The following is a 53,445-nucleotide window of genomic DNA, read 5'->3' as shown; positions in this document are numbered from 1 at the left end:
GCCAGTATATGTATGAATAAAAACCCAGATCAAAATAGCATGGACAATATGTTAGATATAGGTCCTTGTAAGGAAAGTTATCAATGATTCTGCAGATAATGCAATTTTAATATCAAGTGTTTTGTACATTTGCTGTTAAAATTTTCACACAATCACTGAATCAGTGAAACATTCAAAAAGGCTTTTAACTAAATTTTGATTACTGAAAGTTTCAAACAATGGCAAGTGTTTTGTAACTACAAATAACTCATGTGTTTCTGTGAGAGAAAAAAAATAAAGTGCAATTTTTGGAATTAACTTGGAAAAAATCTTTTTGACGCGCACTGGCGCATACCAATTGTGAATATACTTACCAGATATATTTTTTTTATTATGATACTATCAATTACACATCGTAGGAAAAAATGCACAAATTACAGATGAAATAATTAAACCACCCTTTTTTGTGTGCATCTCCTGCAAAATCAGTATTAGTTGAATCTATATATATATTTCTCTAATTCTATCGAAATTTATCCCTTTCCGAACCCATTGTATAAAAAAATTTAATCAACGTGTGGTTGCTGGTGATCTCAAAAGATCATTGGATGATCTAAAGGGTCATGAACTTTTTAGCTAACTGGATGAATCAAAATTTGATAACAGGTGTTAATGAAATTGACAACTTCGTGCAATTTGAAAGGCACTCGAAGGGGATTTTCGGTTAACAAAAAAAGAAAATGTTTTTTTAATCATTTAGAGAAACAGATTCTTACATAATTACTCGTGGATTATCGGATTTATCCAATCTCGATAGTTAAATTATAAATTTTAAAGTCCTAGCCACGCGGCTCGGACTTTAAAATTGATAATTTAACTATCTCGATTGGATAAATCCAATAATCCACTGGTATCAATGTAAGAATCTATATATATACAAGATGAGTAATAATCAATGTAAATTATATAAAATATGGTAATTTTTTTAAGAAAAACCAAAAGTTTTGGTAAAAACCACCCCAAAAATGTTGTACCATAACCCCAAAATCATTTCTAAATTCTAATCTTCCTTTTGAGTATTGAACCTTCTAGCACAATTTCATAGAGATCCATTCACTTATACTAAAGTTATTGTCTGGAAACCAAATGTGTCTTCTTGAAAACAACTATGACATTATCAAGCATTACTCGAAAGCTATTGTATATTTCCCATTTCCATTCTCAATTTTATTTTGCTGTCATATAATAAAAACTTGAAAAGTAAGCTAGCAAAAAAAAATATATGCAAGAAATGACATAAAACTGACTCTGAATTAGTACATGAAATTGATGTAGAACCCATAAACTGAAAATGATCAGGAATACAAATGTTTTTTTTGTTTGAGTCGGATTTTTTTTTATCAAAGCCATTCTGACAGCGCTATCAATATAAATCATTTGGTCAAAATCTAACACTAGTATTAAGGTTCATTGTAACAAATTGACAGATACATGTACGACCGTATTTTCACCTAAAAAACTAATGTGTACAGACTTACCTGTGCGGTATGGGATGTTTTAAATGTTTTAGATATATAAAAGATAAATTTATTTTGCATGTCTGAAAGATAAAATCGTTTTTGGTGAAGATCTGGAAAAAAAAATGTTTGTCCTCTTCCTGAACAGATATTTTTTTCATCAATTTGGAAATTGAATATTTTCTAATAAGAAAAAAAAGTACCATACCTACTCCTGCCTTTTGAAACATTGAAACATTTATCATTTCCTTAACATTTTCAATTTGCACTTTTTATTTTATTTAAGACAAAAACTATATGTTAATGTAGCCTAGAACATTCGTCCTGAACATGCATGAAATATTTGCCATTGGACGTTAAGCAGCCAACAACCAATCAATATATATAGGACATTGTCTTGGTATAAAGCTGGCATTTAAGGTAGCGCCTTCCTCATATTAACAAAAGAAAAATAATAATTTCCGCTGGGTATTTAAACCAGCATTTAAAAAAGACTAGTTTTTCAATTTCGTACAAGCAATTTTGGGGTTTTTGGACCCTTTGAAACCCACTGGAAGCAATTTCTGTAGCTAAATTTCATATTGAATTTGCTGGAACTTGTTACACACACCAAAAACTAAATACTGTATCTAAAAATTGGATAAAAATATTTACACTTTTTTAGAAATATTGATTGTACAAGAAAATCCACATTTTTTGAAAAAGGCCCACGTAAAGTAATTGTAATTTAATTAATTACATTTCAAAAACTATGTAATGTGTAATTAGTGTAATTGATCATTTTTGCAATGTAATGTGTAATTTAATTTATTACATTCCAATGTAACTGACCCCAAGTCTGACTGTCATATTCTTGACTTGCTACAGTCATTTTCTTGTGTACTTTCGTGTAAATTTGACCCGTCGATACAATTTGTAATGCAATTTTTTTGTGTGTACTATCTGTACTCACTATTTCTAATATATCCGATCTTTGACTATGATCTATGATAAGTATTTAATATGACGAGCAATTTTTACTTCTGTTTTCGTACTAAGAACAAAAACATATTTATTCATTTGAAAAAAAATATATTTCCGTATTTTATTTACTCCTTACAACAAAATTATTTTTATTTCATTGAGTACGATATTTTTCATAATCTCATTTTGTCAAATGTTATATTTTTTTTAAATTTTGTTTTACATTCCCCACATTTTATTAATTTTATATCACCATTCCGTTATAGATCAAACTTATTCGTTCATTGATGTTTACTTGTTGTTGATATGTCTTTTGGTATAATAGTTAAGAAATTTTAATTGATATTGTAGTGTGTGTCCTTCTATGTTGTGATGTTACACTATAGTTTCAGGTTATGATGATGGTTAGTGCCAGTTGAAACGTTTAAACCAACTGCATTTAGTTGCATCTATCCTAAGTCCGGAATCTGTTGTTCAGTGGTTGTCTTTTGTTTTATATAGATTAGACCGTTTGTTTACTGTGAAAGTTTTGCAATAGGTATGAGCCAAGGCTATGTGTTAAAGGCCGTATTTTAACCTTTAATGGTTAACTTTTAGAAATTGTGTCGTAGATGGAGGGTTGTCTCGTTGGCACTCATACCGTATCTTCTTATATCTATGATTGCACTCGTACTCGGATACCAAAATGAACAATAAATAACATAAACGGTACAAATGTTTCTACAGCAGATGTGCACTTTGACATTCAATGTCTCTTCAGGTTGCAATTCTGTTAAAATAGACAGTGCAATTTCCCATAAGAACTCCCTTTGCGGCTAAAACTGTGCCATTTTAATTATGAATTTTCGTGATTTTTTTTAAATTCCAGAACGGAAAGTTGATATGCACAACTTTTTTATTCAAAGGACGAAATAAAGGGCTGTACCGCATATTTTCAACATTTATATGCCCTGAACTTCTGAGAGTTATGAATTTATACCTAAACTTTATACTACCTCTACTTTTGGACCTCCTAAGAACTAATTGTTAGGTGATATCATGTTTTCCTATACTGGTAACATTCCCAAATTATGTCTCTATGAGATTAAACACAGAGATCATATCTGGGAACCAGTACGTCAATAAATTAACATATCTGTCGCCAGAAAAGAGGCATGTCTTGTGAAATAGATGTATTTACCAAGTGTAGCCTATAGTGATGCTCGAGGGAAAAATATTTGAAAATCTAAAGCTTATTTGAGCATGAAGATTTATAAACCAAAAAGGATACAAAAAAGTATATCGCTCATTTGTACCCATACCACATCTTCTTTTATCTGTGTTGCTCATTTGAATACAAATCCGATGATAAGTCTTATTCGGTAGTTCACAATCAAGAAAGAGACGATGGGATTCAGGTTTGAACGACAATTGAACCAAATCCGTAGTCATCTGTTGTCAAACAGATATTTCACAACGTTACGGTAAATCAAGTCAAGCCGGCGTCTGAAAAAAATTAGTCGACTCAAATCTTTCTGAAGTTTTTACCATCATTCTTTAATTTTCACAGTAAAAGATGGTCTTCAGAACTGTTGAGATGAGGTATATTTATATATGCCAGTGAACTTGAAATAAGAAATTCTGATTCATTCGTTATCTTTTTTCGATAATGACTCAGATGAACGACTTAAACATTGAATTTATGGCTAACGTGATGATTTTAATTTTTCAATTGTCTATTTTCCATTTCTCAGCAGAAAAATACGCTGTGTTCCAACGCATGGTGTTACATATCACCACAAACCAGTAAAAGTCTAAAATGGCCTATCATTGTCTTCAATACAATTTATCTAACATTACGATGTCAGAAGCAAAGGCTGTTCAATACCTGTACAGACGACAACATGTAAGATAAAGTGTAATACAGTATATCAGCACCTTTCCGATGTTAAGGTCCACGGTATAAATCAACATGCAAAATTATTTTGTACCCTTTTTAAATTTAAGACAGACAAACGAACAGATACAATAAGCATACTATAATATATAACAGACAAAAGTCCGAGATTGTCTTGTAATTTGATATAAAGCAAGTTTGACTGAAAGGATCATTTATTCAAAATTATTTTCAAAAAACATTATTAAATAATTTAATTTGGATGTAACGCGTCTTCTGATTGGCTGACTTTATTATATTATCAGGGTTGAGTTCAATATCGTAGCAGCTACGTAGCGGCTACGTAGCTGCTATCAATATCTATATAGCAACTAGTTTATAGCTACACGTACAAGTCAAAATCTACGTAGAACTACGTAGCAGCTACGATATTGAACGCGGCCCAGCCCATAGACATAATTTAGTCATGTGACCGTGACGTCATCGACGTTTTTTCATGGTTTTCTACGGTTTAAAATGGAATTTAGAATTAAATTATAAGAAATGACTGTAATATTTTTTCTGTCTATTCGAAATAACATAAAAAAAATGTAGTGCACACTGTTAAATAACCCGCTACGCGCGTTATTCAGTGTGCACCACATTTTTTATGTTATTTCTTCATAGACAGAAAAAAATATTAGTCATTCCTTAAATAAATTAATTGACATGAAAATACTTTTACCAAATTACATTAAAAAAAAATAACATTAACTGATTAAATGACAGGAGAAGCTACGGTTGCGCAACACATTGTGCCCATTAAACAAACATACTAACATATATCTCTTTCTAGAGCTTTTATCGACCTGTAGCGACTTTTCAAGATTCTGGCAAATATGTTAGGGAACCGTCGCCGAAAAGCTGGGTACGCCGTTATTTCATTGTTCATTAAGATTTATGACTGAAGCAAAAAGCGTTTAGCTTTGGTTTAAATATTCTAATGAAATACTGTAAACACGGCATTTTACATACTAGGTAAGACTGGATAATTTTTGAAAGGGTCCGAATAGACAACTTTCGAGTTTGATGCATTTCCGTCAAAAACTCTGGTTTTAGTGAACGTCATTTGTGCGTTTAGGGGCGGCGTCACTTCCATTCCAATGTTGAGCGAGTGGTTGGAAAACTATAATTCTATATTGTACGAATTATACGACAAATTGAATTATCAAATTGAAAATCAGCATTGATGTCATTAGGGAATTGTCATTAAGTACCTACAGAACAACCATTATTTCTAGTTTATCCTGCACAATGACGATCACCAAGACGCTTGATCAACGTAAATAGTGCAGGGATACAGGCGACCCCCTCTATCTGGTAAATGACGTCATAAAGGCGCGTATAATTGACGAGTTTTTTCCGGTGACGGATGAACTCGAAAGTGGTCTATTCACAAGTAACAAATAAAATATTCACAATCATGGCAAACTCTACTGAGTGGACACATTGGTACATGTACCAATTGAAATTTTAAGATATTTCGATTTTATGATCACTTACATTTAATATATCCAAGTGAACTTGAAATTAAAGATACTACTGACACATATAAATCTGCTTCATATTTAGACCTTTTTTCTCGAAATGACTACTAATGGTAAGTTGAATACCAAAATTTATGACAAACGCGATGATTTTAATTTTCCTATAGTCAACTTTCCGTTTCGTGTAGCAACATCCCAGTGGCACCAGGATATGGAGTATATGTGTCTCAATTGATACGTTACTCTATAGCTAGCTCAAAGTACGTTTATTTTGCTGAACGAGGAATACTGCTTTCTCAAAAGTTGCTAAGACATGGCTATGAATCAATCAAGTTAAGATCATCATTCAAGAATTTTACGGTCGCCATCACGAGCTAACGTTTTTTCATGGTTTTCTACGGTTTAAAATGGAATTTAGAATTAAATTATAAGAAATGACTGTAATATTTTTTCTGTCTATTAGAAATAACATAAAAAATGTGGTGCACACTGTTAAATAACCCGCTACGCGCGTTATTCAGTGTGCACCACATTTTTTATGTTATTTCTTCATAGACAGAAAAAAATATTACAGTCATTCCTGAAATAAATTAATTGACATGAAAATACTTTTACCAAATTACATTAAAAAAAAATAACATTAACTGATTGAATGACAGGAGAAGCTACGGTTGTGCAACACATTATGACCATTAAACAAACATACTAACATATATCTCTTTCTAGAGCTTTTATCGACCTGTAGCGACTTTTCAAGATTCTGGCAACGATGTTAGGGAACCGTCGCCGAAAGGATGGGTACGGCGTTATTTCATTGTTCATTAAGATTTATGACTGTAGCAAAAAGCGTTTAGCTTTGGTTTAAATATTCTAATGAAATACTGTAAACACGGCATTTTACATAGGTAAGACTGGATAACTTTTAAAAGGGTCCGAATTCAAAGATAACAAATAAAATATTCACAATCATGGCAAACTCTACTGAGTGGACACATTGGTACATGTACCAATTGAAATTTTAAGATATTTCGATTTTTATGATCACTTACATTTAATATACCAAGTGAACTTGAAATTAAAGATACTACTGACACATATAAATCTGCTTCATATTTAGACCTTTTTTCTCGAAATGACTACTAATGGTAAGTTGAATACCAAAATTTATGACAAACGCGATGATTTTAATTTTCCTATAGTCCACTTTCCGTTTCTGTGTAGCAACATCCCAGTGGCACCAGTATATGGAGTATATGTGTCTCAATTGATACGTTACTCTATAGCTAGCTCAAAGTACGTTTATTTTGCTGAACGAGGAATACTGCTTTCTCAAAAGTTGCTAAGACATGGCTATGAATCAATCAAATTAAGATCATCACTCAAGAATTTTACGGTCGCCATCATGAGCTGATTGGCCATTATGACAAAAGTGTGTCAGAAATCATATCTGATATTCTTCTTCAGTCATAATAACCCTCCATCATTACCGAACTGAACAAAGAAAGGACACGACGGGTGCCGTATACGATGCAGGAAATGCTTACCCTTCCAGAGCACCTGATTTCACTCCCGGTTTTTAGTGGAGTTCGTACTGTCTCTTATTTCTTATTTATAACTGTTGATGTAAATGTCCTTTGGTTTTTTGAGTCGTTGTTTACTCATTGGTTTTGATTGTTATTGTCTTTTAACTCCAAAGAGAAAAATAACAAAAATACCGACCCCTTAACAAAATTTAATATCAGAAGGTCTCCTTTTTAAATGGCAAAATCTAAAGTCAAACCCATCAAACGATTGGACAACTGTCATATCAGACTTTTTTTATGAAGAGAATGCTGAATCGAACCTGGTTTCATAGCTAGCTTCACTTCTCACTTGTGTGACTGTCGAATAAAATTCCATTATATTGACAACAATACTATACATGTATATTTGAACAAAACAGACAATAATAATTTATCTAATAGTTAAAAATTAAAAAAAAGGTACATCAGTCAATATTGTTTTATTCTATGCATCACTATAAAAACAGACATATATGTAAACAAAGAAAAACAAATGTATATCACAAGGGTACAAATGAAAATACAACAATAGGACGACAGCACAACAACACATTGGCAGGATGAATAAGTACCGAGTCTCGTCGAAAAATGGCAAATCAGACAAACTGATACGTAATAAAAAAAAATGTGTTGTATGCGGGTTGTTAAGTATAGTTCACACAAAATGTTTATAAGAAGTTAAAAAAAGTCGTTTGCTGCTGATAAAAAAAATTAAATCATCTAATTTTATTGTAATGATCAGGTACTTCCGGAACGCAATTCTATTACAGTCTGCTGTACTGCATTACACATGTTTTTTTCTGAACTCAATCGTATTGTGCTCTGTAATTGTCAGGAGTCCGACATGGATATTATTGCCGGATTTTGTCTTAATTACATAACTGCTGCGAAACGGTTTGGCAAGGTCTGGGTGCAATCTGGACTCAATCGAAAAAAAACAACAATGACAAATTTTCCAGTTCATGTCAGTTTTCAGGACACCGACCAGACAACACAGAAACTGTTACGATTTTGACACTTAACTTTCAGGGTGCTTGGCTAACTTTTCCGAACCCTTTCCGATCAGTTAAATTTTGTTACGAACGTATTCGATTGCGTGCAGACAATGTCAGAACATTCCCGATCATTCCCGATAGTAATCCGATTTTTTCACTATTCATGTTCTAGCACTATCTAAGCTCAAACCGGAAGCCATAATTTGAACTGTGTAAACACCGCGTTAAAAAAAACAAATTTAATTACAATAATATACAACAACGGCCACCAGATGGTCTACTTCAGGTAGATCCGTTTGATTAAGCTTATATATTAAGTCAGCTTTTCCAGTAAAGATGATTTTTTCACATGGAAATACAAACAGATACGCAAAATGACTTGAAGGCAAAATACACAAAATATGGTGCGCCTTAACCTCAAATTAACATTATCTCAATCTTTCTCGTCCCTTTAGACACACAAGTCTAATTTCAAAACAATAATTAAAATTTCACACACATCAGAAATAAGAAATTCAAAAACTGGTGATACCAAAGCTTACCATATAAAATACGCATGAAGTCGTGACTAGTAATATGACCTACTTGGTAACGGTCATCATTCATTATTTTTAAAGTTTTTCTTACACAATACTTGGTCTAAGAAAACTGATAAGGACTAATGGTCTTTAGCAAAAAACTATTCAGAATATTTCTTTCTCTCATACTGTCTCAATTATTTTATCCAACTTTTCAAATTAAAGACAAAACTGACCATCTTAAAACTTATAAAACGTATCTTTTTGGTAATAGTTTCATGCTAATTTAAACTGATGTTTTGAGAAGAAGCCGTTAATTTCTTTAAGACTAAAAGTGAAAATTATTTTATAATGACTAATCAATATTTTTCAACTGACAGGTACTTTACAAACAGTTTGACGTGAATGAATCAAACATTAAAAATTTAAAGCAATAAAAATGAAAAAATGTGTTATTTTAAAGGTATATAAAGAAAAGAGTATAAAATACCCAACAACTGACAAAAACAAACTTTATCAACCTACGGAACAAGTAAGAACTTACTGTCATATTTCTGGCTTGGTACAGCATTTTCCGAAGAATATTTCTTTAAAATTGAGACATGTTTTCTGGCATAACATAAACGGTATAATTTGTTCTGCACCAGATGCACATTTCGATAATTAATGTCTCTTCAGTGTTGATCAAGGACAAAATAGTAATTGGTGATAATTAAAACTTTTGCTTTTTGAAATTAAAATTAAAGCTAATGTTTTATAATTTCTATCGAATATCCCCCTACAACTTTCATTTTATAGAAATATTTTAATATAATAACTTCAAAGAACGATTTCAAATTTCTAATTAATTGAATAATTGAAAAAAAATGTAAAAGATGGGGACAATTTTGTTTAATTAGAGGGATTGAAGATAAATCACGAAAAAGCAAGTAAAAGAATATGATTGTCTCCAAAACATGAACGGTAGCCTGAACATATGCCAGTTCTGAATTTTGATAATTTATCCGGCTTGCAAATTTTCGTTTCCTTCTAATATGATTTTCAGACTTTTTAGCACAATTTGTTCCCTTAATTTCTCTTTCCTATGGGCGATTTCAGGTTCTTGGATTAACATGAGTTCTTCATCAATTTCTTTGCGTTTCATGTGCAAGTTGTCAAGATGTTGACGGCTTTCTTTTTCTTTCAATGCATTTTGAATTTCTACTTCCGTTTGATCAAATATTTTGTGAGTGTAATAGGTCATGTCATTGTTTTTGGTCACATCTTCAATTTTCTCTAACAAAGAGTTCATTTGTTTAGGTATGGTATTATCCATATCTCGTGTGTTCAAAAAGATGTAGTTTGTTTTGCGCCGTTTCGCATCTGTTGCAAATACATGTCTTATCTCGTCTTCTTCAGATGCCGATCCATTAAGAGAATTCAAGAATACAAGCAAGACGTATTTCTCAATATCATTTCCATGGACAGCTATTATGTCATTTAGAACCTCTGATGGATTATGTCCCGCGGTCATTAAGATCATGATAATGTGTGGTCCTGGTGAAACCAATACTGCATAATTTGTCAAGTCTTTCACTAAATCTTTACAATTTTCGGATTTTACTGCATTCAAAAGATACCTTTGTCCTTTGAATTTTTCTTCACGTCTTAGAACCTTTTCACTGCGTTCTGCTTTAATTATTCCTGATTCGTTTTGAAATAAATTCCAAACACAACGACATGCAACGGGATTTCCAAGCATCATAACGCGTATGCAGGCTTCTGTAAAAAAACAATTTTAAAACTGACACGTCAGCGAGGATGCAATTTAAACAATTTTTGATAAGCAAAGATATTGATGCATCCAAGCCAATATTCATTACTTAATTTCAAAAAATTTGACATCTGCAATTGATTCCAAATGGGTTTTTTCTATTTAATAAAGATTAGTTAAAATCCGAGCACTATGTATATTTTGACTGGCATTTTGTAAATAGTTGGCAACCATTGACTTTGACACAGAGTATCATATCGTATTTCATTTAATAGAAGCAAAAAAAAATATACGTTTGTTCACAGTTTCGATCATAGGAAAAAACTGGAATGCTTATTATGCTTTTATTGTAAATAAATTATCCGATGACAAACTAACACCAACTTTGCAATGATAGTTTGTGCAAATATTTACTGTATATCAAAAATAAAATTGAGAAATAGAGAACAACCAGAACAAAGAGCAGATAACAGCTGAAGGCCACCAATAAGTCTTCCAAAAAAATAGCGCACCCGGAGGCGTGCTTTAGTTGGGCCCTACACAAACATGTATACAAGTTCAGTGATAATAGTAAATGGACGTCATAATAAAATCCGATATATATAAAAGAAACTAAAATTAAAAATCATACAAGACTAACAAAGGCATGACACTCCTGGCTTGGGACAGGCGCACAAATGCAGCGGGGTTAAACATATTATTTGAGATCTCAACCCTCCACCTTTACATCTAGCCAATGTACAAAAACAAGCACACAACAATACGGACAGTCAAGCTCAGTTTAAAAGAAGTTCGAGTCCGATGTCAGAATAGGTACATATAACAAAAGAAACTAAACAAAACTACAATAATACATAAATTAACAAAGGACTACTAGCAGTTACTGACACGCTTGCTCCAAACCTCATTTAAACTGATTGAAAGATGAGGTCTTCATCATAACAATATCTAGCACAATCCCTGCCAACAACTAGTTTTAGAATAAATGTGTTCATTTCCGATACAAATACCCTATAAGTGAAACAATATTATAGCCAAAATATCCTATCTTTAATGACCTGACAACAGTATCGTTACCATATCCCTTTCTGTACGTACTCGTCTTAAAATTGATAATCAGTTCATATCGAAATATCACTTTTTCACTTTTAAGATGTTTTAAATTGAACTCAGGACTCAACACACTTTCAGTAATTCAGTAATAGTAATCTACTCGTGATGGTTTTTTAAACCCAGTTCCAGCATGATTTTTATTAGTTGTAAGATATATATGGTGACTCTTATTTTTTTATTAGTTTTTACAGTATCAATTATAGGTGATACACGGCCAAAAACCAGTATTTATGGCATTTCAAATACTTTTAGAAATTTATAATTGCATTGGATGCACGTTTCATGATAATCTGTTATCATGATTGGCTAACAGCAATCTCGCTTCATTCTGAAATCAACCTTCATTTCAAAATTAATTTTAACATTGATGATGATACCATCTACTGCAATAAAGTGCACAGATAAATTAAAGAAAAATTTGATAGGAATCGTATTTTCATTTAAAAAGCGTTGACCGTGCGCACATGTTTAGAATGAAACGCTAGAGCGCTTCATAAAATATGTATTTTGGACAACGTTCACGCCCCAGTGAAAAAGCACTCAATTCTAGAATAAGGATGTTTTAATCTCTCTTAATGGTGTAGAAATCACGACTTTAATATATTTACATTAATTTTATTATTAAACATACCTGAATCAGTAAATCTTTCTAATTCAATTCTGAAATAAGAGTAAGTTATTGAAAAATATTTCAAATAGCATGTCTTTACACTTGTAGCACATCATACATACAAGCAATTCAAAGAATATTAAATTAAACGTTCTCTTTTCAATCCTTATCAAGACATGTGCACATTATGTTCCTCACATTTCCTTCAATAGCATTTAGTGTCGAAAGAGTTATACTTAATTCATTGACAAAGTTAACCGTCAATACGGTATGACGTCATATATCAAATGACGTCATTGTTTGACATGTCGCGTCATAAACGTCGAGCGGTCGTATTTTCTGGCATATAAAATGCAACCCTAAAACACAACTGATAGCAAGACGTTCAACATGGCTAAATGAAAAGGTATACCAATATATGACAAGTTATAATTATAAACTTATCTTAAACACATTTAAAACCAATATAATATCATGGTTATTTTTTTCAAACCTCTGCGTAACAATTATATAATCACGAATCTTTCAAAGGAAGATTTTATTTTCACATATTAACAGCTTTATGTTATGTAATATCATACCCCTTTTGGCTGGTTATGATAGTAACAACAAGTTTGTTGTCCCTGAGATACCAAAACTTATCTAAAACACATTTAAAACCAACATAATATCATGTTTTTTTTCAGACCTATGCGTAACATGACAATTATATATAATTACGAATCTTTCAAAGGGAGATTTTATTTTCTCATATTCACAACTTTATGTTAGTTAATATCATACACCTATTGACTGGTTATGAGGGTAATAACAAGTTTGTTATCCCTGAGATGATACCAACTATTGCCCGAGACGAAACTGACGGCAAAAGTTAGTATCAAAGGGAAAACAACTTGCTATTACCCTCATACATAGTCATTAGGTGTTTTGTTATACTGAACAAACCAACTTACTAAAAATTCTACAAATATCAACTGAAAGAAAAGAAAAATGTCGCATAAACATGCACAAGATGAACTTGTATAAGGTTTTTTATAGTCTCCGATGTATTTGTAAATATTTCATTTTCTGACCCGACATAATTTCCGTGAAGATATTATATTCTACTAAACTAGCTAAGGAACTCGCACCTATTAAAGACGTTGCGCACAAATCCAAGCAGAATAGTCATTATTGTCAAATGAAAAATAAGTATAAAAAATATGGGAAATATGATTAATATAAAACTATTAACCGGGGTTATAGTCTTTGAAACTATTTACTGGCAAATTATTTAAAAAAAAAACTATTTCATTATTTTTATATAGAAAAAAACATCCTGAGGTATATTAAATATATAAAAAAAATCTGTCTCTATATTGAACAAAATCTCGGAATCAGTTCTATTCGGTAATAAATCATAAAATAAGAAGAAAGCGGACAGTATTATGCTTACAAATGGCACTTATTTCGTACGTCATCCAAGTAATGATAGACAAACAGTTGATTTAACCTCAATAAAAGGGAAAATTATGTTATTTTTGTTCAAGATCAATTCTAAAACAAAATTAAGAATGTAAATGGGGAATGTGTGAAGGAGACAACAACCCGACCAAAGAGCTAACAACAGCCGAAGGTTACCAATGGTTCTTCAATACAGCAAGAAACTACCGCACCCGGATGCGTATTTTAGCTGGCCCGTGAACAAAATGTTTTCTAGTTCAGTGATAATGGACGTTATACTTAGCTCTGAAATATACACAGGAAACTAAAATTTAAAATCTTACAAGACAAACAAAGGCCAGAGACTGATATGAAATAGTTGAGGTTACTGTTTTAAAAAAATGTCCATTTTAATGATATTCATGGTGTTTAATTGTCGGTAAATTACGGTTGCCGCGAGCTCACCCACAAAACTGCTTTGTCAAAAAAACAGTTAACATGATCCTGAACTTTGATTTCGTAGTTAAATTTTTTTTAATATTTTTTTTGAAAAAAATGAGAAGTTTTAGCCCTCAATACTATTAATTTTATATTGAACTTCCTCCATACTTCAGACATTTTACCCTCTAAATTAAAGAAGTAAATTCAAAGAGACTTTATTGTAAATTTGATTAGTTGTAACTTTTACGTACATTTTGTATTCACAAATATACTCGGTTTAATAAAGTCTGTCAAATTCATTTTATGCCGACTGTCTTTTTCATTCTCAAGCCTTTATTTATCTATGTTGGTTAAATAGATATTTATATAGTTTATTCTAATAAAACCATGTAAGTGCAAAGGTTACAGAGAAGTAAGAAGCATGCATACAAAAATATAAATATGTGGTAACATAAAAAAATATATTGATAAAAAAGGATAAATAAGAAATATAAAGATATATACACCCAAATTAAGTGAATATACATGTTATTAGAAATAGTGTTTAAATATGTTGAAATTATCGTTGAGAAAAAGAAGTATTTTTACTGTTAATACATTTTATTAATTTGCAAGGCTGTCTGAGTGTCTTCGGATAGATGTGTACAATGTTTGAATTGTCTAAAAATATTGAGAAAAAATGTAATTTATTTTTTTCTTAATTTCCGATGTCTTTGTTTTGTAGTATTCTATGGCCGTCCGTCACACTTACTTAAAAAAGTTCTTCGAAAAATATTTTTTCTTTTTTCCTAGTTGTTTAAAAGATTAATTACAAAGAAGTTAGTTACAAAATTAGTACAATAAAATTACCTCTCATCCAGAAAACTGTTATTTTTCCTTTCCTCCGCAGATTTGATAAGAAACTCACCTAAAATACATCATTGAATAACTTTAAATGTACTTGATGATGTTTTATATCAAATACTAACGTAATTCTAAGTTTTTTGTTCTACTTATCAAAAAGTTATTGTAAAGAAAATTGCTTTTCCTCTGATGCTTTTTTCAGATACAAGAGAACCAAAGAAGCTAAATTACTAAATATTATTTACAGATACATTGATGATGTTCTGTCCATCGAAAACCAGAAGTTTTCTTTGGAGCTCCATTAACATATCCTCCGGAACTAGAAATTCAATTAACAACAGACACGTCTTTATCCGTCTTTAAGTTATTGTGAAACTGCTTATTCTTGAGGTGGCGTGTATCAGATGTGGATACTTCAAAATTCCAAAGATCTTTAAGAGTACATATAATCTAACTCTCTTTCATCTTGTAATAGTATTAAAACATTTGACTCCCCTACTCTTTACACAAGTATTCCACGTTCCAAACTCAAAGACAAATTGAAAGAGTTGGTATTCCTGTGCTTCATAAAAAAAGAATGGCCAACGTAGATACAGGTATCTTGTCTTAGGGAGGGATAAATCCTTCTTTGTAAATCATCACTCTGATTCAGACAAAAAATTCTCTGAAACTGATATTATCAAGATGCTTGATTTTTTTATTGACAACATTTGTTACGTTCGGATGACGTGTTTTTCAACAGACTGTCGACATTCCAATGGAAACTATTCGCACCCCTCTACTTGCCGACTTGTTTCTTTATTATTATGAGGCTGACTTTATGCAGGAACTTCTTAGGAAGAGAGATAAGAAGTTAGCGATATCCTTCAACTCTACTTTCTGCTATTTGGTTGATGTACTTTCACTAAATAATTCAAAATTTGGTGACTATGTGGAACGCATATATCCCATCGAACTAGAAATAAAGGATACTACAGATACAGTTAAGTCGGCCTCATATCTTGACTTACATCTCGAAATTGACAATGAGGGTCGATTGAAAACAAAGCTTTACGACAAAAGAGATGATTTCAACTTTCCAATTGTGAACTTTCCATTTCTAAGTAGCAACATTCCAGCAGCACCTGCTTACGGGTATATATCTCTCAATTGATACGATATTCCCGTGCATGCATTTCCTATCATGATTTTCTTGAAAGAGGGTTGCTGCTCACAAGGAAGCTATTAAACCAAGTGTTCCAAATGGTGAAGTTGAAATTATCCCTTCGTAAATTTTACGGACACCATCACGAGTTGGTTGACCGTTATGGAATAACCGTTTCACAAATGATATCAGATATGTTCCTTACGTCGTAACTACAACCCCCTTCCCTTTCATGAATGTGACCTACCAAATTAGACTATTAACCGGATTTGTTATCACATAAGCAAGACGACGTGTGCATAATGTGGAGCAGGATCTGCTTACCCTTCCGGAACACATGAAATCACCCCTAGTTTTTGGTGGGGTTCGTGTTGTTTATTCTTTAGTTGTCAATGTCATGTGTACTATGTTTGTCTGTTTGTCTTTTTCATTTTTAGCCATGGCGTTGTCAGTTTATTTTCGATTTTTGAGTTTGACTGTCCTTTTGGTATCTTTCGTCCCTCTTTTAAATTTACACCTCAAATTCTACATGAGCGCTCATTTTAGTTCCAGAACACATGACATACAAACACGACATAGGTAAAGCGTACAAATTGCGATAGATAATCACCGTTAGATGGTGTACATCACAGTAAAACAATATATACATCATGGAAAAAACAATCATGGCTTTTGACGTCATTTTTGTGAAGAGCTACTGAGGTAAAACTGAAATATCTAGGAAAGAAACGTTATTGCTTTGAATATTTTCTTAATTAAAAGTTAGCTCCTTGGGATAATTTTTGGCAGTACGCTTAGAGAACTCTTGATGTTATGCTGATAAACTTATCATTATGCATGTTATAGGTTGCATTTCTGTAAATATATACAATAGAAATGCGGTAAAAACTGTATCCTTTTTAGTATGTAGTTCCGCTAAAAAAATATACCCTAGAATGGAAAGCTCACATGCACTACAATATTTTTCAAATGTAAAAATATAGGGCTGTACGGCATATTATCAACATGCATATGCCCGAACGTCTATAAGTTTAAAGTTATACTAAATTCTGTACTACCCCTATCTGTACTTTATGTCTTACTCGGAATTCAAATCGCACGCTATTTATGTTCATTTATACTGATAATTTATCCAAATTATGTCGCTATGGAATGAAATATAGAGATCATAGGAGCAAGTACATAAGCAAAACATAATATATATTTGTATTTACAAAGTGCAACCTATAGATATATCTATCTTTTGATTCCAAATTGCAATAGGATTCTGGATAATATATAGAAGGCAAGTAAAAATAACTGTCGTATTCCTTATTTGGTATATACATTTTACCAAAGAAAAATGTTTGTTAAGCCTGTTTATACCACTATCTGAACCTCCCAATTGTATGAATTGTTTATAATTTCGAATATTACCAAAATTGGGTGAGCATCCCAATTATACAAAATAGGTACATTTTAAAAACTATACAACTATCTACTGGAAATTATTGGATTTTACTACTGTATAAATGCATTGCAAAAAAATGCTAGTTATGTACCATTTCTAAAAACTAAAAAAGAATCGATATTTTTGTAGACGTTAAGTTTTCAAGAAATGTGTGACGGAATTCATTTTGCTTATAATCTACCTCACTAAAACCTACCATTTGCATCTTCTACAACAAAAGTATAGGCTAGTGTGTCATCTGTAAGTGCACCTAGAAGACATAACAGAATTATAAAAACATTCTTTAAGAAAAATAAATGCATTAATTCTTACCCCCCAGAAATGGAAACAAATTAGCATCTAAATGATGCACACATTCACAATGTGTGTTTTGTTGTTTTCTGTTATAGTTTATGTGTTTTCCTCGGTTTTGTTTTTATTTCGATCGATTTATGACTTTTAAACAGCGGTATACTACTGTTACTGTTACCTTTATTTAATCGAATCTTAATTTTGGTAATACTTAAAAGTCTTTTTTATAGGTCAAATGAGGTTAAATAAAATTTAGACTGGAAATTGTAAAAGTGTCAAAGAGACAAAAACCCGACCAAAGACAAAAAACGGTCGAAGGCCACTAATGTATCTTAAACACATCGCGAAAATCCTGACCCCGGAGCAGGCTTCAGCTGATCCCTAAACAAAACAAGACTAACAAAGGCGAGAGGTTCCTGACTGGGGACGGGTGTAACAATGCGGCGGGGAAAAACATATTTTGTGAGATCTCAACAACCCCCATCCCTTTTTTACCTCTAGCCATAGTATAAAAACAAACAGACAGCAATATGCACAAACACTCAGTTTAAACGAAGTCCGAATTGGATCCCGGAATAGGTAAGTTGACATACATGTACTTTCCGTTAATCGGAAAAGTAAAATTTTGACACTCATTTCCGTTATCCGCAGTAACCAATTTTTGCACACCAATTGTAAGAATTATTATCAAATTTGGTATCATCCACCGTTCCGAGGACTAACATGCGAGTAAGAATGACAAACAAAACAAATCACAGTGAACACAAGATATCTCTCAAATTCAATTTACAAGAAAGATTAAAGCACTCATCAAATATACCATGCAGCTTTAATTTTTGTACACCAAAAGTGCGTTTCGTCTACAAAGCACTGTTCAGTGACACTTAACAAATAGAAAAGCCAAATAAAGAACGAGATTGGACACCTAAATTACCAAACGTTTTTGTCATATACAGCTATGGCATTCCATTTTTTAATGTAATGCCAATTTGTGTCCTATAATAGGAAAATATTGGTTGTTACTTGTCTGCATGTGTAGTTAAGTAGCTAGCAAATTATTATCACGATAGGAATTATTTATTTTTTGTTACTACAAAATTACTCCAAAATGTATATTTATTATATTAACTTACTATTGCTCTTTTCGTGTGTGCAGTACACGCATGATGTATGTGTCAAAACTACTTTTGACATGGTAGCAAATACATCAACAAAACGCAGCAAGATGTTTTCATTCGTCAAAATATATTGCAAAAATATCTTTGCTCTATCAGCTCTCGATAGTTTTCTTGCTTTATGAATACAAACGTTGGTCAAAAGATCTGGAACGTCATTGTCACCTTGCAATGTTTTTTCCATGATTTCCGTGTCAATTTCATCTTCTACTTCTTGGTAAAGTGTCAGTAGTGACCTCCTGTAACATTCTTAAAAAGAAAAAGAAAAACAATACGTTTGCGATTTGAACATGTTAAAACTCACAGAAAAAATATACAGTATCATGAAATAACTTGAAATCTACTAACTTTATCATGTAGTTTTCAATTTATCATTCAAAACTGTAGTAAAGGTTTTCCTAGTAGTAATTATCATTTGCAATTTTTCTTTGAAATAAACTAGCCTTTCAGATTTTAACGCGGCAATATCTTTTATGAAGTACGTGTATTATCCTTCTCAAGAGATCAGCTAGTCTCGATCATCTATAGGAAATTTAAGAAGTTTAATAGAATGAAAAAATCTAAACAATCGTAATAAATAATTTATTTTGCAACCTACATAATCGGAAAAGAACAATATATATATATACCTATGCATCTCCTTTGTTCAATTTGATCAACAAACTGTTTTAGCTGCCATGATTCCTTTGCTTTTATCAGAACTAGCTCTAGCTTGTCCTCTTCACAACAGCCGAGAAGATATATTACATATTCTTTCTTCAGGTTTTCATCTAATGTCGCAGATAACTTGGTAACGGTGGAATGGTCTATCATGTTCAGCTCTACCATTATTTCAATGACAACTTCGAAATTCATATTCACAATTAAATCATATTTGCATATGTTGATAGCAAGTCGGTATCCAAGTGTCTTTGCTATAATACAATTGAATTGATAGTTGAGAAGCATGTTATGCTGTTGTATATGGTGATACATTTCTAATTAATAAGTTGATGTTCAATGTGCATATTCTAAATTACACAGCTGCAGCAAATAACATGAAAACAAAAAAAGCGTCTTACTCCCCTTCATTCAAGCCTAACTTTAATTAGGTTTATGATTAACCTCATTTCAAACAAGAACAAAATACAAAATATATTTTTGATGTCTTTCCTGTTCTTAAAATTTAAGGAAAAATACTTTTTATGGAAACATAACTTCATAACCGTGCTGTTGACCCGAAAAACGAATAATTCTGGAATTGAAAATAGAATTGTAAAACACAAAGGAAAGATACTGATATATATGATGTGGCGATATGCTGTTATTTTTTTTTTCCACTACAGTAAATGTTGTTTTACTTACATATGAAACTAAATATATTGAGATATAAACATTCATTGTGTTAAGTTTTATTTCATTACTTTGTAGACTGTTGGTAATTTTGTGTCGACAAACTCAATGTGCAAAACGTCTGACGCAAAACTTATTAGGCTGTTCGACTACACACAGTGGTAGGTAAATTAGACACGACGTGTTCACTTTCTATTCATATACCTTTAAGGATTGTCTCCATTAAGAACCAAGGTACTCTCTTTCAAAATAACCTGGACGATACCTTGCATTATCTACAACTTTTATAAACATATCGTCGAGAACAAAATAACTAACAAAAAAGAGAAATAAAAGTAAAGAATATTAGTATATAATAAATGTACAATACAGCACAATTATTAAGTCCAAATAATAATCAAAATATTACCGTTTTCTTCAGCTACTAATGGCAATGAACTGTCAAACCTTTGGACTTTTATCTTGAATATTTGTCCAGGTCGAAGTGTCTTTTTTACATCTGGCATTAATGTCAGACTTTGCAAAAATGTCCTACATTTCTCTTCTTGGTCGTCCTTGTCCAGTAGTTTGCATGCTGTTTGGGAACGTGATAGTAATAAAAACTCAACACAACCAGGTCTGGTGCCGGTGATTCTATGGTCAGCATGTTGCCATTGGTTATTTAAATCAACTGCGGATTGCTCTCTTAAAGCGAGTTGTGTCTGATGGTCTGTATCCAACTTGAATGTTTTCCCAAATACAGGAATATCGCTCTCTTAAATAGAAATGTGCATGCTTGAAAATGCAGTATAAATTTTATATGCATTTACTATTAGTTGTATTTTAATGATGAGAAATTAAAAAAGGCCTGCAGCTTGATTTGATTTTAATTTCAGTGCCTGTCATTAACTCCTTAAGTATTTACACATTCTTCATTTAAGGAGAGGAGGGTGAGGAATAAGCTTTCATGGTTAAGGTAAATCCAAACGTAAAAATCTATTTTTACTCGAATGGGGTGATTCTGATAAACCCTAAGAAAATGCGTTTCCTTATAAATCATGCTAGTATCAACGAACATTTTGCTTAAAGTTTTCTACCCATTGGAGGTTCACAAAGGATAACCATTTCTAATAAAAATGCATGTGTTTCAAAAGTTACTCTCATTAGATAATATTTAGTCAAAATGTTTGGTAAGTTAAGAAAAGTTAAAATGATATATTATTTTCCCTTTTAATTTTACATTTATAACATTACTGTTAACAAGGAAGTTATTGAACCAAAGGGTTCCAAGTGGTAAATTTAAAAATATGAAAACAACACGCAGGTGTCATTTGTCGCTTCTCTGGAGATACCTTATACAGAAACGCTCAAAACTAAGTTTTTGAAAGCTAAGGATGAAGAAAGAACAAAACGTCGAAAACTATAAACCCAAAGCGAACTAAAAAAAATAACCAAATCCATATAAAGTCATGTTTGCCTGAGGAAGTTGAAAGCTGGGTTCTGTTTAATTTCAAAGCGAATAAACCGGCAAATTTAGATCGGTAGTTATAAATTATGTCAGTACCGAATTTCAGAGTACTGAGCTGATGACGGAAGCTTTCTTTTAAAAGTCACCTGGACACTCTTTCATTTTGGTAAACCGTTATAGAAAATCATTGTCATAGATATAACAACGTAAATCTGCTATGAACGGTATTTTTACTTGTCTGTCATTTTAGTAATTGATTTACACTTCATAATAATATTGATGAAAATAATTCATTCGACTAAAATCTTGATAGTTGTACAAAATGTATTATGTCGGAGAACTATCAACATTATTCGAGTGCAATTTACAACTTTAAAAGAGTTACAGCCCGTAATGTATAGTGTTCCTTTAACAGAAGTGTTAAAAGATTATATCGAAGAAAAAAAACACTTACTTGATGAAGATTATCAAACGGCAATGCACACTATGGCGGTAGGAAATAATTTATATTTATAAAATATGGAATAAACTAGAGATCGTTGAAATGAGGCAATATACTTACATTCCCTCTTACCCTTATCTCCTCGACATAATTAACAAACATTGGTATCGTAACGCAATGTCTACGTTTGTCCAAAATGTTTTGACGACGTATTTACCTTGAATTCCAATTTGATGTACATTCTTAATGTTTTGCATCCCTCTTAGTACCGTTTGATGTCCAACAGTGTTAAGTATATAACAAAACGTTCTGGTCCATCTATCATCACATCTCCGTTGTAGTATAGATAATAGTATACGGACTTTTTCTTTCCGTTTTTTTGCTTTTTCAATGTTTTCATATTCATGGAGATTAATTAGAAACCATTCATACAAATAGTCCAAAATAGTTGTGACTTCAAGTTCTTGTTCTATAAATTGCTGAATATCTGGTCTATTGAAATCATCCACAGTCACCTCTTTGTAGTCAGCGACATCTGGGACACGTTTGCATTCTATTAAAGTATATTTCGATTTTATATTTTTAAAGCTATATTCATGTTTGAAATTAATTAGATAAAAGAAATGTGAGATGTCATTCACAATTTTTTAACAGTTTGAACCCTGAAGTAAACAAAGATTTGCTATGGGGCTAACTAGTGAAAAAGGTGGTATTACAAGCATTTTGTGTATTCGTCTGTCCGTATTCATAATGGCTTGTTTCAAAATATAGATTTGGTTCATGTGAAAGCCTAATCAGAACATAAATTCCGTTTACTCTTATACAAAATTTTATATGGCATTCTGTAACATTGGAAAACCAAGAAAACGCAGTATTTTTATATGTCTTAAAAAATAGTTGATTGATTTTTCAAGTGCTCCTGGTGCAGCTTATTATAAATATGGCACTGGTTGAATCATAAGTGACAAAAGGGATGTTGACCTATAAACTGTGGACAAAAAACATTTAAAAAGCATGGCGGCAATAAATCTTTTTTGGTTTACCTTTTTTCGGGATTGCTCATCAAACGTTTTTTATGTACGATTTCCCACAACCTTGCATCTGAATAAACCCAAAATTTAATAATGATATGACCACTTCTTCGTTCATCCAACGCATACTATAACTAAATCGGTCATACAATTTACACTTATGCTACATCTTTCATACAGTTTACAATATTGCTACGTTATTCAAAACCAAAGTATCGCTACGACATTCAAAACTACCAGTATCGCTACGTCATTCTCAAGACGTTCGCTTTCGCAACTCTTAATACTCGAAAAATTAATATTCTTATTTTTAAAATAACTAATTTCCTATTCCACCCCATAAAAAAAAAGTGTTTAGACAACTGACCGATATACAAAGTTATTGCGTTATATTTTTACTTAGTTTTCAGCCCGAATTTCAGCTTTCCATTGCGGGCTCACTTATAATCTATGATTATACTTATAATCTATGATTATAAAGACAATATCAACATAAAAAAGCCAATATTCTATAAAACTACATAAATCTATCGATATTGAGATATAAATTGTAAAAGATTTTGTTAAGGACATACGACACAGTAGCCGGGAAGGTAAGGACGTTGTTAATGTAATATGTTATTTTTTGCGACATCAGACTGTGGCATGTGACATGTCGGAAAAAGATGCATCTTTCGACTAATATGTATTATTCAGACTGATTTAATTTTAAAAAACGAGTTTATTGAACCCTCTTTATTAAATAACACATTTTGATTGATTACGTTTGTAAATTATTTGTTCCAATTTTCCTGAAAAAGTCACCGATGAAATTTCTTTAAATTACATAAATACATGTATATCATACCTGTAAAATGCCGTTTTTTTAAATTCTGGAAACTTTGATAAAATATATTATTTCCAAAGATTTGTTATACAAATTTATAGCATATTTATGTCAAGAAGATATTTCACAATTACACGCTCGTGTACAGCGTTTGAAACAAAAAAGTTAGGTATGTATCCAAAGGATAAATATGACCAAAAAAATCGTAAAATTCTAAAAGTAGTCATGAAGGTATACTTTTTATTACATATGTCTGAACTTTCGATACCATTTAATATCTAAAAGTAGCTCATGGGGGTATATTTTTTATTACATATTTGAATTGCGTAGGTACAAAATAGCTTGTATGCAAATTTTTGTTCGAAACTGTATCGTATGCCCTTAATAACTATGAAACTCGAACTTATTTTTAGAATCAAACCTTGTAAGTCTTTTTCTGTGAAGTAATTGTGTCCTATAAGATATCTCATAAACGATTCACATTCACTGTCAGTCCTCTGTAAGACATATCTTAAAATCATATTAACTTTTCTTCTTGAGTCAACAATCATGTCAACACGTAGAATTTGATCATTGGTTATGAACCGGTCTAAGTCTACCTCCATTTCAGGAACCCGACTTTCTAATATTCTCATCAATGCGGTCAAGTTAATTCTAAGACTGTATGCCAAGTTGGAATCTAGATTAAGAAGAAAATTTACATACAATAACACGCAGCAGCAATGTAAAAAGTTAAATGGCATCACTAAAATCAATAAAGTTAATAAGACTTAAAATCAAGAATTCAAATTATTTTTCCGTTAAGTGTATTCGGTATTGAACGGTTTGATCGTACGCACTCGTCTTGTATAATATAATAATAGGGTTAAACATGTTTGCCGACACTCTACCCTTCCCTTAACAGGGGAGATTGTAACAGTACAAAACCAGAACAGAACATAAAATCAATTAAAAAGGGCGTAACTTATTAAATCGACAAAAACCAAAAAGTACGAAATACAAAAGATAGTAAGTACAAATCTAGGAATTCTCGTAGTAACTGAAAACTAATTCAACGCCCATAACAACTAATAAAGAATCATATATCTAAGAATAAACATTTGAATGCAACACAATCATTAGGATCATGTCAGCACAGATGCGTTGACGGATGATTGTTGCAGAAACTGATTGGCGACCACCAGCTACATCATCTTGAGGCAGTTAAAACCATATTTGATATTTTTTATTGCTTGCATCGTTGTTGGTTTTTGTACTAGTACTTTGTAAAACATTATCTGTATCTGATCAAATTTTAATGGGCCTTTTTCTCCACAAATCATCGGAGAGTACCAATACATGCATGATGGATCAATATAATCAGCCTCCATTCTTCAGATAATACATGATAGTCTTAAATTGTAGATGGTACGCGTTGAAGATTTATGTTTTTTTTTTTTTTTTTTTGTTATAATATATTTTGGCTTCGAGCACCACTGAAGACACGTTTATTGTCGAAATGCTTTGGTGTTCCTGGTGCTGGTGAGTGAAGATATCTGATATTTAAGCATGATGTTTTTATACATTTTTGGATTGTCTAATTGCTCTATGGTTAATATTTGTGTTCTTGGCTTACGTTATTGCTACTGGTTTTTTTTTTTTTTTTTTTTTTTGTCTTTATGCCATTTTGTTTTTCTTTGATGACATATTTGTTTTTAAGTGATTAAGATTATAACACAATGTTGAATGCTGTATCCTTATTTGTGACCTTTTGAATCTGTTATGCTTTTCTTGGTTTTGTTTGGTTTAAACAGAGTTATTTATGTTTTTATAATAATGGAATTTTAGGCGACTGTCATTCAAGTGGGAGGTTTAGCTAGCTATAAAACTAGGTTTTTACATCAGTTTTTACCATTAGAAAATGCCTGTACCAAATCAGGAATATAACAGCGGTTATCCATTCGTTTGATGTGTTCGAGCTTTTGACTTTGCAATTTAATCAGGGATTTCCCGTTTTAAATTACTTCGGTGTTCTGTATTTTTGTTATTTTTATTGAATAGCTTTTTTTTTCCGTATGACCCTTTATATATTATACTGAATATAAAATTGAGAATGGAAATGATGAATATGTCAAAGAAAGAACAACCTGACCAATTACATTTTTGTAGCAGACAACAGCAGAAGTCCACCAATGGGTCCTCAACGCAGCGAGAAATACTGCACACGAAGGTGGCCCTCAGCTGGCCCATACATACAAGTGTGTACTAGTTCCGTAGACACTGACGTCACGCTGAACTTCAAAAACATATTATTGAACTAAAACATAAAAGACTAAAAAAGAGATCGGACATGCGCAAAAATGCGGCGGGGTTAGACATGTTTTGTGAGATCTCAATCCTCCTCCAATACCTCTAGCCAATGTATAATAATAATAAAAAAAACAAGACATAGCAATACACTGTAAAACTGAGTTTAGAAGAAACCTAAGTCCGATGTCTGAAATGGTAACAAAGGAAAGTAAGCAAAAGAAAAATGATACATAAATGAACAAAAGACTACCACCAGTTACTAACATTATAAGATTATATCTTCATCATATAAAAATCAAGAACAATCCCTTCCTTTAGAAGTTAAATGTAATACCATCTTACAATATATAAGAAGAACAAAACCCTTAGCATACAAATAACTGGTTTTAAAAAACATGTGGTTCAGTCCGATGCAAAGACCCTATGAGTGATTCAATATCAATACCAAAATATGCAATCCTTAATGACTTAAAAACAGTATCGGTTTGGTTAGATTTTGAGGTTAATGCCGACATTGTTGTGCTTTATCTGTTTATAAGGAATATACCCATACAATATTGGATGTGAAATACCTGATCGCTTAAGATGTCTGCGTGTTTTGATTTATATTTAAGAATGATGTTCTTGTACCGATGATAAAATTTAGTAAATGTTTTGACTAGTTTGTGATATCAAAAATCCTTGTGTATTAATTTTTCCTTCTTTGAAACCAAATACTTTGTGTGAATCAATCAAATTGAGATATATAAACACCATAAGAAAGTGAACAGGGAAGGTCACCATCTAAAAATGACTAATCAACAATAGGAAATGAAAAATCATCTCTTTTATCCTAAATTTTGGTATTAAGCTTCCCGTTAAAGATATTAATATCTGTATCCATTATTAATATTAGTATTAGCTTTATTTAAAGTCTGTTCGGCAGGATAAATCTCTTGAGTGTACCTACAGAAGTCGTCATTAATGAGAGCCAATATATCATCTAATTATCTAAAAGTGTAAGTTTTTTTTTTGAATCAGATGTTGTTTCGATGGGTCTTTGCTGATTTTAGTCAAAGATGGTAACTCATAACAATACAGAAACAGGTCCGCAATAAGTGGTGGACAGTAACTAGTAGTCCCAATGGGAATTCCGATATCCTGATGATAAGTAAGTAAAAATATCAAGAGCAGTTTTAGTATCAAAGCAGGTCCAATTGACATAGTTCTTTTGTTTGGTGTTAACAATGACCTAGAAGAGTTTGAACATATTATTCGCATTTCGACTTTTTAAAAGCCCATTTAATCAGGAGTGTGATTCTTTTCTTAATCAGCTTATGAAGCAAAGTAGAAAAATCGAAATCCCCAATATAAGCAGGTAATCCATCAAGTACTTCAACCGAATTTTTGACACTACGAAAGTAAAATTTCACAATTTTCAAAGGCCTTATTTGAACAATTTACTACAAGGTATTTCATTGTATCAAGTGTACTAGTAAGTAAAATAGATAGCTTATTGTGGTACAATGGCTAAAAGACGAAATAAATCAAATCTATATTTGTAAGGAGTTTTGTGCAGCTTTGGAAGCCAGTACATAGTTGGAACTTTCATTTTATTTGTTGCTGCTTGTAAAGAGGTAGCTAAAAGTTAACGTTTGTTACAGATGTCATTTCCGAAAATGAATTCAGTTGGATTGTACAACTTCAATGTAAGATTTACGTCAAACATTAGTGATAATGATAGCAGCCTTATTAGCCGAGACAAAAACATATTCCTTGGTCAGTTTTTTTCGTTTATGTTTGATACCAGAATTGAGCTATTATGGTTGTTGTTAAGAGAAAAATTATCTTTAAAATTTTGAATACGTATATATCAACTATGTTCATTACCAAAATTACAAGAGTTCAGTATTATCAAAATAGCCAGGGGTTTGTTTTTTAGCAGATATTTACAAAATCAAACCCTTTATTTACATTTATATAACGTTAATCAAAAGTTTTTACAGGCAAAAATAGAGCGTGGTCATTAGATAAGGTCCACTGTTGTTTTTTTTGGAAATACAAATTAGGTCTGAAATATTTCTATTGTTATTACGAGATTTTCTTTGATTGTGTGACTTATTCTACGCCCATGACTTCTGAACGGTTTGTTCGAACAGCTTAAGAAAATATATCCAAAATGTTAACAGATTTTAGATATATGTGACCAGCCACGACATATCCAGGCTTAAGGAGGTAGAAAGTGATTGTGAGAAAAACGCCGTTAACTATATGTGACTAGCCACTTCAAGGCTTATGAGGGTACATTGTCTAAAATATGCTTTTTGTATATTTATCTAGAAGATCTAGTCATGTTATTATGACATATTTGTTGTAAAAGGAACCAGTCATTTCGAATACTGGTATGAAAATGAGACTGTTCTATGACGACTTTTATTTATTGAAGGCACTAATTTATAAAACACAAAATTATTGTATTTATTGGCTCGTAGCTCATTTAGCGTATTTGATTAAAATATCAAAGACTTAAATTTACTACAATACAAACAATTCTTATCTCTATTTTAGAACATGTATTAATTTAAACTTGTTGAAATGAAGTTAGTTTAAAATTTGTCAAAGTCAGCTTTAAGAATTCTTTTTTTTTTTAATTTAGAGTTATTATGCATGTCTCTAAACATAGTATGCGACGCGTAACAGTTTACGAGGTGTTCTCATACATGCATTTGATACGGTGAATTTATTATGGATATATTATAGACTTCATTTATGAAAGAAAATCTTTAGAGCATTGCATTTTTGTTTTGTTTGTAGCTCTATTTTTGAACATGAATTTAAACTTGTTGAAATATGTTTAAAATTTGTCAAAGTAAGCTTTTAGAATTCCTTTTTTTAATTTAGATTTATTATGCATGTTTCTTTACATAGTATGCGACGCGTAACAGTTTATAAGTAGGTGTTCTTTTATATGCATTTGATACGGTGCATTAATTATGGATATATTTCAGACTTCATTTATGAAAGGAAATCAATAGAGCAGAATTTGTTTTTGTATCAATTTAAAATGTAGATTCAAAATATTTTTCACCTCAAACGATTAACTAAAAATTCTTCAAAACTTATATATGATGTATAGTTCGGCGTCCGCAAAAAAGAAGCCAAGGAAAGTGTTTATCTCTTTTTCACAATACGCATTTCATTGAATCTCGATATTTATCATGTTGATAATTTTTCTAACAATGACGTTCTACCTCCATAAGCCTGCAAATGTCATGGCGAGTCTCATGATACAGCATCCCGAGGGGATAGACTGTCTGTAATTTTTTAACTCAATTCATTTCAATTATTTTTCGTGACTTACACATTTTGAATGATATTCCCCGGGCTGCTTTTTAACTCTTTCTTAAAGTTGTCAAATATTTAAAAGGATGATTATGCTAAATTATTGTTAATAAATAATAATTTTGAATTTATGGGGTCTTTTAAAACGAAAAAGGTGTTCTTGCGTGTGTTTCGATAATATCGTCCAGCTTCAACTACGTACCGAATGCCGCATCCCGGTTCGCACCATGTGATATATAATACTGTTAGTTTTTCAAGTAAATAAGTTTTTAAATTTAAGGAAAATGTGCGACCATGAAACATGGAACTTACCGTATTGTTAATGGACATACGGGGACAAATAAGTCATTTTTTGGTATGACTCTTATTGATAAAATGAACTGTATTTTGAGAACTGTACTTGAAAGTGAAAATATATATTTATTGCAGCTCTGTACTTACGTTTTTTATATCAATATGTATTTTTCATGAAATTTGATTGATTGTTGGTCTTTTTATTTTTTAGTCATAGCGTTGTCAGTTTGTTTTCGACTCATGAATTAAAATACCCCTCTGTTATCTTCCGACGCTCTTGTATAAATGTTTGATAACTATTATCTTTTCATGCCCATGGAAGTTCGCCAATTCTTAATGATTAAAAAGGTTTCATATTAAATATACACACATTTACTTGATTTTGCCGTTCGATTAGGGACTTTCCTTTTTGAATTTTCCTCGAAATTCAGTATTCTTGCTATTTTACTTCTTTGAATAATTCAAAGCACTGTTACTATTTACCTCTCAGTTTTTTCCCTCTTTCTTGATGGACACCCGCTTCTGCTGTAAGTAATCAAAACTTATTAAAGTCAAATTTTATAAAGATCTTAATCATCAATTTATATTTTCAATTTGTATCAGATGTTATATAAATTTTGATATAAGAAAATAAAGCCATGTTATTTAATTATTTATATTTATTTTCCTGTAAAACATCAACTCCAACTGACACCTTTTGTGTGATTTTATTAGTAAAGAACATTTGTTACTCCTTTTGTTGTGCGAGTTAATAAATACATAAGAAAAAGGTACGGAAGGTGTTAGTGAATATTCATGTATTTAAATATAAAGTTAATTCTGATTATGTTATCTACTTTATTACTTACAGGTTGTTTTAATACCTATTGTATACACCATGCACATAATTGAAGGCCTTTTGTCTAATTTTAATGGTCATACACTTACGTTTTCCCCCTCCTTCTGCCATTTTCCAAAATACCACTATACCTGGCCTGATTAAGAAAGCAAGTATCTCAATTGTTTTCATATTCTGGAAGTATATTGAAGAGCCATGACAGCCGATATAACAAAGTATAAAGTAATAAACTAAAACTTATAAACGATTTTTCCATATCAGCTTCCTTATTAATGGGACTTAGTCAAATAACTAATAAGAGTCAAGAGTTAATAACCAGGTCGATATTTAAAAGTTCATCTATTCAAATACACATGCAAGGAGATGTGGTATGATTGTAAATGAGACAACTATCTGCCAAAGTTTAAATGAAGGGGATGTAATATATTCTAGATTCCTAGTATAGAGAACATAAAACAGATATCACATCTGTTTTATTTCGATTTGATATATTGAACAAAAGGAAAATAGTTATCTGTGTGCAGTTTACGGATACCGGGGCTAGTTAAACTTGTTACATTTTTTAAGGTGAACGGGAGCCACAATAATATCTCAAATCAAAACATGAAGAATAAATATACTACAAAAACTTGAAATATTCCATACAGTTATTTTTCGGTAAAAGTTTTAGTGACTCACACCCCAGATTGATAAGCAGTTTAAAAGTAGGAATAAGTATATCATAATTTTGCAAGGAAAACCCTTTCAAACTTATCTTTCCTAATTTATGCCTACTATATTGTGATAATAAATTCGTTTGACAGTGGGTTTTTTTTCTCTCTTGTATGATATGTTTATGCTCCAGTGGGAAGTCTTTGTTTTTCTTATAATGTAATATTATAAATATTGGTAACAACTAGACTATATAATTGTGTGTTCAACTTTACACAATATTCTTTAAAGTCTTTTTCTCCAATAAATCATATTGGATTTTCAAAATTATAGATTAATTGCCTGTTTTATCCGAATTTTAAAACATTATTCATTTTGTTATTTGAAATAGATAACCAGTATCAAGGCCCTTGAATACAAGAACGTTTCCATTCAAATGCACATATTTGTCAATATATCCTTCGAGTTCATTAAAAAAAAAAACCAGAGTTCAAGCTAAAATCATACTTCAAAGTTTCTTCAAATACAATTTTGATCATTTGAAATTACTGATATTCAGTTTTTTTTTAAATGTCACAAGTTTACAGAATGCATGAAGTGTATTGGGTGATTTACAGTAACACTTTTTAAAAGAATGAGAATAATACCGTTGGGACATTCAATCTTTTAAATAAAAAATTAACTGACAAAGCAATGATTAAGAAAGAAAAAGACGAACAAACACACAATGGTCCATAAAACACAACATTGAAGTTGAACAACAAAGACTAAGCAACACGAACCACATAAAAGGGGTCATCTAAAAGCTCCGGAAGTGTAAGCAGATCCTGCTTCACATGTGGCAGTAGTCGTATTGCTCATGTCAGTACAAATCCGGTTATGAAGCTAATTAGTAAGGTAACATTCGTAATGGAACGGTATTATAATTACGACATAAGGATCATATTCGCTATCATTTGTGAAACAGATATTAAATAACGGTCAACCAAATCGTGATGGCGTCCGTAAAATTAACCACGGCTTGATTTCAACTTCACCATTTGGAACCCATGGTTAAATAGCTTCCTTGAGAGCAGCAACCCTCTATCAAGAACATCTTAAAAGGAAATACAAGCCCTATCAATTGGGGGATATATATTCCGTATGTAGGCGCTTTTATATTTATGAATAACTAATGACTCTTGATTGCTTTTATTTTTATTGTCATCGCGGTAATACTTTATCTTGCATTTGAATGGCAATATGAACCGCTTTTTTATCTTGTGTTTTTTTGGGGTTTTTTTTAGATTCAGGCAAATTGTCATATCTTGACTGAACTGTACTTAGCAGGACTGGACTTGAATTTAAACTTAAACTTAAATGGACAGGATAATGAGACAAGAAAGCTTTAAAAGCATTTACATATTTATCTTCTTCTCGTTACTGCTTCGTTATTCCATGAGTATTAAGGTTGGGCATGTAAATAAGAAAAACCATACCGTATTGCCGGCTTTGGAAGGACGCGAAATGATTAAAATATGAAACAATTCTATTAAGTATTACTAACTAACATATTAATCTATAACACAACAATTCACAAAACCATATATGTGGGAATCAACGACAACCAGCAAATTACTTCTGTCTTACGTCAGGCACGAATAGAATATGGTTGAGTGAAACAGGTTCAAAAGCGCTAACCTTCCCCTAACCAAGAACAGTGCCGTAGTAGTATAACTTATCTCTTTTTAATTAAGATTATTTTCGAACCAGACTTTCAGTCAATAAATATGTTTACCTCTCCACCAAGACATTGATTTGATTGATCTGACCAAAACAATGCTACGGCCGACACTCGGCTAACCGAGAGATTGGTCGGTTAATCTATATTGAGTATGCGGCTATATGGGCGATTGGTCTGTTAATCGGGTTGGTTATACGTCTGGTAAGAGTAAAACGCTTAATTTAATGTTAAACTCTATTAAATATGCAGATTTTTGGCATGTTATCAGAACCAAATCAAAAAAAGAAAAGTGTCTGACAAAATGGTATCTATCATAGAACATTTTGCACTTGTAAAAACATTTCTTAGTCTGCGCAGTTTTCAGAAAAACTAAAAGGCGTCGCGCAAGTATGTAGTAGTTATGCTTATACACATAGCAATTTATTTAATAAAAGGCGAAACAAACAAATTTAGATATCATTTAAAGGATAAAAAATAGTACTGTGGTTCTAAAAAATAAATTGAAATTAGTAAATATTTCATAATTATAAAATAACGTGAATAATATCACGTTTTAGTGAAAATTATGGGAATAAAGTCTGTTAATGGGTTGGACAATTGAAATTGTGTCAGTTAAGAGTTATTTAGCTACGACAATAATTTTGAGATGTTCCTGAGTAAACAAAAATGACAATATGGTGCCACAGTATCCTAGAAAGAGCATTTTTATTTTGACTTTCTTTGCATTTTATTGAAGGGTGTGTCACTTTAATATAGCGTGATATGGACTGGTCTCTGGAATATGTATGAATTTTTTATTGACGTTTTCAATCAGCCTTAATTTTTGTGTCTATTCGAAGTATCACGTTCTAATTCCTATTGAAAGTGTCTTTCTAATACAACACAGGGTACATATAACGTGTTCTCGTTCACATATGAACATGATATTTGTCACTGGACGTTTAATCCTAATTCGTCAGCATCATCCAATTGGTTCTTTTCTTCTATTACTTAATCATATGTTGTTTACAAATCACTCTAAAGAAGTAAACGGAAAGGAGCTAATGCAGCAACATTTGGTTATTTTAAGTTTCAATTCATTTTATTCCGTTTAGTTCCTTTCTACAGAAGTGCAGAGGAGAACTACAGTTGTCTATGGTGGCCGGTGAAGTCCAATTCGCGTTTTCACCTTTCATATTCTATAGGAAGAAATCTCGAAGTCGAAAACGCGAAAAACGCGAAGTCGAAAACGAGAAATCGGTTTCGCGTTTCGCGTTTTCGATTTCGCAATTTCGCGTTTTCGCCATATAGAATATATAAGGCGAAAACGCAAAATGGCATTAAACTGCCACCACAGTTGTCCGCATGTAAACGTCTAGAATTTGTCACCAATATAAGTACATCGCAATCCGTTACTATTTCAACAGCCATCGGTGTTTTATGTGTGTATTCTTAAACAAGTATTATTTTTCTCTCGTTTTTAGCAATGTATCACTCTCTTCTGTCCTTATATATTATTCTATATTCTGCGTTTCCATCCAGATTCTCGTGTATACCATGAGGGTCCGGATTGGGGGTATTGTTTATTTCTGTATTCTTTAAATTGTTATGTCATTTTTTTCTACATTTTATTTATCTTACTCATTATTCTTTCTTTATTTTTCATATTTTGTCATCCAAATATATTTTATTTATTTCTCCGAGGGTATCACAAGCCCAGTAGTCAGCAATCGTCGTGGTATATGTCATCTAAAAAACTTCTTTCACTGATTAATAATTATCAAATATCCTTAGACACGGCTAAACCAATTGACATCAGAAAACTAAGAAATGCCATGTTGAAAGATTGGGAAAAAAATCTCAAAACTCACCCAGAAGGAAAACTATGCATATATGTTACCTTTAAATCAAATTTTGGTTGTGAAAAATATCTTAATATTGGTAAAAAATTTGAAGATAGACGGAGTCTAACAAGATTTCGCATATCTGCTCACCATTTACTTATAGAGAGAGGTAGATTATTAGTTACATAGTGTGTTAGTGACCTAATATGATATATACAGGGTCAGTAAATTCCATATGGGGTGAGAGCGAAGCTCGAACCCCATATGGAATTTACTTACCCTGTATATATCATATTAGGTCACTAGCACACTATGTAACGAATTTATCTTACCGACTATCTTTATGTGTTGAATTTAGACTAAAGTTGTCTTATTTGCTTTCATAACACATCTCCTTATTTCTGTATTAAAGTGTTCAGGTGTTCAATTTTAAGAACCTACTTCAATTGATATGCACTAAAAAAACTAATGTAAACGATAGATATTTATAATAAACAACCTTGATATAACAATATTAAAAAGAACTTTCAATATTTGAAATAATCAAACAGTGCAAATTCACTACTAACCTAATATTGAAATAAGCCCCGCCTCCCTACTAACCTAATATTGAATATACACGGTCTCAACGAGGTTGCTTTTAACCAATCATATTCCTAGAAATGTATAGGAGGTAAGATAAATAGTAATACTCCCCGACACAATAGAATTTATAAGAGATGTTGTAGTAATGAGGTCGAAGATGAAACACATTTTCTTTTCAACTGTGATAGTTTATCGGACCAACGGAAAGACATGATAAGAATGATAAATAATTGCTGCAAGAATTTTAAAAATCTTGACCCTAACCAAAAACTGATATGGTTAATGAATAATGAAGATGAGAATTCATTATCAGCATTATGCATGTTCATTAAGAAATTTGAAAAGTTTTAATGGGATTTATCTCCCTCTACTACTTGTAATTTGAACTTTATATTTTCTCTATAGTGAATTCTAGAGCACCGTCCCTTGATTAATATTGCCCAGTAGCAATGTCAACCCTTGCTTCTGTGCATTAATCATGAAGAGAATCACTATTGGAGTAATCTCATGTATCTGTAGCTAGTTCTGAAGGACCTCCCCTTGATGACCTTTGCATTGTTGTGATGTAAAAGTTCCTCACTGCTGTGCACTGGTCATGAGGAGAACTACTGCAGAATGAGATGCTATATTCCTGGTTCTATTTTTACTTTTCTTTATTTTTTTTCCGTATTAATAAACTTTATATCATATTCTTTTAATATTAAATCGATCTCATTGCACTCAATGCCTCTTACCTTAATTACATCCTACATTGCTCATATTATCAATTCATTATTTGTGTATTACTTATTGTGTATTTCACTAATGTTTATATAATCATTTTATTATGATGTTTTTTGTATCTTGCCCGACAAGGGCCCATGATTGGTTTAATAAAAGTAATGTCTAATGTCTTTTTGTGCTGACATGAATTATCATTGATATGGTTATATTTGTAAATTTACTGTTTACAAAATATTGAATTTTTTGAAATACTAAGGCTTTTTACCTCAGGCATAGATTACCTTAGCTGTATTTGAGAACTTTTAGGAATTTTGGTCCTCAATGCTCTTCAACATCGTACTTTATTTGGCCTTTTAAACTTTTTTGGATTAGAGCGTTACTGATGAGTCTTTTGTAGACGAAACGCGCGTCTGGCGTATATATTAAATTTAGTCCTGGTATCTATGATGAGTTTATTTACTTACTGATGTTTAGTTACATTATGACGTTTATCTCTAATTTATATACTGGTTACCAATGTAGATGACACATTTGTGTCATTTATGACAATTAAACGAATTCAACATGATATATGCGATCATTCTTGGATGAAATTAATATTACTTTAATATTACACTTTTTGAAACCATTTTTATCAATTTTCTATTTCATGTGTTGTTTCCGTATATGTTATGTTTCATTGCTCATGTGTTGTTTTCGTATATTTTAGCCGCTCGTCTTGAGCCTACTCATTTGATCCGATAACACCCGAAATAGCAATAAAATTATACTTTTATTTCCATTCATAACTCTTAACAGACCAATTAACAGACCGGGTTTTATACATCCGACTCATTAACAGGTTTTAAATATAGATTGATTTATGTCACAAAAATACAGATTTTCGTGTAGATTTTTCACACAATGATATCAATATGGTTAACAAACATAATGCCTTTCTTTTTTCGATGTTCAAAATATTGAATGCGAGTAAATTTAAACAAAGTGTCATTTTGTGTACATTTTATGTGTGTAAAATGTGTATAAATTTATTGATGAGTAACCCGCCTTTTCATTTTATAGATCGTACATCGAAGCTAGAAAAATAATAATTACACCACTGAATTCAGTACATTGAATTGTTTTGTTAGACATGAATACTTTTTATGATGAAAATATATTTAGAAAGTTATACAATGAAACATGCTGAACTTTCAATGATTTTCTCGATAACACCTGATTAACAGACTTTAGCCAACCCGATTGTCAGACCAACCACCGATATAGCCGCATACTCAATATAGATTAACCGACCAATCTCTCGGTTAGCAGAGTGTCGGCCGTGAATGCATCCATACTGTTTACATCTGTTGTGATTTGAAGATTAATACATATTATTCAATTAAGTTTTATGTTATCTTTATCTCAACAGTTGTTGTGTACATATTTTCACCTGAGTGATTAAATGAATATCTGTTCGCTTTTTTAAATGTCATTAATATTTTTTGACAGACATTTTATGAAATCAAATTATATCATTTAATCAAACAGCATCATGTACAGTGGTAGACAAATAAAAATAAGTGCATGTTATTCAAAAACAAAAAAATATCAAGTCCGACTTATAACGAATTTGAAAATGTATTGGAACAAGAAAAGAATTAACCAATCCACTACAATTGGATGCTATATAAATGTAATGGTTTATTAGCATATTGTTTTAGGAGAGTCACAATAGGTATTCATACTGGATCAGAGAATACCTATCATTTCGGAGCATTACATTTCTTTCCGGTATTTTGCGGACTGTTATTTGTCATTTGGTATTGTTTATTTTTGCAATTATGTTTTCTCCTTTTTTTATTGGTGGCTGTCATGTCTTCTTGATATCCTCCTTCAAACTTTACAATTCATCACACATTTTACTTGAATAACCTTGGAGTACATTCAACAGAAAAGTTTTAATAAGGCAAAGGCATGCAATGATTACGGGCATCAAGTATGGTCAAAGCAGGAACAATACAATATTGATGTGAGAAAAATGTAAAATACATCAATCTATCACAAGACTGAGAAAAGAAAGTTAAAAAAATAACTGTAAGTATATAAGGTATGTTTTAAAAATCTGTGTTCCTGATAGTTTCTAAAAAAAAATGATACAAACAGAAAATAAATATCTGATACAAAGAACCAAAATTTAAACTCACATAGTCTTTATTTTGATGAATTTGACGTCATTATTTAATCGTCTAATTCTAATATTTCATCTGCTTTAATCTTGGCTGTTTTACACATTTGTAATAAATAGCGACAAACGGCAACAAACCTGCAATTTCAAAAAAGAGAAACTTTTTCATGGGAAAATGCATTTTCACTGTTGGTCCTTAAATAATGAGCGTATGCTATTTATAGTGTTCAAGTAATTAAAATATGAAAATAAATTTTGTTTTAATCCTACAATTTTTAGCAAAAGCAATGACAATTAGAGTTACAAATGACAAGCAAGAATTAAAATGGAATGACTATCAAGTAATCACTCTTAAATTTTATATTTACTTTGTATTAACGTTTTCCTGTTTTTCTTATACGACTGTCGTATTTCATTTATACGTTTAATAAGATTATTCCTCCTTGTACTGAAGAGTTGGGTAAAGTAGTGGTCAGAAGATTAGAGTAGATTAGGTAGAGTAGAGAAGAGTAGAGTTACAATTTCTTTCGTTAATGATTTGTCAATACTCGTTGGTTCATGAAACATTATTAATAAAGGCTTTTAATTCACTGATGAATTTCTTTAACCATTTTGTTATAACTTTTGTTTATGATATTCAACTATGATCGATGCATTCATATTTTACTTAAATATCTTTTTAAAATATGATCATAATGTTTACTTGATGTTTAAGTGATATCAACACGAAGCCTGTGAATTCACTGAATCCATTTAATTCGGATGAATAGAAAATAGTTTTTGTAAATAATGAATAATATTAAATATAATTTTTATGTATATTGAAAGACTTTAACAAGAAAATGTATATGTTAATAACTGATGCAATTATATCGCATTGGAAAATACTTCGGCACCGCATATGGCCTTACTCATTGTCAATATTCATTCAAAATGCAATCATACTAAACAAATACTTTTTGTGTTGAAAATGATGAATCATTGACGTAATTTTGTTTTTCAGATTATTAATACCAAAAAGTGTGACGTATGCAATTAATCTTTGTTCAACAGATATCCGATGATCTGGAAATACCAATTTTGAATTATGTAGTATTAAAAATATCAGTCTAACGCTGTTAAAGTAGATCTGATTATTTTCCAAATAGACAACCGGGATATATAATTTTATAGGCTCTAACTTGAACCTGTATTGTTTTTCTCTTTTTCTTTAATATTTAAAGTGTTGTTGTCATTTGTTTCTAGCACTGGGTCGATACGGCTGCTTGTGTCAGTCCCCCAGTATCAGCAGCTAATTGGTCAGTGCTTGACTACTAACATGAATTACAATAATCCTTCTTTCTTTGTGTGTGAACAATTGAGAAGTCTTTCCTTTTCGTAATGTGAAATACATGTTCCAATAGGCGTAGAATGCATTGCAAATCTCTTAAACACACATACATCTGTAAAGATATGACAAATGCAACAAATTCGCAATTTAGGACATGACCTCGACTTTTAACCTTGTGACCTTTGTGAAGTTTATTGGTCCACTTTAAAAGATCAAATGGGTCTAGCACATTTGGTTCAAGAATTAAAACTATTTTTGTCTTTTCAGAAGCCGTTCACGTGGGTTATGCCCCTATAGAAATATGTCGAATATCTTTGGTCAAATGTAAAAAAAAGTTGCGCCTCAGTCACCTTAACATTTTTCAATATTTACTATTTCTGTAAGATTAACTAAGATATCCAATAAAAAGTTTTAAGGTCAAAGGTCAATGCCAACCTTAAAAACCTTTAAAACACACATAAAATCCTTCAAATAAGGCCAAAAACATATAATTCGTTATCTGAAACATGACCTTGACCTTTGACCGTATTACCTTAGTCAAAGAGTCATTAGTCCCCAATGTCATTGCTGAAGACTTCATGGGTTTAGGACCTTTGGTTATATAGAAAAAACTCATTTGACTTTTCAGAAACTTAAAACAGGGGTTATGCCCCTAACAGAAAGGTCAAACCTTTTCGGTCAAAATGTAACAAAGTTGTGCATTAATGACTCAATCATTTTTCACTTTTCCGTAACACTTCTGTAAGTATTAAGGTTTCTGAGATAACAAGGTGTTAAATCAAAGGTCAAGATCAACATTCCAATTTGACCTTGAGGAATTTTTCAGAGTCATATCAAATGATGATGATTGGTTAAGAACGTAGGTGTCTACGACTTACGGTTTCTGATTTTTGGTGGCCAACCGACTGCAGTTAGTTTTCATAGGGGCATAACCCTACCTATATGTCGTTGAATCGTTTCAATACAAATGACAAAACATCAAACGCATGGACAACTATTATCATATTCCTGACTAGGTACAGGCATTTTCAAATGTAGATAATGGTTGATTGAACCTAGTTTTATGGCGTTAAACCTCTCTCTTTTACAACTGTCTCATCAAATTCTGATATATTTACAACGATGCGTGAACAAAACAGACATAATGAATACAAGAGGCTGTCACAACGACAGCAAACCGGATTTATTAACATTTATTTGTGTCCTGGCAATATCACAAGAACCATTACTGATGAATGGTGAAAGCGAAAATCGTCAATATCAAATTTGACCTCCATTTTGTCATCAGTATCAACATATTAAAATTTGAAAAAGCTTAGATTGAATGGTTCATTAGTAAATGCAACAACGTGAATGGAAACGCCATTTTACGATCTTTCAAGAACCATAACTTCTGAACGGTAAAAGTCAAAATCGTCATTATTGAACTTGACCTCTATTTTGTCATCAGTAACAACATATTAAAATGTCAAAAGCTTTGTTTGAATGGTTCATGAGAAAATGCACGGACACGACGGGAAACACCATTTTTCAATCTTTCAAGTACCATAACTACTGAACGGTAAAAGTCAAAATCGTCATTATTGAACTTGACCTCCATTTTGTCATCAGTAACAGCATATTAAAATTTCAGAAGCTTTGGTAGAACAATTCATGCATAAATGCACGGACACCACTGGAAACTCCATTTTTCAATCTTTCAAGAACCATAACTCCTGAACGGTAAAAGTCAAATTCGTCATTATTGAACTTGACCTCTATTCTGTCATTAGTAACAACATATTAAAATTTGGGAAGCTTTGGTAGAACAGTTCATGCGTAAATGAACGGACACGACTGGAAACTTCATTTTTCAATCTTTCAAGAACCATAACTCCTGAATAGTAAAAGTCAAAATCGTCATTATTGAACTTGACCCCAATTTTGTCATCAGTAACAGCATATTAAAATTTCAGAAGCTTTGGTAGAAAAGTTCATGCATAAATGCACGGACACGACTGAAAATTGATACATTGTCAAACGTGATAACAATACAAGAGACTTTTTGTCACGAATAAGGTCTCTAATTGCAACTACACCTAAATGCCAAATCATACGCTGAATGATCAGTGGATTTTTAGTCTATATGACAAGTATGTGTCAGACATGCTGCGTGATACACTGCATTATTGAGCAAATTGTCTTGCTCTATTCGATTAATCGTTTCATAGTCGCATGCTCTAAAAGCAGCATCTTTAAGATTGACTACATTTCAACAGATACAATTGTATGTAATGTTTTCACCCTTTTATGAGACATTTTAATTGGCAAATAATACACTTTGATGTATCGTGATCATTATTTTCAGGCACCAAACAATTAGATAAATCGGAATTTATATCTGGCGTTTCTTTTTCAGCTGAAGAACATTATACTGATGCTAAATTTTGCTTACTTGTATAGCTTTTATAACATGACCTTTGACACCTGAATACGGGTAGTTCACTTGCTGTTTCATTGCAGAATTCAATCAAATAACTGAATAAATCATCACGTCTCTTTTCTGAAGCATTTATTATACTTTTTCTTCCAGATTCTTTTGATGTTATAAAAATTTCATCAGCAACAGAATCGCAGATATATCAATAAAAACTTCCACTTTCCTTCATTTTGTCATCTGGCGGGACCCGTTTTAACGAGATTGTTAAATTATCCATTTGATTGAATAAAAATCAAATCAAACACACCTAAAAACCAAACGAACCCTACAATGATATTTACTTCCCAAGTTAAATTCAACAAAAAAACGAATTAACAACAATACCTAACAACAGAAAATAATCACAAGGCTTCAGAAATTATAAAACGAACAAGAAATATGCTTGAAAATGACTTCAAATTACCTTCGCTATATCGCTGAATGTGGGAATATAACTAGAAACCACAACAATGTTGGTAAATCTATGAAAAATATTCGGACTTCAAATCTGGATAAAAAGCTGATATTTAGCCAAATATTTATCTTATTAGGAATTTACTTCAAATGTAAAATCGGGTCGATTGAAGTTATATATGGCGGCTTCACTGTTGTCCTTTTAAAATACACCTATTCTGCACGTGCAAATAATGCTACATGAAAAACGATGATTTTTTCAGTGTTATTTTCAACCATTTTCAGATGCATTAAGCCTTATATTTAGGACAATTTGGCAATGCCCTTACATTGTATGAAGTTCAAGAATAACTGTATTTACCAATTTCGTTCACAAATTATTATAACGGTTTTGTTATGAAATTTGACTACCGAATTAGCAGTGGGGTATTCGATGCAAGTTGGGTAACGTCAGTAAAGGCTATTTTATACGTCATATGTACCACATTTGATATTTACGACAAACACTTTTCTCAAGCTGAATAATCGATAGACAATTTAAGACCTTAAAATGAAATAAGGTATTTAGGTAATTTAAAATCGTTAACTAATGCGGGGTTCACACATTGCCGATTATTGCTCCCGTTTGAGATCAGACAGCGATACGACACGAAAAGTGAAAAAGTCGGATTAGTGTCCTCAATTATCTGGAATGTTCTATTATTGTCTGAACGCAGTCGTTTTAGTTCATAACAGATTCCTACTGATCGGGAAGGGTCCGAATAGTTCGGCAAAGCACCCCGACAGTTAGGTGCGTCCCGTAACATTCGGGGAAACTCAGCCGATTTTGTCTAGTCGGATTACAACCGTGCCTATGTCGTCACAGATTCTGCTGTATCGGATCGAATTCCTAACAATGTTCTGTGTATTCGGGACGGTGTCCAGTGGAACGGGAATGATCTGGAGAAATTTTTCATTGCTGTTTTTGTGCCGATTAAGTCCAGATTGCTTCCAGATCTTGTCGATTCCCGGAACCGTTCCGAAACATTCCCGTCATTAATTCTAAATTCGTCAATGATACCCACGTCAGAGTCCCGACAATTACAGAATACAATACGACTGAGACCAGACAAAGCCGTTTGCAATGCGATAGAGCGGACAGTGATAGGATTACGTTCCGACAGTACCTGGTCATCCCGAGTATGCCGACAGTTTTAGAACGGATAACTTCCGTCAGCGTCGGTTCACTGTCTTGTCGCTATCAGACTCGGTAGAATTTTACCTGGCGAAATATACCAATCGGATAAGAAGCGGATTTAGAACGGGATTATCGGGATAAATTCGCTTGGAAACGGTTGAATATTGACGCTCCCTGAACAATATCTGATTGTTGTCGTGATTAAATTTTTTTTTTTACAAATTTTAATTAAAGTTTTAATTTCCATCCACGATTCATAGGATCTCGATCAGACTTTTATAAATTTTAATCGGGAATGGTCCTGTCAAGGACGGCAGTAACAATCGTGAATGTGTGACCCCAGCTTAAGGTTGCATTTCTGTAAATATTGACAATGCAATTTCCCATAGGAACTTCTTTTACGGCTAAAACTGTACCACTTTTACTATGAAGTTTTGAAAAAAATCTTATCCTAGAATTGAAAGTTCATATGCACCACATTTTTTTTCAAAGGTCAAAATATAGGGCTGTGTGGCATATTTTCAACGTTTATATGCCCTGAACTTCTCAGAGTTTAAACTTACACTAATTTTCTTAACTACCCCTACCTCGAATGAAAGGTTACCACAGATTTCAATGTAAACAATATGCACGTGTTTATTTACTGGTAACATTCCCAAGTTCTGTCTCTGCGATATGGAACACAGAGAGCATAACTGGGAACCAGTATGTAAACAAAATCAATTTTCTATGAATATTCAATTACTCCCCAAAAGAGGCGTGTTTTGAGAAACAGCTGTATTTACAAAGTGCAACCTATACAGACATTTATTCAAATAGAAAACTCTCTAAAATCAGTTTTTCTCACATTAATACTCATTTATCAGAATTAAAGTCTTAAAGAAATCACTGTGTATACTCTAAATTTTTCTTTACTATACATTTTATACCCCCTCCCCTGTTTCAATTTTTTAAAGAATTTGAAATCAAAACTTTAATTATTGCCAGCTTACCCTATTTGCATATTTTCTGATAAAAAATGCCTAGAACCTGTTAAAAACTGTTTTGATAACATATTGAAAGCATATCAGAATATCATAAATGTAATGTTTAGCAGTCAATCATTACAACATTCAAGACTATATAAAGTATCCAATCCAGCCTCTATCTCCAGTCCACGTCTTATTGTTTGCCTATTTGTCAATTGAAGGACACATTTTCTGCCTCAAATGGTCAATTTAGAATTCTTGTCACAACAGTATCATCTGTAACTATATATCTGACACAATTTAGCTACTATATATACTAGAAGTGTTCAAACAAAGCCATATTTGCAATAGTTGCATGTATGCAGATACCAGTCTGAGATATAAATTCTTTTAAAATGTTGTAGAGATGACTGCTAACATCTGATTTTTGCATAACTTCCAAGCATAGTTATTGTTTTCTATATCAAGAACTTTAAAATCATAAAATCATAGCATTTACAAGTTAAATTATTTGTTTTATGACACAGGGGTAGGCAATTTTCTATGTTTTTTGCCCCTGGGGCCTCAAATTTCATAAATCATTCTGCTGTTTATAGCAATTTGGAATATTTAGTACATATTCAGGATAGAACACACTATTGTAAGTTTTCTTGAGATATTTTTGTTTTTCTAGCTTGTATTTATTATGCCATGATGACAAAAAGGCAGATTTAGGTGTTGCGGTTTACTTTTGGGTTATCGAAAGGACACAAATACCCCATAAATAATATTCAGGAAGGATCTATGAGTTTCAATGACTGCGAAGAGTAAATATAAGCACTTCTTAACAATTTAACTTACAAATATGCAAATATTATGATTTAATTTTGTATCCAGGACTTTGAGTAAACTTTGCATACTGTAAACTGTGAATTTATGCTGAGTCATCATATTTAAGGCCCAGGATTCTATCAATTTTCATTAAATATTTATAAAACTTCTTATTTGAGTTAATTTCTTTAAAATCTGTGAAATAAAGCAAATTTGGTTAAATTCTGAATGTTCCCCTTTTTCACCCTATATACAGACATTTATTCAAATAGAAAACTCTCTAAAATCAGTTTTTCTCACATTAATACTCATTTATCAGAATTAAAGTCTTAAAGAAATCACTGTGTATACTCTAAATTTTTCTTTACTATACATTTTATACCCCTCCCCTGTTTCAATTTTTTAAAGAATTTGAAATCAAAACTTTAATTATTGCCAGCTTACCCTATTTGCATATTTTCTGATAAAAAATGCCTAGAACCTGTTAAAAACTGTTTTGATAACATATTGAAAGCATATCAGAATATCATAAATGTAATGTTTAGCAGTCAATCATTACAACATTCAAGATTATATAAAGTATCCAATCCAGCCTCTATCTCCAGTCCACGTCTTACTGTTTGCCTATTTGTCAATTGAAGGACACATTTTCTGCCTCAAATGGTCAATTTAGAATTCTTGTCACAACAGTATCATCTGTAACCATATATCTGACACAATTTAGCTACTATATATACTAGAAGTGTTCAAACAAAGCCATATTTGCAATAGTTGTATGTATGCAGATACCAGTCTGAGATATAAATTCACTTAAAATGTTGTAGAGATGACTGCTAACATTTGATTTTTGCATAACTTCCAAGCATAGTTATTGTTTTCTATATCAAGAACTTTAAAATCATAAAATCATAGCATTTACAAGTTAAATTATTTGTTTTATGACACAGGGGGTAGGCAATTTTCTATGTTTTTTGCCCCTGGGGCCTCAAATTTCCTAAATCATTCTGCTGTTTCTAGCAATTTGGAATATTTAGTACATATTCAGGATAGAACACACTATTGTAAGTTTTCTTGAGATATTTTTGTTTTTCTAGCTTTTATTTATTATGCCGTGATGACAAAAAAGCAGATTTAGGTGTTGCGGCTTACTTTTGGGTTATCGAAAGGACACAAATACCCCATAAATAATATTCAGGAAGGATCTATGAGTTTCAATGACTGCGAAGAGTAAATATAAGCACTTCTTAACAATTTAACTTACAAATATGCAAATATCATGATTTAATTTTGTATCCAGGACTTTGAGTAAACTTTGCATACTGTAAACTGTGAATTTATGCTGAGTCATCATATTTAAGGCCCAGGATTCTATCAATCTTCATTAAATATTTATAAAACTTCTTATTTGAGTTAATTTCTTTAAAATCTGTGAAATAAAGCAAATTTGGTTAAATTCTGAATGTTCCCCTTTTTCACCCTATATAGGTTGCATTTCTGTAAATATTGACAATGCAATTTCCCATAGGAACTCCTTTTACGGCTAAAACTGTACCACTTTTACTATGAAGTTTTGAAAAAAATCTTATCCTAGAATTGAAAGTTCATATGCACCACATTTTTTTTCAAAGGTCAAAATATAGGGCTGTGCGGCATATTTTCAACGTTTATATGCCCTGAACTTCTCAGAGTTTAAACTTACACTAATTTTCTTAACTACCCCTACCTCGAATGAAAGGTTACCACAGATTTCAATGTCAACAATATGCACGTGTTTATTTACTGGTAACATTCCCAAGTTCTGTCTCTGCGATATGGAACACAGAGAGCATAACTGGGAACCAGTATGTAAACAAAATCAATTTTCTATGACTATTCAATTACTCCCCAAAAGAGGCGTGTTTTGAGAAACAGCTGTATTTACAAAGTGCAACCTTAAACGACTTTTTTACATTCGCCGCTTCACTAAATGAAAACATTGAAAAATGTGAAGCGGCAAAAGCATGTTTTATCGAAACTGTAAATGGGCTACAAACCGCTAACTTTCAGCAAATATATATACCTGTCATGTATCACCTATCCACAACTCTTCTTTTGTAAATATCTGATAACAAAATACAACAGCAGAAAAATATGAGCAAGAGTGAGTACAAATGGGTTTTGTGGCACTTCAAATCACAAAAAACACGCAATTTTATATCAACTCTCTACCAGACACCAAATGAAATAGACGTTGACAATTATAGGTCATCGCTACGGCCTTCAACTATTAAAAAAAAACACATATCACATAGTCTGCATTTACGGCTCAAAAATGACTAATGTAAATCAATTAAAACGAGAATACTAATGGAACGCCGCTTATGATATATTTTATGATAAATGATAAAACATTGATGAATATCAGGCAAACCCGAAACTAGTAATGTTATGTTTTAGAAACAATCATCTGAATAGAAAGAAAGTGTCTTGTACATTGTAATCTTAACCTTCCAATACTAACTCTCACAACTTTATTCATAGTTTTCTTATAGCGTGACAAAAAAAGGAAGTCATCTATAGATATAAATTAAAATCATCGCATAGATAACTTTATGATCATTTCAAATAGATATGATTTCTATGTTCTTGTACTTGAAGTTATGACAATAACTGTTATTTCCGGTTTACATGGCCATTGTTATACTATAGTTCGTTTCTGTATGTGTTACATTTTAACGTTGCGTCGTTTGTTTTCTCTTAATTTTGAGTGTAAATTCACATTGCGATAAGACGTGTCACGGTACTAGTCTATCCCAAATTCATGTATTTGGTTTTGATGTTATATTTGTTTTTCTCGTGGGATTTTGTCTGATGCTTGTTCCGTTTCTGTGTGTGTTACATTGTAGTGTTGTGTCGTTGTTCTCCTCTTATATTTAATGCGTTTCCCTCAGTTTTAGTTTGTTACCCCGATTTTGTTTTTTGTCCATGGATTTATGAGTTTGAACAGCGGTATACTTCTGTTGCCTTTATTTACGACATGTCATTTCAGGTAGTATATTTAAAAACCCAACACAAATCATCTGATACTTTAATCATATTAATAGTAGCAATTGTCAAAATATCAAACGTTTAATATTCCTTTGACCATACATATGGTTCTAGGTCATAGATCATGGATCTCAAACTATAAGACTCTACATGGTATGGTTAACGAGTGAATGCACAAAACAGCTTATTTGAAAGGAGTAGGTCCGGTAAGGACCGATTTTGGCCTCAAATTTCAGGTTCATCTGACGACAGAATTTGACCTCTTTTAAAAAACTTAAGTGTCTATTTCATTTGATTCAGTTAGTTTTTGTGAAAGATTTTAACTGATTTAGTCATTAAAAAGGATCCAATTCAAGCTCAAAATGAAAAATCTACCAAATTTGTTAAAAAATGTCACTTTTCAGATGGTTTTTGTCAAAAATGAAAGTGGCCGCATCCGTGTTCATCCTAAACCTTTATATATGTTATGTATTATCATAAAATACAACTATCATTCCAATATTAAGGATGAACACGAATGCGGCATCTTTCGTTTTAAGCGAAAACCGTCTAAAATTTAACTAAAATGATAGAATTGTGAAGATTTCAGCAATTTAGCATGACTTAGTGGTGCTAGTACTCGATATATGTGCATTGTATTGTCAAAAACAGCCCATATTTATGTAGCAGAAGCATTCTTCTGTCCAATAAATCACTTAAAGTTTACATTTTAACAATTTGGTAAAACTGCTATATTTTGGGGCCAAAAAGGGGTCTTACCGGACCTTCTCCTTTGAAAAAAACTACAAAAAGTCACAAAAGCTCTTCAACTCAAATGTATCGAAGTTGCGACATGTCTTTACCAATAAATCGATACAAATGTTTTTGTCGACAACTCTCATTGTTTCTAGGGGTTAGCGATAACTACCAATATTTGACATTTGGAATATGAACCTAAGCCCCTAGGTGCCAATCACTTTCGGTTTATGAGCTACACATATAAATAATGGCTTATACCGAACAACCAGCTATTAAGGACCACAAAATGACTAGTCTACAGCATTTCAAACAAAAAACCAAAGGTATGACTTTATGAAAATAAGAAACAAAAAAACTATTAACATCCCTAACAAACGATAACAACTGAACAACAGGCTCCTGACTTAGGATAGTTGTCCAAAAATGCAGTTGGCTTAAACCTTTTAAGAGGCACCAACCTTCAACCTTACACTGCGACATCAGTGTAACATTACAAAATAAAAATAATAAAAAGGTACACTATAAAATATCAATTGGAATTGCCAAACTCGACAAAAAATGACATTTAAACAAAAACAAGTAGACATGTAAAGAATAAATAAGTTTGACCTATGATGATCGGAGGCAATTTGACGGTTATCAAAAGCCATTGAAGTAATCCAATAATACATACTAATCATTGCTACCATACTTTGAGAAGATTCCGTAAAATTTGTATATTTCGACTCTCATTAATCGTCGTTCAATTGTTTTAATGTTGTAAATCAATATTTTCCAAGACCTTGGAAATTGAACATGAACTATTTACCGGATTTGTTATCTCATAAGCAACACGACGGGTACCACATGTGAAGCAGGATCTGGTTACCCTGAGATCATCCCTAGTTTTTGGTGGGGTTCGTGTTGTTTATTCTTTAGTTTCTATGTTGTGTCATGTGTACTGTTGTTTGTATGTTTGTCCTTTTCTTTTTTAGCCATGGCGTTGTCAATTTGTTTTCGATTTATGAGTTTGACTGTTCCTCTGGTATCTTTCGTCCCTCTTTTAAAAAACACGATTTTATAAATATTCGGAAGATATATAAACAGTAATGTAAAAAGTAAGTGTACGGACTTTAGAGTACCTCTTTGTTTAATTATCTTTTAAAAGATACAAATACCTTGTTGATAGATAATCCGTATCAACTTCACAAATAACACACGATGGTTTGAGGCATTTAAATATTTGTGTACCATGTGTACTGAAGTTGTTTATCATCTTAACAGAAAATTATAGTATTCTTTTATTAATCTTTTTGGATATAAATTTTACTGTTTCTTCTATTTTTGGTGATATACATTTGACGTTGCTCGGTACTTATACATCCCGTCATTGTTCTATTGTGCTATGGTATTTTTTTATTCTTTCATTATTGTAAATGTGCTTTGTTCATATGTCTTTTTGTGTTTCTTTGTTACATATGACGTGGCTCTGTACTTATACACATCCAGTCATTGTGTCGTCGAAAATTTTTGTATTCTTGTCTTTCTATTTTGATAATGTGCTCTGTGTTTTTGATTTTTTGTGTGTCTTTTTTACATAATTGTTTGTTTTTATAGTAATTTAGATCATAACACAATGTTGACTGCTGTACCCCAATTTTTACATTTTTACGAATCGTGTCTTTTTGATTTTTCAGACATCGTTGTCAATATAATGAAAATTATATATGACTGTCATACAAGTGAGAGATATAGCTTGCTATAAAACTAGGTTTAGTGCACTATTTTCTAGATAAAAAAAATATGTACCAAGTTAGGAATATGGTCGTTTGATGCGTTTGAGCTTTTCGATTTTGCAATTTGATTAGGGATATATTGTTGTGAATTTTCCTCGGTGCTCAGTAAATTTGTGACTTTACTTTTATATCGACAATCAACTTTTAAAAGTTAAAAAAAACACCCTCTTTTCTAGAGATAAAACTCTTTACGACGAACAATGTTGAAATTAATCCCTAGATCATTGATTGTTCAATCGTGTTATTTAATTTTGGCAGACTTATTAGGGTGAGTTCAAACCATTCAATCAATTAAAGCATATTACTATTAAGATCAGTTAAATTAAAAATATGTTAAGGTCAAATTACTCGATTAAAGAGGAGATGCAAAAGTATTATACAATTTTTCTCTCGACTCCCGATTTTGAACTAAATGAATTAGCTAGTATAATTGGGAGTGTGAAGATAAACCAGTATAGTTCAAACAAGAACTTGTAGAGTGTAGAAATCTCAAATTATGGATACAAAGTGATATTGATCAATGACCTGGATACCAAAATAATATTCATCTCCTATGTTATCAAAAGTGTACATAACGACGAAATATGTCAATATTGTAAACAATCATCAGACAAATAAAATAGACACACAAGATGCATTGTATGAGTGTTCCTTTTTGCAGTTACCATTTACAATATGTCATTTATATAAAATGATAATAAATATGTTCACTTGATATACAAGCGAATTCATAAAGACTGTAATAAAAAGACATAAACCGAAATCAGATATGTATTAAAAAAGAAAGTTTTCATATTCATGTATTTGCTAGTACCTGTTAAGTGTTTACAAACGTTACATTCAACCTAACATTAAGTGCTATTCTCCTTGTCCTCAAACTGGAAATATCTAAATGGTTTAAATTCTAATTTTATTTTTCTCCCTATACCGTATTAATATCCATAAAAGGTCTAGTTGTGGTTATAATGTTTTTGTATCAATGCTCAGTATAAAACTGTATCACTTATATGTGAAAGGATGACAGAAATATGCGAAATAAAAGACTAAATGCTTGCATCAACTATTTGTGTTAAGCAGTTCACAAAAGACTGATTTGTACAAAAAGTCTCTACAAATTATTATTTGTACAACATTACAACTTGTACACAATATATGTACATAATGTGTTTTCAGCCTGATATCATCATCACTGGTGATCAGATGGATGAAGCTGTCGTAGAGTTGTAGAGTGCATACATTAAATGTTTTTACTGATCTCTTTATCATGAAGTTATTGTAAATGATGAAATTGATATATTCATATCCTTGTTTCCATATTCCGTTATTTTACAAAATATGCTATTATTGAAGGACATAAAACGATCAACTAAAAGACAAGTGACAACTGTATGCTTGTATGTACCTGTCCCAGGTCAGGAGACTGTAATTCATTGGTTGTCTTTTGTTGCTGTGGTAATAATTTGATTTTTGTCCTTTTTTTACATAAGTTAGGACGCTCATTTTGTCTTTCAAATTGTTTTACATTTGAGATTTTGGGGTCTTTTATAGATGACTACGCAGTATGGGCATTGCTTATTGTTAAAAACCGTATGGTGTCCTGTAACTGTTAATTTCTGTGTTATTTTTGTCTCATTGACAGTCATATCACATCTTCTTTTTATATGACACTTCAGGGGGTGATATTATAAGTTATCCGTAGATGGATATTTTAACACCCTGAAGTATCCAAGTACACCCTGAGGCGCAGCCGAAGGGTGTATAGGGTACTGAAGGGTGTTAAACTTTCAATATCTAGGGATATGATCGAAGAAAACAAATTCATCCCCGGTCTTAGTCTAAATCTGGCGATTTTTACAGAAATTCTACCACAAAGTTTAACGTGAAAGTAACGTTTTTTTTCTTCATTTTTTGACATATTTTTAACGGTGTATAGGGTACTACCTTTGGTAGAATACTACAGATAGACAAACATAAGACGTTTTTAATCTAAAGACAGAGAAAGTGAAATGGGTAAGATTGGCGCTCAAAGTTGTGAGAGTTACATCATAGACGTTGTGAATTCAACGTGGGTCATTTGC

General features: G+C 31.8%; 2 protein-coding genes across 2 annotated transcripts; both read right to left on the bottom strand.

Moving 5' to 3' along the window:
- Positions 1–9,468: 9,468 nt before the first annotated feature.
- On the bottom strand, positions 9,469–18,508 carry LOC139490053 (GTPase IMAP family member 4-like). Its single transcript, XM_071276903.1, has 5 exons — positions 18,499–18,508; positions 17,909–17,962; positions 15,125–15,182; positions 12,434–12,462; positions 9,469–10,697 (listed from the first exon to the last, which is right to left on the bottom strand). The coding sequence occupies exons 1-5, from the start codon at positions 18,506–18,508 to the stop codon at positions 9,937–9,939; spliced, it is 912 nt and encodes a 303-aa protein (XP_071133004.1). The 3' UTR covers positions 9,469–9,936.
- Positions 18,509–20,890: 2,382 nt separating this feature from the next.
- LOC139490052 (uncharacterized) lies at positions 20,891–24,929 on the bottom strand. The gene is made up of 3 exons (XM_071276901.1): positions 24,660–24,929; positions 22,617–22,952; positions 20,891–21,264 (listed from the first exon to the last, which is right to left on the bottom strand). The coding sequence occupies exons 1-3, from the start codon at positions 24,889–24,891 to the stop codon at positions 20,891–20,893; spliced, it is 942 nt and encodes a 313-aa protein (XP_071133002.1). The 5' UTR covers positions 24,892–24,929.
- Between the last annotated feature and the right edge of the window lie 28,516 nt (positions 24,930–53,445).

This window comes from Mytilus edulis, chromosome 9 (assembly GCF_963676685.1).
Source record: "Mytilus edulis chromosome 9, xbMytEdul2.2, whole genome shotgun sequence".
In the NCBI taxonomy this organism is placed as follows: Eukaryota; Metazoa; Mollusca; class Bivalvia; order Mytilida; family Mytilidae; genus Mytilus; species Mytilus edulis.
The sequence above is the reverse complement of the archived record's forward strand: the minus strand, read 5'-3'. Positions and strand labels throughout refer to the sequence as shown.

Coding starts and splice junctions, on each gene's coding strand:
- LOC139490052 (XM_071276901.1), bottom strand. CDS start 24,891: ATGAGAATATTAGAAAGTCGGGTTCCTGAAATGGAGGTAGACTTAGAC. Junction 22,953..24,659: donor AGGTTTGATTCTAAAAATAA/GTTCGAGTTTCA, acceptor ATACTTTAATAG/AATGCAAACGTGTCCCAGAT. Junction 21,265..22,616: donor ACATCAAATTGGAATTCAAG/GTAAATACGTCG, acceptor TTTCTATTTAAG/AGAGCGATATTCCTGTATTT.
- LOC139490053 (XM_071276903.1), bottom strand. Junction 15,183..17,908: donor TGTTGTAGAAGATGCAAATG/GTAGGTTTTAGT, acceptor GATGTATTTTAG/GTGAGTTTCTTATCAAATCT. Junction 10,698..12,433: donor AGAAAGATTTACTGATTCAG/GTATGTTTAATA, acceptor GTTTTTTTACAG/AAGCCTGCATACGCGTTATG.